A 72,089-nucleotide genomic window follows, 5' to 3' on the forward strand; every position below is an offset into this window, starting at 1 on the left:
CGCCAAACGGTAATATTTTCAGGTACCTCAGTGCCCAAGCTAGGGGCACTCAGGAGACACTTTCTCGAAGTGGGGGTGGGCAGCCTCCCCTAGGCCTGCCCGCTACTTCTGAAGCCCTGGCAGTCATGCCACCTCCTACAGCTGCTGCCTTGTGAGCTCCTTGGCACAGAGGGTCCTGAGGTCTCAGCGCCAGGAGACGCCTCCTAATTCCCCAATACCGACATTCCAGTAGGAGCACACTAAGTTAGACCGACAGTAGCACAGAAGCCAACCTAACTCAGCAAATGAAAAAAATAACACAGAAGGCTCAGCGAGCAGCAAACCACGTAATAAATTCTTAGACAAGGACTTAACAACCGCATGATCAGATACAACAGTTTCCACATGAAAGTTGATTTTTTTACACTTATTGATTTTATTTTTTATTTTATTTATTTATTTCTGCTTGGGACATGACCTTTATTGAGCTTCTCCACCAGAGTGGAAATAATGTCGGCACAAAACCAAATGTTTGTTACTAGAACTCCTGCATCACAATTAAAAATCCAGTTTTTTAAAGAAAAGATAATTCAATCAAAGCCCACTACTTCAGAATCAACAGTGTCTTTGAAGCCACAGTAACTCTTACATATGGTTAAGACTCGAATGCAGAAATTTGGTTGGTTTGGAAGCTAATTAAACTCCCAACTTGCTCAAATAAAAATAGGAAAAGGCAAAGTTGTGATCTTCTCAGAGACACAGTCCCCGGGACTCGCCCACGGGGCTGCTATTGAGTCCTCGGAGTTTTGCGTGTGTGTGGAGGGGGGGGAGGTATCTGCTGCTCATCTCCCGCTGTCCCTCCTCCCAATCAGAGACTGTGGGTGGGGACTGGCACTGCCACCTGCAAGCGCTGCCTTGATGTTTGAGTCCAATCCCTCATCCCTAAGGACTTCGAGTTGCACCTGATGAGGAGTGATGCGCTTCACCTTTAAGTCCTTTGAGGCATTTCCTGCCAGTCCAGGTACCTCTTGGTGACACACTCCAGGATGGCCACGCTGGTGCTCCTGGACTTCAGGTGTGGGTGTGGGCAGCCCACAAGAAACTGCAAGCCTGATGAGTGGGAAACCGCTTTTGTCTCGACCTTTCTCGAGTCCTTCCCAGCCTTTCCAGCTTGAATCCTGCGGAAGCTCAAACAAGCACGGCACAGAAACAGCTGGTGGGTCACAGTGACACGCCACCCGCCTGCTAGCTGCACCGTAATTCAAACTGCTGCATATTGATCTTACTAATGGAGCTTTATCTAATCAATTGCAACTCTGGAATTGTGTCAACAGTTGTGGCTTTTGTCTACATTAAAATAAGTAAAAAAATTATTTTCCATTCATTTAAGTACATGATGAAGAAAGAAAGAAGCAAAGACTTTTATGGATGCGTTGTCCATTTCCCTGAAAACCAGGCACATGCCCAGGGAGCAGCTCTTTCCTGAGATTGAGCTGTTCGGAGTGTGGGTGGGGTAAACGCAGCTCTCCCCATTTCCTCCTCCTCCTCCTCCTCCTCCTCCTCCTCCTCCTCCTCCTCCCCCTCCTCCTCCCCTCCTCCTCTTCTTCCTCCTCCTCTTCTTCCTTCTCTGATCCTTATATTCCTAGCCCCTTCTTATCCTTTTATTCCTCTTCTTCCTTTTATCCCTTCCCATCTTTTCCTCCTCCTCTTCCTCTTATCCTTTCTCCTCAATTTTCTCCTCCTCCTTCTTCATTTTTCCTCCTCTCCCTCCTCTTCCTTCTCCTTGCACACCTCTCCCCATTTCCCCTCCTGTCCTCATTCCAATGCCTGTATGCAGGGTTCGGTGTTTCTGGGAGGTTACGTGGGAGTTTTGGAGGGACCCTGCCCCAGGGGGTTCCCGCTGTTGACCTGATGTCTGGATCCTGCCCGCAGATGGAGTGAGAACCCCAGACAGACACTTGGCAGTGCCCAGGGGCCGTGGAGGTGCCCACAACACATCTCTCACTAGGCCTCCGCGGAGGAACTTGTCTCTGTATGCCACCTAAGTCTGACGCCTTTTCCTCCAGTGGGATAGCGCAAATTCATTTTAATTAAACATGTTTACTTTCAGTTCCTCCGAGGAGTGATTTAACTACAATAAAAGAGCAAGAACAGTACTTTTAATTGGGATAATGTTAGTGAACAATAATGAAAGAAATTCAACATTATGTGAATAATAATTTCTTTAACAGGTTTTCAAAAAAATAAATAGAGGGGACTATTATGCTGAAATTAGAACTTTCTTCTTAGTTTCCTTGACTTTTAAATCTTTGAATTGTATTTAAACACACTATTTTATTGAATGTGACATGCTTTAACATAATAATTTTCTCTTTGAAACAACCCATTATATGTACTGAGTTTTAAACAGGGAAAGCATTCTTCAGATAATAAGGCCTTTATATATTTTGAGTCAGTGCCTTTGTAATAAAGTGTAAAGTACTTAATCCCCTAAGCTCTGCAATCTCTCTATAATATCCACCAGGAATTTATAGGTATTAAATGAGCCGCTGAGGGACTTTGGAAATGTTCTCGAAATGTCATAGGAAGATATTGAGAATTGAGAAAGATATTGTGAATTACAAAAAAAAATTAATAACATCAGAGAGTCCACTCAATTCCAAGCTTGGGCAGTTTGCGTGAAGATTCTGCTTTCTCAGAGTTTCTGAGCCACGGGGCCATGCCTCATGCTGTGGTGTTAGTGTGGGCAGCTCACTGCACCCCTGTGGTGATGGGAGGGCCTGGTGCTCCCATCCGGGCATTTTGGAGGATTTGAATCAGCTCACACTCCCCCCCCCCCCCCCTGCCCTGCAGAGTCTAGAACCATCACCTGCACTGGGGTGTGGTCTGTGATCTCAGCGACACAGACCGTGTTTCCTGACTGCCATCAATGCGAGGGTCCAGGGAGGAGCCTTCAGATCAGCCCGGTCAGCACTGCTGCTGGGGGTCACCAAGCTACCGTTCATCATCGTCTTTCACTGACGACGAGGAAACGTTGGTATGTAGTGTTTGGGCTCAGTGGAGATCTGAGAAATAATTTCTTACCCTTGCATTTTAAATTCCTGCACTATGCTGAGATAACGCATTCTGCATTCCATGGGTAGAAAGCTGACAGAAGCAGTTAGAATTTTAAGAACTAGAAAATTTTGGAAGACGCTGTTCCTTCTCTGGGGAGGTTCAGCACCAAGGCCAGTTCTGGGGGGCTTCTCCAGGCTCCTTCTGCCCCCTGTGGAAGGGAGAGGGAAGGGGAGCGCGCTGCTGATTGGAGAAAGGCCCCAAGGACGGAGGTGCAGGCTGCTTTTCCTGGCCTGGTTGGCCATCAGAGCAGAGCCTGATCCAAACCACCTCCCAGGCCAGGCTGCCCGCGGACCCAGCTGTCTTGGCGACATGTTTTTTGGGTGCCAGCTGGGAGGAACTGACGCTGTTTGTGTGTTGCCTGGAACACACACAGCTGCTCAGGCCCCAGGCGCAGAATTTGCTCTAAGCACAAATTCTTAGAGCAAAGGGACCTGGCCTTCAGTGTCCACAACTCCCTGCTGAGTCTATGGCTCTGGAAATGTGTCCAGCTGCTCTCCCCATCAACCTTTTGTTCACTTAGGAGATGCTCTCTTTGGGAGCAGAACACGGCAAGTACACAGGCATCCCTGTCCAGGCCAGATATTAGCTGAGAAGGAAGTAGTGAAATGTCCTTCGGATCCAGAGGGACGTGTTCTCACTCCTGGGCAGTGTGGCCCTTTGGCTGCTACCCTGTGGACTGAGTGCCCGAGGCACGGGCAGCTGGGCTGGAGGAGACAGTGCCCCCATTAGGAGGGTCCTCTGAGCCATCAGCTTCCCCTGTTTCCAGGCCCTGGAAGACTAGACCACTCTCATTCATGGGGGTTCTGACCCTCAAGACCCAATCTCCTCCCCAAGGTCCCCCTCCAAATGCCAGCACACTGGGCAGTGGGTTTGCACCTGATTTGGAGTGCGGAGGCACAAGTATGCAGACCACAGCAAGCAAAGTTCCAGCACTTAAGAAGCAAGCCCCCCACCCAGCCTTCACCCAACCACGCCCCTTTCTGTCCCCTCTAAGAGGAGGAGTTCCCGGAGTTTTGAAGTGACCCTCTCCTGGTCTTCTCTCCATGTTGTACCTGGCAGCCAACAGCTCTGAACCCAAGAGCTGGTAACTGGAATCTGTATCTCTTCTTGCTCTGACATCAGCTGCTTCTGGAGATGTGGGATTGGCCACATGGTCAAGAAGCCCTATGGTTCTTGCCTTTCACATGGCCTGGGGTTCTAGGGACGGGGCTCATGACCAGCTGTTGAGTTGTCCGGGAGTAGCATCTGTCCAGGCGCACATGGCTTGGGCTCGACCAAGCCTCTTGAGCGTTACCTCACGGCAGGCATTGCTTGCACAGTGCCAGCTTAGGTCCCCTGGTACCCCCCCCCCCCTCCACACAGCTGTAGAGAACAAAGAGAGGCAGTCAGGTTTGTTCAAGGCCAGAGAGGCGTCTCTCTCACTGTACCCCCCACCCCTCTCCCACTCAGTCCGATCCTTACTGGACATTACTTCATGGTTGGCATCATGAAGGAGTTGCTTCCTGTCAGCCCCCATTCTCAGCCTCTGACAGGGCATGAGTGCAGCATGATGGTGGCATGTGCTGCTGATGCCTTGGAAATCCGGAGGATTCCACACTAGAAGGGAGAATAGCTTATTGCGATAAACCATTGATGGTTTGCAATACGGGTACTAAGAGGCCATCATATTTGGTCCATAGTCTACTTTCAGCATGTATCTCCCTTCCTGAGTGAGCCCTCCAGGCATTGTTTACTTGGTGGTCCCTTGTCTATCTCAGCTGCCTTTTCCCCTAGCATGCGAGGCTGGAGAATGGGCACTGGTGGAGGAAAGGATCCTCGATCATTGTATGACTGAAAGGAAAGTTTGTAAATCTGTAACTGTATCTCAGGGTGATTCATTAAAAAATTTTTAAAAAAGGAAAAAAAAACATTGATGGTTAAACTACAGGTTTTAGGGGAAGTTTAAGATTCTGACTGTACTCAGGGCTTACTCCTGGATCTGTGCTCAGGAATCACTCCTGGCAGTGCTTAGGGGGCCGTCTGTAGTGCCAGAAATCAAAGTGGGGTTGACTTCTTGCAAGGCAAGTGCCTTAGCCCTTGTACTGTCTTTCTGATTTCTGAACTCCAATTTTTAACAGGAGTTAAAAAATGTTAAGGACTTTTTAAAACATAAATTTGATTCAATTTTTTTGTCTATTAATTACTACTTGTGTTTCTCCTTTAACTTTGGTTAGGCTACTGGTTTATATTCATATGAATTCATTTAGATACCATCAATATGCACAGCAGAGCCTGGCAAGCTACCCGTGGTGTATTCGATATGTCAAAAACAGTAACAATAACGAGCTCATTTCCCTGACCCTGAAAGAGCCTCTAATACGGCAGTGTTGGGAAAGATGTGTAAGGAGAAGCTGCTAAAATCTCAGGGCTGGGACGAATGGAGACATTATTGGCACCCACTCAAGCAAATCAATGAACAACAGAATGACAGTGATACAGTGATAAAGTGATGCCATCAATATACATAGCATTTATATGTGTACACATACAATGGTGCTGAGATTAAAGTCAGGGTCTCCTTCATGTGCAAAATGCACTTTGCTACTGAACTGTGTCCTTGACCCTGAGTTTTAATGTCAAAAGCAGTTTCATGTAGAAGAAAATAGGTCTTGTCAGAAAATATGTAAAAGCAATTTCTAAATTGTCAAGTTATTATTTAACTTGTGCATTTATAGATATTTAATTGATTTTTTGAATGGGATAAATTCAAATTTTTGCATTTCAAGTGATGTTTCATTGTGTTCTTTAACCTGAAAGAGCTAAAAAATTATTTTAGGTCATGTAGAACAAAGGTAAGTCAATTTTATTGTATGTGAAAATAGATACCACGGAAGTTTATCACAGAAATAAAAAGCTGAATTGAAAAAATAAAATTTTCAAAGATGAACTCTTCTGAAATTAAAAAAAAAACCTAAAACAATGAAATTGAACAGACTTCTGTCGACTGTGACTCCCATGAAATTTGCAAACAGATTATTATACATTTTACAATTAGTCAGATTTATTGAAAAAGTAATGAAAATGAGCTTGGGAATTATTCTCACTGAATATAAAACTTTAAACAGGTCAGATAAAATCTCCATATTCATTATGAAAAGAATCTTGAATGTTTGATCAGACAATGGGCGGGCAGCGGAGAGTGTGATTCCTTCCCCCCTCTTAGAAGCAGCAGGCAGGGCTCCGGTCCGTTGTCAAGGGGACCAGAGGATTCACAAATTGGCAAATCAGCCGAAAGAGGTAGCTGAGCACCGTTGGAGAGTGTGTGGATGCTTCTAGCTAATGCAATCTGATCCAAATGGAGGGTTTAGAGTTTCCTTTGATAAGCATAATGGAAAATCTACCATTTTAGGGAAAATTATTTCAAATGGAAAAAGTATAGAAACCAGCTCCTGTATTTTTAAGTTTAAAGGCAAAATATTTGTAACTATTATTTTAATATTCTGCAGATTACCTGTTAGATGGTGTTTGTGACTGGAAATGTCCAAGCTATTAATTCTAACAACAGAAAACATCCTTGTATATAAGCATTTCACAGGGGGAAAAGTCCAAATAAACAGAAGTTTACCAATAGTGTCCAAGAAAGCCTGTGGGAATGGATATACATGATGTGATGTTTTAAAGGTCTGTAGTGCCCAGTATTTCCTGAGCAGAAGGAGGCGGTTCATGTCATGCAACTAAACCAGGTCTACAAAAAAGCAGTGTCATGTCCTAGTTTTGTAAAAATGATTTCAAAATTAGATTTTAATATGACTAAGCATGGAATACAGACAAAGCATATGTATATTGGCAGGGATGAAAGTTTCAATCATATCCACATTTCATTATTTATTATGAATAATAAAGAGAAAGAGGAAGCCATATATCCATCTTTAAAAGCAGCAATTAATGGTTATCTCAACTAGATTGCACCCAGGACAGGTGCTTGGTTAAACAATTGCCATTTGTGATACTGATTCTTAACTATTGGGGAAAGAGGAAGAAAATAGGACATCAAACTTTGTGAGTGTGCTATTGGTTTATATAGATTATTCAAAGAGCAATATTTGACTTGAATCAAAGATGGGATGAATAACTTTCAGTTTTGTGCACTTTTTTGATTAGTACCTACGGTGAAGGAACTAATACTTTTTAGAAAAGTGTTGAGGCCAGAATTTTGACAGAGAATATTCCAAGAGATCCATTTGTTCCTGAAATTGTAACTCAATCATACCCACAATCTAATATAAAGTGATAAGACTTTCAGAGCAGTGAATGAAATAGGTCTATATGTCATTTTCTGGAATTTCTCAGAGACAGAATCCCTTATCTCATTCACCTTCTAGCCAGCTGAAGCACGTTGATGGGAGTGCTATATAGATACTACAGGAAAAATGAACTTTATTTCTACAAGATAAAATTGTAAGAAAATCGAAAGCAATTGGGTGATTCTGAAATACCAAGTAATATAATTTTCAATTTATGATAAAAATTTGTGTAGGCACTTTTATGATCTATACTTAGCTGATGTAAACAGTTGCTTTGAATGATGTACAACAATGATCTTACCAAAAACCCAAATTGAAATTTGACTTTTAGGATAAAAATGGTCCTGAATTTTTTTGAAGGGAAAAGTAACTTTGCTTATTGTAACACATGAACTAAAGATGACATCTGAATACAATTTGATAACTCAGAAATGAGAAATAAAAATGCAGATGTATTTGTGGTTCTGAAAGCCAATTGCAGCCACTGAAAATTCACAGTTTAGTAAATTAAATGAAAAAATTAAGGAACTTTTATTGTATGTCATGTTTTAACCTTCTTCTTGGAATAGTTGTATCACTATATCACTGTCATCCCGTTGTTCATTGATTTACTCGAGTGGGCACCAGTAACATCTCCATTTGTCCCAGCCCTGAGATTTTAGCAGCCTCTCCTTACTTATCTTTCCCAGCACTGCTGTATTGGAGTCTCTTTCAGGGTCAGAGGAATGAGATCCATTATTGTTACTGTTTTTGGCATATCAAATATGCCACGGGTAGCTTGCCAGACTCTGCCATGCCTGAAATAACATTGGTTTGTAATACTCTATTTCAGATATTTAGCCTTTTACTATATATATATATATATATATATATATATATATCCACTACCTTAAATTTTCACTGCAATTCTATTGTCCTATCACCTCTAGAAATAAGCTTTTAGTTGCAAACTGATTTAGATTCATAGAAGTGATGTGAAGAAAGTATAGAGTCTCCACATGGTTTCCCGTGTTACTAACCTTCATGTCAGCGGGGCACAGATGAACCAATATCGATAGATCACTACCAGCCCCGAAGTCCATCAGCTCCAGTTTCTTCCAGGACTCCTCCTGGATCTCATCCCCTCCCCACCCCAGCCCCCCGCCCACCCTTGCTCTGGTAAGACTCTCCTGGTTGTGCAATCTTCCCAATCTTTATCTGTGTTGACCTGGACACTTGTTTCTGTTTGGGGTCACACTTGACAGTGTTCAGGAGCTACTCCTGGTCCTCTGCATGGGGGTGTCACCTGCCAGTGCTCAGGGGCACCTGCTGTGCCAGGAATTGAGCCCAGAGCTCCTACAAGCTCACGTCCACCAGACTGAGCGTCTCTCCATCCCCGACCTTGACTATCCTAAGGAGGGCTGGTCAGGCGTTTTGCAGAATATTCTTCAATTCTGATGTTTCTCATGCTTTTCTTATGATGAAGCTGGGATTGTACATTGTGGTTGATCCCTTGGATTTGCAAGACACATTTGAAATCAATTTAAGTCAAATTTCTGATAGCTTCAATCTAGGTACAAACACTAAAAATTGTCTCAGTTTCTCCCTCCTAACCCTTGCTGGAGTGATGATAGCACAGCGGGTAGGGTGTTTGCCTTGCATGTGGTCGACCTGGTCAGCCCAAGTTCGATTCTTCCGCCCCTCTTGGAGAGGCCGGCAAGCTACCGAGAGTATCTCACCAGCACGGAAAAGTCTGGCAAGCTACCCGTGATGTATTCAATATGCCAAAACACAGTAACAACAAGTCTCACAATGGAGACGTTACTGGGCCCGCTGGAGAAAAATCGATGAACAATGGGAGGACAGTGCTACAGTGCTACATTGCAACCCTTGCTACATTGCTACATTCTTTTATGTGTTATAATCATCCAACTAAGTATATAATTACTTTTAGAATAATTAAAATAAGAGCAATAAAAGATATGTGTTTAATTTATTCCTTTTCAGATGTTCTTCCCTTTTATAAAATGTGAATTCAAGGTTTGGATCCATGTAATTTCCTTTCTTTCTATAGACAGAACTTCTTCTTTTTTTTTTAAAGAATCACCGTGAGATACAGTTACAAAACTTTCATGATTGAATTTCAGTCATACAAAAACAGAACACCTGCCCTTCCACCAGTGTGTGTTTTCCATCACCAATGTCCCCAGTATCCCTCCTGCCCTCCCACTACCCCTCATCCCACACCCCTGTATCTGTGGCAGGCACCTTTCTTCTTACCCTCTCTCTACTTTGGGAGAATTGTGGTTTGCAATACAGACACTGAGAGGCGATCATGTTTGGTCTTAATCTACTTTCAGCACACATCTCCCATCCCGAACGATCCCTCCAACCATCATTGACTTGGTGATCCCTTCTCTATCCCAGCTGCCTTCTCCCCCAGCTCACGAGGCAGGCTTCCTAACCATGGAGTGAACCTCCCGGCCCTTGTCTCAACTGCTCTACTGTTCTTCGGTGTCAGTCTCATATTATGTTATTTTAAATTCCACAAATGAGTGCAGTCATCCTATGGACAGAACTACTTTTTTATTGATTGAGATTTTGTGGTTTACAATGCTGATAATAGTAGTTAATCTTTTTAGTACCTACATGCCCAAAATGAGAGAAAGACGGGGGGGGGGGCGCGGGGGGGGGAGAGAGCCGGCTGTAGAGTAGAGGCATGGTGGTGTGGGCAGAAGGAGGAAAAACGGGGGCATTGGTGGTGGGAAATGTATACTTGGTGAAGGGACAGGTGTTAGAACATTGTGTGACTGAAACCAACCACAACAACCTTGTAACTTTGTATTTCACAACAACAACAAAAAATAATGGTTTCTCATGCACCTAATTCCAACATCAGCCTCACTACCTGTGTACCCACCTCCCTCACTCAAGGGCCACACTTCCCTTTCTCCCCGCCCTTACCCCCAACTCAATTGTGTGGGTCAGTTACCCCGTTATGTTCCCTTTGGACTTTTGTTTAGAGACAGGGGTTTTTTTAAATAAAATTTCCTGCAAGGCTGATCTCCTAAAGTGAATTCTCTGTTTTCTATGCCTGAAAAAAGTGTTTATATGTCATTTTTTTTAATTTTTGAAAAAGATTTTTCTGGATAAAGAAATCTAAGTGGTTTTATTCCTTCTAAGACTTGAAATATTTAACTGTACTCTGTGTTTACACCCATCCTTCTGATGTGAAAGACTAATCAATTTTTACAAAAGCTATTTTTGTCTTTTATTTTCTGTAGTTTGAGTGTGGTATGCCTGTGTGTGCATGTGCATATGTATGTATGTGTTTGTGTGTGTTTATATGTGCGTGTACGAAGTCTTGATGAAGAGTTACACATCTGAGTTTCAAGATAAATCCTTAGTATTGTCATCAACACAGAAAATGTGTGGGTCACTATTAAATCACAGTTCTCCCGTTCTTTCCTCTCTCTCTCTGCTCCATTTTTTGAATGTTATTTTTTGCTTTTACTTTGTCTTTTCTCCTTTCTCTCATTGGAGAGGTTTCTGCTGATCTGGTCTGGTTTGCCGTGTCAAATCTAAGGAGGAATGCATTGAGGGTATTTCTATGACTGTTCCATAGCCTCTAATCTGTAGAATGCCCTTTTAATTCTTTCTTAGAACCTCTGCCTTCCTGTTTGTGCCAGCCATCTGTCTTAGTCTCAAGAGACTGTTGTGGCAAAATGCCAGAGATGGGGGACTTGGAAGCAGCAACAAATTGTTCCTATTTCTGGAGGTGGAAGTACTAGATCAAGTGGCCCCGCAGCCTGGTCTGCAGTGGACGGCAGCTTCCTCCATGGCCCTCTTTCTGCTAAGTTCAGCTGAAGATAAAGCACTCCAGTGAGAGGCAACTACACATTTATCTAGGATTTAAAAAATGCAGATCAGATGCTTAGTTTAAGGAAGAACCAAACGACAACGTGCCCTCAGAAGGGCAAAGGGTGAGGGTCTCATGGGAAGGGCAGAGGAAGATGAGGAAAGTGAAGAGTCAATGATGAACTTGATTACCCTTGGGGTGGGGTGGGGGGGGATGGCGTGGGGGGATGGGGTATGGGGGTGGGAGGGCTACTGGGATCATTGGTAGTGGAGAATGGGCACTGGTGGAGGGATGGGCACTCAATTATTATATAATTGAAACCCAAGCGCGAAAGTTTATAATAAGCCTACAACTGTACCTCATGGTGTTTCACTAATAATAAATAAATAAATAAATAAATAACACTGTCCTCCCGTTGTTCATCGATTTGCTCGAGCAGGCACCAGTAACATCTCACAACAAATTGTGAGACTTGTTGTTACTGTGTTTAGCATATCGAATACATCATGGGGAGCTTGCCAGGCTTTGCCGTGCGGGCGAGATACTCTCGGTAGCTTGCCGGGCTCTCCGAGAGGGGCGGAGGATTCGAACTCGGGTGGGCCATGTTGGCTGCGTGCAAGACAAACACCCTACCCGCTGTGCTATCGCTCCAGCCCATAAATAAACAAATAACAGATAAAAAAAACCCATAACTGGTTATGGATTTTATTTTCTGGGAAATATTCAGTCCTAGGTCCAGGATTTCTGTTCTCTCCCCCCAGTTCCCGGGTAACAGTCTGAAGCAATTGCAGCCTGATCCAATTTCCAGGTCTTTGGCAGAAACACAGACAGATGCCGAGGCAGACGCTCCCCCGTGGCCTCGCGGGTGTGCCTGCAACAGCCTCTGCAGTCGCAGCTGGGGTGTGGGGTTTGCTGCGGGAGCCCCCAGGCAGTTGAAGGCTCTTGTCCCGGGACCTCACATGCCCAGGGCTCCTCCCACTGACCACGTCACCCCAAAGGGGCACCTTTGCGACCACCATAAAACGTTGCATGTTTAGAATCCATGCTTCTTGCACACTCTCTCCCCCGCCTCCTCCCCCAACCCTCAGGCTTTGATAGCAGCTTGAGTTATTTAATTTCATTTTATTGCGGGTGGGGATGGGCATGCCTGACAGTGCTCAGGGGTCACTCCCATTCTGGTGGAGCTCAGGAGATCCCGGAGAGTGCCCGGGATTGGAGCTGAGACCGTTGTGAGCAAGGCACATGCGTGACCATGTACTATCCTCTCTTCGGCTTCAGAATCAGTGACTTTACATGGCCCCCGTGCCCTGGCCAACCTCAGGGTCCTGTTCGTGTCTGATATTTTCACGGTCTCCTGGTCATCTCAGGAAGGCAGGTTGCATCTCAGGGAGGTGCTCGGTTACATGATGACGGTTGCTGGTTCTCTCGACCTTGGCAGTTCTCATTCATCAGGCACTTCAGCAAATGTGTGTGATCATCAGCGAAAACCCCAAATGACCATTGAACTTTTCAACTTATTTCCTTTTTTATGGTTGTAAAAAAGTTACAAGCATGAAAAGTTACACATATGTCTGTCCAGGTTTACATACTTAGACTAAGAATTTAAATACTTGGACTAAGAATTAGATTAACACTAAGAGTCCATGAAAATGTTTTCATTGAAACCAGTTTGTATATTCACAAGTCTATGCCTCTTGCCTTATACTATAGATGCCGTAACACATATAATTGAAGTTCTTGGCTGCTGTGTGTTTTAAGCTGTGAGCTGTCCCTCTGTGCCAATCTGAGTTAAACGACAGCTTAAAAAAATACCTACTTAGCTATCAAATGATTCACAAGGTTCTCGAAGAGGTAGCAGAATTCCAGTCACTCCCAATCAAAGTCACCCGAAGTCACCAGGAGAGAACAAAGAGCTTCCAGGAAGTTCTGTCAAATGCAAGATTTCAAGGATCTGGAATCAGTCTCTAGTTGGCCTGTCCTCCCTCCCTCCCTCCCTCCCTCCCTCCCTCCCTCCCTCCCTCCCTCCCTCCCTCCTTCCCTCCTTCCCTCCCTCCCTCTTTTCCTCCCTTCTTCCCTCTACTGCAGGAGGCTGAATGGGACACGGCTCAGAGTGTGTGAGTTCTGGGACTGGCCTCAGCGGTCATGGGCTGTGCCCTTGCTGTCATGGTCGGCGTGGATGCCACTTTGTTCACAGCCTTGTGTTCTGTAGGTGACTTCGAGAGGACAGGAAAGCAGGGCCAGGAAGCATCTGTGTGGTGGACACCAGGTCCTCTTCCCATCCAGTGATGCTCAGAAACAATGCAGAGCCCTGCTAGGTGCCTCGTTACGGGCTGGGGGCTCTGAGCGGGCGGCTGTTACCGTGCTGTGTGTGGGGGGGATTCCGTCATAGTCTTCGTAGTCTAAGGCCGGAGCCCTGCTACTGGACAGCTTCACGGACGAGTTCCCGAAGCATCTCGGCAGCGTCAGGAGAGCCGTGAGGCACTTGGGCTGCTGCTGGCCAGGCCGGGGTGCCCAGGGCAGCCCGGCGGAACTCCTGATCCCAGTAGAACCTATTTTCCATTTTGAGTTCTTTAAACCTAAATAAAGAAAAGATTCTTTGTAGTCTTTTTTTTCCAGATTTAAACATTCCTTCAGACTTTTGGATGTAAGCATCTGTGCTTCAGCACATTTTCACTTGAATTTCTTTGGATCATGAGTAAAAGAAAATTTAGTCTTTGGACTTGAATCCCGAGAGGCTGTTATGCAACAGAATTCTCATCAAACTTGAGGCCATCTCCATGTTGCACGGTTTCCTACTAAGTACCTTGTCACATGAGCAGGCCTCAGACCCTGTCCCAGTGAGGCGTGTGTGACCAGCGGGTCCATGAGTGGTCACCCTGTGGTTCTCTGGTCACACTGGGATGCTTGGCCTGGCCTGAAAACGCTGGATTTGACGTCATGGCACTCGCTTCTCTCTCTCCGGAAAGGCTTTGTCTTTGTCTTTGTCTGTCCTGCTTTGTCTCACAGACTCAAGACCCAGCTTTGATGTCGCTGCCCCCATAACTCTGTCCCCTGCGTCACTTGGGGCATCTCCTTCACAGCTGTTCAAGCTCAGGAGGAAGAACAGCAGGGATGGCTTCCCTGGCCCGTGGTTGGAGTCCCAGTGGGTCACCTTCCTGTCTGGAGAGACAGTCTGCGGCCCTGCCTTGGGCCCTTCAGGCACCAGCATCTCTGCTGGGCTCATGGGTTTCCTCATTTATTGGGTTTCCTGCCTCCCCTTTCCCCCCTCCCCATAGGCTGTGAGTGCTGGACACTGGCATCCATGGACACTTCTCTCTTCCGTTCCTACTGGATTGGCTGGGTGGGGGCAGCCACGGGAGCAGCGTTGTGATCGATCTCCTCCTGGGGAGCTCTGGGTCCTCTTGGCCCGGCATTTCTCGGGGTCTGGACGCACATCCTGTGGCTTCAGGCATCAGTTACTTGGGTCTCCTGGGCCTGTGGGCTCCCAGGGCCGCACACCCCCCATTATGGTTCCTTCCTGCTGCCCATCCGCAGAAACTGCTCAGGGGGATGTTTCTACTCTAATTTTCTTTCTGGAACTGAGATATTTGGGAATTCACAGCCTCATCATAGGTAAGGGAGGTGGTTGCCTTGGGAAGTGTCCCATTCCGAGCCTGGATCCAGTCTTTCATCGCTGCACCCATGAGCCCAGCCCTCAGGTTTCCTTATTGAGCATGTGAGAAGGCCAGGCTGAGTTGTGTTCTCTGCTTGGGGTTCACCAGGCTAGACTCAAGATACTGGCTCACCGTTTGTGTTTGCAGGTGAATTAGGTGCCCTCAGATTCTGCTGTCTGTCCCCGGGCTAGGTGGGCACTTTCAGGCAGCTTAGGGTCGGTCCTGGGACTGTTTCCCCACCCACACCACGGCAGAGCTGGGCCCCAGACAGCGACAGGGGAAATGGCTCTAGTGGAACCCCTCTGGTTTCCCAAACACCCTGGACCCTTCACAGCCCTGGGGCTCAGACATGCTCCAATGGGTCTGACCACACGATCGGGGTCCGGGAGCCTGAGTCTGATTTGTTGATTCCTCTGTCCTTATTGAGTGTCTCTACTTCTGAGGGGCCCCTTCACAGTCCAGTTACCTGCTCCCAAGCCCAGGGGATCTGCAGCTATTCCTGCCTCCCAGCCACCCTTCCAATGCTAATTTTCTCCAGCTAATTTTCTCCAATGTAACCTCTGAGGCTGATGTGGTTTCTCTTTTTCTAAATCATCTCTATCTGCCTACCTCTTCCCTCAAGGTAAAAAAAGGTAAAGGTAAAGGCCCTCCCGTTGATCGTCGATTTGCTCGAGCGGGCCCAGTAACGTCTCCATTGGAGACTTTGTTGTTACTGTGTCTGGCATATCGAATACTCTCGGTAGCTTGCCGGGCTCTCCGAGAGGGGCGGAGGAATCGGACTCGGGTCGGCCATGTTGGCCGCGTGTAAGGCAAACGCCCTACCCGCTGTGCTATCGCTCCAGCCCATGTAGGTGATCCAGCCCTCAAGGTGATCCCATGTAAACCCTCTAAACCCTTCCATGTGTCTCCTCCACTTCCTTAGGCTCCAAACCCTCGAAGAGGAGCCCAGCCTCCTCCCACACTGCTCCACACCCCCATCCTCTCCTCTGAGCTCAGTGCTCTCTCCCCCAAGGGCACCACCTTCTTGGAGCTTCCTGGTCTGTGCTTAATCCGGGTCTTCCACCTGCTGTCCCCGGAAGAGGAGTTTAGGGCATCAAAGCCTTCCATGCTGAGTCATTGGTCTTACACGGCAAGTTACAAAGCCCTCGGAAATGACGGACTGTGTTTCCCCCGGGTTGGGCAGGACCCATCCCCACCTCTTGTGTTCCCTCCTCCGGCTTCCCACCATCATGAGACATCTTTGCAGGACTGTTCTTCTGCCCCAGATCCCACTGTGGTGAGTATTTCTGTGTATATACATTTCTTTGCTTCTCTGAGTTTTGTTGCTTCTCCAAAGCTCACAGCAGGATGTAAGACCTTGATGGCGCCACCATATTCCGAGATTGGTGTGCCTGAGCTTGGTGAAACTGCATTTGCACTCGGCTTTCTTGCATAAGGACACAGGGTCACACGCTCCCCTTACAGACATAACCTGAATGTGTGTGTGTGTGTGTGTGTGTGTGTGTGTGTGTGTGCACGCACGCACGCACGCGTCTGGGGTGAGGGGGGATTCCACCAACCTGAGGCATTTGAGCTTTAGTTGTTTTCTAAGTTGGTCTCAATGACTCCCTAAAGAGTTATGTAATCTAAGCATTACGTGGGAATGATATCTTGATTGTAATGCAGTTTTCATATTCTCAGTGCTGATGGGAAGGGAGGAGCTTTTGCTAATAACACACATGGAAGGGCCATTCAGGTAGTACATGGATTAATGCACTTGCCTTGCTTGTGGTTGACCCTGGTTTGACCCTGACATGGCATATGGTCCCCTGAGTATCGTTAGAATTTATTCTTGAGCACAGAGTTGCAGGAGTGAGCCCTGAACACTGCTGAGTATGGCTCCCAAACCAAATTTTTTGTTGTTGTTTTGGCGTGAGACTGGGTGTTTCTCAGAGGTTATTCCTGGGCTCTGTAACCAGGAATTACTTCTGGCAGTGCTTGGGGGGACCATATGGGATGTCGGGGATCAAATCTAGGTTGGCTGCATGCAAAGCAAACACCCTCCCCATTGAACTATCTCTCTATCCCTCCAATTTTTTTAAATTAAAAAGATCACACTCCAACTTAGCACCATCAATGTTTATGAGTTGTTTCCTTCTCGTCATGCTTGATTGGCTAATACAGTACAACACTTCTGGGCATGACTCCGGGAGGCGACCCTTTGCCCAGCACCAGCAATTTTTCTGGAGAGGTTCTGTCTCTCAAACCAAATCAGCTCCTACCGGAGAGAGTGAGAGCTTCCTTTGGGGGTTTTCTTGATGAGGGTGGACACTGGGGTCACCCATGACTCTTTAATCTCATCTTTCACAGGTGAGACCTTCTTCTGCCTTTCATGATCATCGAATATTGTCAGAATTAAAGATTTTACTTCATGTTGATCCCCATCTTTGCTTAATAAAGAATGAAAGGATATTCAAAGAAGCTGTCTAGGTGATCCCCTGCAGGAGTTTTGGGAATCTAGAAGAGCCATTGGCTGCCAGCCATCACGGAGCTTACTGTACATCTGGAGTCTCAGGAGCTGAGAGGGCTCTCTCTGGGCTTGGCACACTCTTTGGGAAGCAGCTGGAGTGGTGGAGAAAATTAATTCCCTTCCCAGAAAAGTGGAAGAGAATCAATTTTATCTTAGTTTTGGGGCCACACTGAGTGGTGCTGGGGGCTTCCCCGGTTCTGAGCTCAGGGATCACTCCTGTAGGCTCAGAGGACCATATGGGGTGCCACAGATGCAACCTGCGTCGGCTGTGTGCAAGGCAAATGCCCTGCCTGTATGACTATCCGTCTGCCCCCAGGAAAGTGTTTTCACAACTGGTAAGTGGAAAGTGGAAAGCAGCCCTTGGGTGATAATAAGGATTTGCAACCCACAAAGGCTTTGCCTGGCTGTATTGGAGTGTCAGCCCAGTCTTTGAGGGCTGAGGTTGGGACCTGTTCTCTCTCTGCCTACTCTGCTACTTTAACCGGGCGGCTTCTCCAGGAAGCTGACTGAATGTGATGGAAGTGAGGGATAGTCAGTATTGGTGGTCCTTTGGAATCCATAACTGTGGGGTGGGGCTCAGAGCCAGGAGGGGGGAGAAGCAGGGCTGGCATGCAGCCCAAGGATGGTCTAATCAACTCCAGGAGAGCTCAGGAGCTCAAGTGGCCATAATAGCTGACCAGCATGGTACTGGTGCCCCTCTGCTGCCCAGCAGGGATGAGAAAGTCTATCCCAGAGAGGACAGATAACAGGTGAATTGGTTTCTTGCAGCTGGAGCCTGCAAGGATAATTTCTTGGGGCATCTAAAATGCCTGGCTATTATGCCATGGTGCCCGACTCTGCAGCTAACAGCCTCAGGGAACATGGGCCCCAGGGAGTGTAGGCCACATTCCACAGTAATGACTAATGGTCCCCATCTCAGTGACTCACCTCAAGGGGAAACTCTTGTACTTCTAGTCTGCAATCTGCACTTCTACCTGGGCCATCTCTGGGTTCCTGCAGAAAAGAAGGGAAACACAACTATTTATTTATTTTTTATCTTTTAAAGTAGTTCACAGTATTTGATTACATTTAATATGCAAACACCAATCCCACCACCTTTATACCTTCCCACCACCATATTTCCCGTGTTTCCATCCTGAACTCCAATCCTTGCCCCAAAGCAGAATCGAAATAATAAATTTTGTATGAAACACAACTATTTAATAAGAACCCACATTGCTTCCACTGGATTTTCATCTGCCAAAGCAAGTCACATGACCCAGCTGGTGGTCCAGGGAGCCAGAGTCAAAATCCTCCTACGGGCTTGTGCAGGCAGAGGACAAGACACCTCTTGGCAATCGAGTCGACTGCAAAAGCACAGCCCCAGGGAATCAGCAGGAATCAGAGGCCGGCACTAGCAGGCTGTGCGGATGGAATTGGAAATCCTCAAAGAGACCTCAGGTAGCTGTGAGAATGTGTGCGGATGTCAGAACAGTTCTGATTTAGGCTGTATTGCCTCCCCTGCAGGGGGAAGGGCTGGCTCGGAGCTGTGCGAGTGAGCTCTGTACGTATCTGTTCTGCTTCCTTCCCTCTCATGAGTCCTCCTTCCTGAGCTGCTCCAGAAAGATGCTGACCTGGCACCGGCTCTCCTGACCATGACCCCCAGCTAGCTAGCATTTTTTTTCTTGAATGAGGACATTGTTGTGTAGACACACAAAAAATGAAATAAAATCTTTGTGCTATGTGACTTGCCTTTATGATCAAAGAACTGGTGACTTAAACCTTTTGTTCATTTTTTTTTGGGTCACATGCGGCAGTGCTCAGGGCTTACTCCTGATTTCGGGCTCAGGAATGACTCCTGGTGGGCTCTGGGGACCACATGGGATGCTTGGGATGGGAGCTAGTTTGGTGGCATACAGGCGACTGCCCTGTCCATTGTGCCACTGAAGCTGGTGACTTGACATGTCCCACAGGCCTCTAGTAAGTGTCATTTGCTGCACCTCTTCCTTGGGTTGCTGTGGAAAGTGTTTCCGAGCCAAGTGACTCCAAACCCTGCTCCTTGTTTCTTCGTTCTGTAGCCTGGAAGTCCGAGTGTCACAGGCTCTGGGTTGCTCCCCACGACGCTGCCCACGTCCTCAGTCTGGGGCTTCCCACGGTGCCCCCAAGTCTTTGCCTCCAACCTCACAGCATCTCCCCCACGGGAAGACACCCCACTTCTTACCCAGTCCCTATCACAGTGTATCAGCATTCCCACGATGGTTTCGTGTTCACTTGGCCACAGTCTCAAAGACCCCAGTTCCAAATGAGGTCACACTTACAGCTGCCAGGGGTCAGGGCGTGGAGGGGGAGCAAGTGACATCATACGGAGGTCAGCCCAGGCAGGTGAGAGTGCCAGCAAAGGCCTGGTGACACTCTCAGAACCATAATCTCGCCAAAAATACTCGGCAGTTTCCCTGGAACCCCGCCAGCTCAATTTCAGCAGACTTAATTGCTCCCCAAGTCTGAGCTGGTAAAAGGGGCTCCTCTCCACATTTTGGGGTGTTCTATTTGTCCAAGAAAAGAGATCATGGCAGGTCATTTCTCTCTCTCTTTCCCTCTCTCTGTCTCTGTCTCTCTCTCTCTCTGTCTTCTCACTGTTTCTCTCTCTCTCTCTCTCTCTCTCTCTCTCTCTCTCTCTGGTATTTCTGTGTTCTAGAGCCCTAAGAGGGAACTGAGGTTCTTGGGGTCTTTTCTTTTTTCCTTATTTTTTTCTTTTTTGCTTTTTGGGTCACACCCGGCGATGCACAGGGGTTACCCCTGGATCATGCACTCAGGAATTAATCCTGGCGGTGCTCAGGGGACCATATGGGATGTTGGAAATTGAACCCGGGCCCGTTGCATGCAAGGCAAATGCCCTACCCGCTGTGCTATCACTCCGGTCCCAGTTGGGGTCTTTTCAATAACCCTCATGCCCCATGTTGGAAATTCAAGAAATACAGTCTTTGAGAAAAGCTTTCCATCTCCTTTAGCTTCAATTTGGCAGTTTGCCACCTTGTTTGAGTCCTTCTGCTTAAGACACATTCCAAGAGGCAAAAGTAAACCCAGAAAAAAAATCTTTCATGTTGAAAATAAAACTTATCAGTGAGATTCCAAGGAAGGTCAGATGATCGCCGAATTGTTTCAGCACAGAGCCGACACCAGACATAAACACAGCCTGAGACGGTTGTTATCTTTGCCAGCTCTGTGACTTCTGCTGTCAACTTCCTGTTGCCTTCATCTGCCTGAGTGACATTCACAACCTTTAAACACAGGAATGAAAGCGCTTGGGTGCCGCCTCCCACAGTGCCGAGAAACGCCAGGCAAATACCTCTCGGTCAGTGTCTGACTCCCGTGATGCTAACTGAGCCTTGTATTTCTGTGAAACATTCTCCAAGATGAACCTTACGTGAGCAAATTCTGTGCAGAGAAGCATCTTCAACCTGTTAGGGAGACGTCCTCCTGCCTTTGCAATGGACTTGCCCCTTCTTGCTCGCATCAGGTAGGGCACTCTTCACATGTTTAAGAGAAGTGTGTGGTAAAACATACATGATTGACGCTGCTTGTCTAGACCCACAGAACTGATGGTGAACAGCTAGGCTTGCAAGAAACTTTGAGGTAATTTTGTTAGAGATTATTTGAACAAAAGGAGGAAATTGGGGTCTGAGTGGTGGGGCAATCACCTCCAACCCAGGCCTTTTTTTTTTTTTATCAGTTTCGTACATATTTCATGCAGTGGATTCCTCTCTGGTGATGAGGAGGTGGTTTTGCGGTTTTGTGGCGTGCCTGAGGAAGTGGTGGGGACACCCACGGAAGCCTTTGGGCCCTCAGCAGAGCCTGGGCTTCCCCACTCGCACACACTCCCATGCTCCCTGTGCACTGTGGCCTGTCTCCACGTCGGCCCCCTCCCTTTAGGATGCAGGAATTCTGCCCATTCTCATCCCCACGCAGAGGTTCCCTTGTCTGGAGCACCATGCCCTGTTTCAGAGGAGGACTATGCTGCCAGAGGCTGCTGAGCATGCAGACCCCTGAGCCCCTCTGGGCTTGTGTGGCTGTGAGGGGAGATGGGGCTCTGTTGAATCCCCTGTGACGACTCTCGGATTCTGTCTTTGGGATACAAGGTGGCGATAGTCTCTTTGTGTGTTTATAATGGTCATCTAAAAAGGGAGTTTTAGAAATGCTCTCATAAGCTTGTGCCATCGACACCCTTAAAGGTTCCAGCTCTCCAGTCAGTGAAGGTGTCTGTCAGAAGTGACGAGTGAGTCCAGAGGCGCAGACCTCCAGGGACATGGGTGCATAGGGATAGCAGCTCCCTCCCCGCTGGGCAATCCCACAGGTTGCCTTTCTACGGGCAAGCGTAGGGGTGTGGTGAGTAGTGCTTCACCATGTAATTGGGCAGCAACTCAGTACAGGGCCAGAAACATCCCACAGGGCCTCCTCACCAATCAGGAGTTTGCTGGCTTGTTTCAAAGCTTCTTACTGCTCCCTGACACTATATTTTGAATGCTGCTTATCAAGCTCATTTAAAGTCTGCCAATTAAATTAAATTGCTTTTGATTTTCCACCTCAGATTCATTTGTAGTTAAGTGAGCTTAGCAATAGAATAAGCCTGTATTTTACCTATATATATATATTTTTTTTTTTGCTGAAATTGGTGTTTTCCCTTCTTCTGGTGAAATATTCATTAAAAAATCTATAGAAGCTAGAACTAATAACACTGGTTTTGAATTTCCTTCTCCAGCCCACACTGGACATTTCAAGGAGGTCATGCATAATTTCAGAGGGAACCAAAAAGGAGGGCATGGGGTTTGCTCTCTGAAGGCTTACATTAAGCTTGAACACTTTTTTGGGGTGAGGGGGGTGCTTTCTTGAATGGGAGCATCTTCAGTTGTGAAAGCGTGTTCTTTAACTCATGAGTATCACAGCACAAACTCAGGGTCTCCACAAGGCCTCTTGCTGCTGATCACTGGGCAGGGACCCCCAAAGGTTGGTGCACACTTGTCTGAGATCATCAAAAATGGCTCTAGGCCTGACCCCTCACCACCCACCATTGGCTCTGCCGGACCCTCCATTCTCCTCCCCAAATGCCCATCACTTTTATTTTTTTGAAATTTTTATACATTTTATTTTCATAAAGTAGTTCACAATAGTTCATTACAGATAATATTCAAACACCCACCCCACCAGCGTGCATCTTCCCACCACAATAAGAGGGAAGTGTGTGAAGGTTGTTGTATTTCATTCTGGGGCTAATTAAGTCCGTATATAAGAGAATACAAGCAATTATGTTAAAACCAAACACATGTGTGCTGCTTTAGGTACATCAGTGGGCTAGAAGATAAGAGGTCATGTGGCCACGAATGTGACCACGTGCTCCAGGAAATACTGGGTTGCTCTCTTCCGGGAGTTTTACTTTATAGTCTCTGGATCTTGGCCGTTGATGAGATTACATGGTGCCAGGGGGCAGTTTGTGGGTGTGACTGCCAAGTTATTGGAAAACTGGGGACCTGGGCAGAGAAGGCCCAGTCCTGATCCGAGCAGGTTTGGAGATCTTAGTCATGGGTACTGCATACCTGGGTTCCTCTGTTGGTTCCTTCATGCGTGAGGCTCATCCGAGCGTGTGGAGAGTGGCCTTGAGCATGGCTGTGGCTGGGTTCTGGAGGTTTTTGGCTGCCGGGGTTCTGCCTGGGGGAGGGGGAGAGAAACTCAAGTCACCCCCCCAAGGGGCTCCTGGTGAAGACAGCCTGACATGGGAGCAGGAGATTCTGCTGCTCATCACTTTTACATCAAATTTGGAGGGAGACCTACACTTACAAATTTTCTCCTTTGCAAAAATGCTGAGAGTTAGACAGTGGTCAGCAGGCACCTTCCTCTCATTCCAGGGACAAATAGGCAATGGCCACAGGCTCAGAAATTGGGATCGAAATAGCCCATCAATATGCCAGCGACTCCTGTCCAATCTTTCCTGAGAATTCTCAGGGTACAACCAAAGTTTTCTGGATTTTACTGGGCATGTTACCCCTGGTATCTATTTTCAGTCCAGGGTTCAATTATGCATTTTGGGAGAGAAAACTGACTTTCTGGAAGCTGGAATTCTTGGTGCTCAGGGCGCATATCAATGGCCGAACTGAGGACCGTGGGCCCCACGTGGAGATGTCTGGGTTGTGTCTGCAGTGACAGTGCACACAATGCCCAGAAGCCGAATTACTGAAGGTGGGAAGGAGAATGGAACCCACGACGTGCAGAGCTGGGGTCTCCTTGGGGTCTGTGGCTCTGCTGCTCGGGGGAGTGAGCACAGGTCAGCGATCAATGACCATGGCTGAGGGGACCCTGGGGAGGGCACTTCCCTCACTAGCCCTGGTTCCATCTCTGGGGCCACACTCGGTCCTCTGAGAACTGCCGGGAACAGCCTGAACACCTCCAGGTGTGCCAACCTCCCTCTCCTAAACAAAACAAAACAAAACAGAAAACAAACCAAAAAAGACAAGGCATTTTTTTGCTTTAAAACGGACTGCCCATCCATTAACACTGAATAGGAGGAATTGGCTGATGGCCGTATTGATCACACCATCCACCCCCTACGTGGAATGAATTGTGTTTTATAATAACTGCATGTCCAGACGTTGCCTTTTCTGCCAGGAAAGGAAGCCCATCTCTGCTCCCTGGGGGTGAGTGAATCTGGAAATCATTCAGTGCCATGAACATGCACTCACATTGGGATGGGCAGCGCAGTTAGCACAAGTTTAGCTCTGGCAAGGGGAGAGAGGAGGCAAGCCCCTGACTCTGAATTCAGACCGTTGCCGGCAGTTCTTACGTCCCCCGATGACATTGTTCACCTAGAATCAAAGCCAGATTATCGTTTCCTATAAAGAACAATGAAACTGAAATGATCAGGGTTTAAAAAATCTGCTTTTTGGGCGCCCTGGGCCTGGGGGACGCTATGTGGTGCTGGTGTTGGAGTCTGGGTCCTACCTGGGTACTGTCTCTCTTGCCTCTCTCAAATCAGCAGTTTTCGGGGTAGGCAATTGGTCTTTTTAAAAATAAAGTTGAAAAGCAGAATCTTCTTTTTCTCTTTTCTCCAAATGCCATCACAGCAGTCCCTGCCCCATTGGGTCACTTTGAGAATTGGAAAATTTAACAGCAACGCATAAAAGATGCTCAGTGGACACAAATGCCATATTTTCCTTATAGTGGAATTCCTGCTGCTGACCACGACAGAGCATTCCCATCTCCATTAACCTGGGATCTTTATTTTCTCCCATTGTTTGGAACTTCAGAAGTGGGCATCTGGGCTGAGAGATAGTGCAGTGGGCAGGGCACTTGCCTTTCATGCGGCTGACCTTAGTTTGATCCCTGGCATGCCATGTGGTCCCTTGAACCCCACCAGGATTGATCTTTGAGCACAGAGCCAGGAGTAAGCCCTGGGCATTTCCAGCAGTAACCCAAAACCAAAAAATAAAGAAAAATAAATTGACATCTAGGACTATCAGGATGAAAATGAAAACCTGTAGGTGACAACCACAAGTAGGAAAAAAATAAGCTTTCACACAAGGTTCCCAGGAGCGCGGGTTGATGGAAAATGGCCTGGCTTTGAGTTGGTCTTTCCTAGATTCAGTCAGTGCTGATGGAAGGACCCAGGGTGGCCCAGAAAATGGAATTGCCGTAACCAACAGAAGTGATAAAAGATTCCTCCAATTTTCTAGTTTCATCCTTGTGAGTTTTTAAAAGATCACTAGTCATTTATGAATAAATAGACAAAAATTGATTGATAAACAATGCAGTGATGACAAAAATATCTTAGACTAAAATGATTTTTCAATTATAGGTATCAATAGTTACACTCATTGCAGATGCGTGAGGAGGCAAGATGACATTTGAACCCCTCATGCTCTCCCGAGTCCAGCTCACCATCTCGCTCTAGGTGACGCACAGCTCAGCGCCAGGCGTGGGCTTCTGCATGTGATCCCTGCTGGAGCTCTGTGCGTGATTCCTGCTGGACATCAACGACTGCTTTGCGGGACTGGAACAGAGAGGTGTTGGCAGGGCAAGGAAAGACCGCAGCGGCGACTGTAGCATCGCTGCCTCCCCCAGCTGGGCTGATTCACAGCACCATTGAGCGTGGAGCAGCGACAGTGGTCTGCACGTGACTTGTCCACTGCAGGATGCCGTCCACCAACCACCGAGTGACTTGGGACTCAGCGCAAGTGTTCCACCTGACACAGACCCTATGCGATGGGGTCTTGCTCTGCCAGCTGCTTGACAGGGCGCACTCCATCTAGCTCAAGGAGATCGACCTGTGGCCACAGATGCCCCAGGCACTGCCTGGAGATGCAGGAAGGTGTGTGTTGTCAGTGTACAAATTGTTACAGCACGCCGGTCACCAGGAGCTTACATTCGGTAGACTGGGAACACCTTCAGGGACGGTTAGAGATCAACCCAAAAGCCTCCATCTCCCCCCTCCCTTCCCCCATCCAGAGAGCCCGGCAAGCTACTGAGGGTATCCCACCTGCACGGCAGAGCCTGGCAAGCCACCCGTACCAAATATGCCAACAACAGTAGCTAAAATGGGTCTCATTTCCCTATCCCTGAAGGAGTCTTCGGCTGAGTTGGGAAGAGTGAGAGGGCTTGTACTAAGCAGACAGTGTGCAAGTCAACGAGTGGGAAGGTGCCCTGAAAGCAGCTGGCCACCAAAGCGGCCGGCAAGAGTGCACCAGCCATGGGCAGCGTGAAGCCACCGCACTGCTACTGGCTTGACACCATGGCGCTACGCGAGATCCACCAGCTGCCGTTCCAGTGGCTGATGTGTGAGATTAGCAGGACTTCAAGACCGACCTGCATTCCCAGAGCTCTGCTGTCATGGTGCTGCAGGAGGCATGTGAGGCCTACCTGGTGGGATTCTTCAAGGACACCAACCTCTGCGCATTCCCTGCCAAGCATGTCACCATTATGGCCAAGGACATCCAGCTGGCGTGCCACATCCACGGAGAGAGAGTGTAAAGTTATGATGCTAAAATCTCAGGGCTGGGACAAATGGAGACGCTACTGGAACCCGCTTGAGTAATCGATGATTAATGGGATGACAGTGACAGTGACAGGTATCAATAAATATTTTCCCTGTAGCAAGCCTGAATTCCTATGGCCTGCCAGAAAGAGTTTCCTGTAACGAAAAGTGCTAACAGGGCACAGGTGCAGGCCATGAGGTGAGGGAACTCCATCCAGATGGGGCCAGTCTGTGTCTCCCAACATGCCCCTCCCGGCGGGGGTGGTCATGAGAAGCACTGCAGCAGTTACGAGGAGGTTTTGGCTTAGGAGCCTCTGCAGTCATTTACCACCTTATGCCGCCAGATTCTGAGTAAAGAATCACTGGGTTCTTTCCTGTGATTCATGCACTACTCATAAATGCTCGACTTCCTAGAACTCCGGGAAAAACTTTAAACATCTGAACGATAATTCTTAGCAGTGCTTTCTTTTTTGGCTGCAGAGCACCAGGGCTGAGCCAGAGGATGTGTTTTAAAGCTCAGCTTTAGAGAGTTTTAGAGGGGCTTCTCCGAAACCCTAGGCTGACGTCCTCTGGGTGTGTGATGCCCAGTGTGCGTGATGCCCACTGGGTGATGTCCATTCTGTACGACGTCCTCTGGGTGTGTGATGCCCAGTGTGTGTGATGCCCAATGGGTGATGTTCACTCTGCATGATGTCCTCTGGGTGTGTGATGCCCAGTGTGTGTGATGCCCAATGGGTGATGTTCACTCTGCATGATGTCCTCTGGGTGTGTGATGCCCAGTGTGTGTGATGTCCACTGGATGCAGCTGGACAACTAGGTGCCTGACGTGCCAATGGGTGTGTACGCTCATGGCTCTGAATCCCTTTGGGTGCTGTGCCCCTTGATTGGGGTGTGGAGTCGTGACACTCCTGTCCAGTGTGGGCCAAGGAGACCTAGTCAGCCTCCTCAGAATGGTGATTTCCAAGTTCCCCGCCACATCATGGATTGGCTCAACCCAGGGCAGGGCTGGGGCGGGAACCAGGGTGGGAGGAGCTGCCGGGCGCAGGGAGCACTGTCTTGTGGGAGGAGAGTGGCCTGGGGAGTTTCTGCAGAGAAGCTCGGGGGGCTGGGAGGGAGACCCACAGGGGGTTCCTGAGACAGGAAAGAGCAGCTGGGGGAGCACGGGCCTGCCTGGCCTTTCTGCCTTTCACAGATGCCGATGGAAGGATGCTGGGTCTCATGTGCTCCTAGGAGCCGCTTACTTCTGCAGAGGTTGGCAGACTTGGGTTACATCCTATAGTGGTGGGCTGTGTGTGTGCATGTGTGTGTACATGTGTGCGCAGGTGTGCATGTGTATATGCATGCATGTATATGTGCATGTGTGTATGTGCATGTGTGTAAATGTTTGTGCGTGTGTACGTGTTTGTGCATGTGTACGTGTTTGTGTGCGTGTATGTGTGTGCACATGTGTGCGTGTGTGTGTGCACGCCTGTGCTTCATTCTGCAGAGACCTCACAGAGGAGTCCTATGGGGAGAAATGTGCAGAGGGGTAGCTCGGCCCCTAATCCCTTCAGCCCATGTTGTGCCTTGAATTTCTTCTTTTCCGTGCCAGGCACCAATGAACTGATGTGTGAAACAGTGACACAGACTATAAAATCCTTCATAGCTCCAAGGACCCTGAGGCACAGAGAAGGCAGTGGCCTGGCGCTCAGGGCCAGCAGTTGCCAAGTGGTGGTCCGTGGTTCCTGGCTGTGTGACTGTGGCTTTCCTCAGGCCCATGTGACACGCTCTAGTTTCGGCTGTTCCCAGGAAGGGGCTGGAGATATCCAGTCCCACTGCCTGGTGGAGGGGCACAAACTCAGGACAAGGGCCTCAGGGTCAGGGGTCTCCCTCCGTGAGTGGGGGTTAGCCTAAGGCTGATGGGGACTGGTCACCAGCTCTGCTTTGGCTCTATTTATGTCTGTATAGTCTTGCTGTCAGGGCTGGAGCGATAGCATAGCGGTAGGGCGTTCGCCTTACAAGCGGCCAACATGGCCGACCCGAGTTCGATTCCTCCGCCCCTCTCGGAGAGCCCGGCAAGCTACCGAGAGTATTCGATATGCCAGACACAGTAACAACAAAGTCTCCAATGGAGACGTTACTGGGCCCGCTCGAGCAAATCGACGATCAACGGGAGGGCCTTTACCTTTACCTTAGTCTTGCTGAGGCAGCCGGGCCTCTCTACTGCCACCATCCACTCACTCCCCTTCCCAACCTAACGCCCTGTTTTTAAAGACCATTTTGGGGAAATCATTTAGGGATCACCTACTGTTTGGATGCAGACAATGTAGAAGCCTCCCCTTCAACCCCTCCCCATTTCTCTTCCTTCCTTAAACCCGTTTACCTCTTTTCTTTGGCTCTAATTCATCATAGAACCTCTAGAATAAGGCTTGGTGGTATTGACCTCACCACTGGCTGAGTGAGAGAAATCAAATCAAATCAGGCTTCATTTTCTGCCTACTAATTGGGGGGACTTTGCTCCTGTAATTATGCCTCTTCGCCACTGTAGGACAAATCGTGCTATCTTTAATTTGCAGAGTCTCGACTTCAAGGCGGCTTCTCTGATGGAACACCCCGTGGCCGAATGCTTCTGAGAATGATTTTCCTAAAGGTCATTAATGCAACGTTATCAAGTCATTTTAGAAATCCAATCTAGTTCCATTGCTATTCATCTTCATTTTGATCCTCTCAAGAGCTTCCTGGAGAAGGCGATGGTCTGTTTGAGACGCGATTTGTAAGCCTTGACATATATTTCAAAGAGTCTCAGAACGACAGCACCAAAACTTGGATGGATTTCGAGGCCGTTAAAGAACCTGCATGCCCCACAGAACTATTGCTCACCTTAGCTTCATTTACTTTCTGGATTAATTTGATGATAGAAGAAGCTGACTGCTTGATTTCTTCTGGGAAATGCAGAAGAAATCCACATTTTAATATGCTCTTTCCCTCTGCCAAGAAAACCTCCCAAAGTCGCAGTTTCGTGAATATATATATAGCCACATCCTGGAATTTATTTATGGAGCCATCTAAATCCAATCCATTAGTCCAAGTACTAAAGTCCCATGTTTGCAAAACTCCCACCGGTGTTGAAATTAATTGATAAGCAGTTGCATCTTTATATTTCACATTATTTCGGCAGGTGCATGGTTTGGCAGTAATTTCGAAGGCAGTTTAGTGGCGAGTGGTAATTTTAGCAAAGAGGTTTGCATCAATCATGAAACACTGGTCTGATTATAGCTTCATTATGAGTAAAAATTGGAACTAATAGAACTGCCGGACAGCGGCTGGCCAGCCCTTGCAGTACCTCAAGAAAAAATGACCTTTAGCTATGTTAGGGGCTGCAGGGAAAGTGACGCCAGGCTGGGAGTTGTCTCCAGAGAGTCCTACAGCCCAGAGCAGCCATGTCTGCTCAGCCGGGAGTGCTTCTGCACAACTCTGCTATGCCCTGATACCAGTGTGAGCCGTTGCTTCATGGAAAGAATCTCTGCAACGTTTTCTTGTAATTCATGAATGTGGTTGATGTCCTAGCAAGGAGCACTGGAGACTTAGCACCCCCATCCCAGCAGCAGAGGGTCGGAAGGTGCCGAATGAGTCAGCCTGGGAGGAGGGGACAGGGTTGGGGGCGCCTGGCTGTGTCCCTCCTGCTGGGTCCCCCTTGCCACACGTCCCAGGCACTCCCCTGTGTCCCGCCTGCTGGGGCCCCTGTGCCACGTGTCCCCGGCGCCCCCTTCCTGACCCATGCAGCAGAATGCCAGGAGGAGTCTGGGTCTGCGCGGGCACCCGAGGCAAGCAGGAGCGCGAATTCTTCCCAAGGTTGGAGATTATTAGCGAGCTCAGGCGCCCACAGAGCCCACTGCAGGGCAGAGCAGAGCCTTGGAGGGTCTTATCACCCTCCCGGCCCCTGGCCCGGTCTTGTCTCTGCTAGTCTGCTGATGCCACGGGACCTGACTTGGGGGACCTGCCCCCTTCTCCCCACTCAGGCGGTCCCTTCCTTCTCCTGCCTCTGTTCGGAGCCCAGAGCCTGGTGAGGCACCTACCCACAGGCTGCCAGAAGTGCCAAGACTGCTGGTCATCATGACCTCAGCGGGGAGACGATGGCTGCCACCCTCCACAGCCAAGGCAGCAGAGAGCCCTGGAGGCTGGGCCCTGTTCTGCTGCCTCCTGACCTCCAGAAAGGCACCGAGGCCAGGGAGGGGGCGGGGAAGAGCAGCGTGGGGCATGCTCAGGACCCCGAGCCCCAGGGCAGGTCTGCAAAGCTTCCCTCGGTGGTCAGGGGCCCAGCAGGCTGAGGCCTGGTGCCCTCGGCATCTCCTCTCGAACCCGCACCATGGCAGTGAGCTTCTTCCTAGCCGGCTGCTTCCAGAGGTGATTTCTAGCCTGTGTGGGCCCTGGAATGGCCCCTCTCCGTGGCCTTCCATACTCTGTCACCCTACTGACCCTTAAGGTGCTCAGTCTCCAGGCAAACTTCCAGAAGTGCCCAGCTGGCCGGGAACCCATGTGGAGCAGGTGACCACAGGGGGACACAGAGAGAGTCGTAGGAGCCGGCCGGCGAGGGCACTGACCCTGCCCCGGTCCGCGAGGCTGGGTGCAGCCAGTTGCGGGCGCCCACTGGGTCGTGTTGGTGCCCACCTGGGAAGCTTCTGGTCCTGGAGGTGTTTCACCCTGTCCTCAGATCCAGAGCATCAGGGCCCAGTGGCCCCTCCCAGCCCACCCTTGCACCCGTCAGCCCCAAGGAGCGATTCCACTGCAGTGAATCGGCTCTAAAGCCATGATGAGTCAGACACTCCGGCCCTCTGTTGCTGTCCTGTTGGCAAACCATGGGGCTCTGTCCACTCAATAAGACGGCAGTGTAGCCCCTCAGCCATCCCTCAGAAGGGTGGCGGGATGGAGCAGACAGGGCACAGATGGACCCTTCTCTAGGGCGGGGGGCAGCCTTGGGCCAGGGGCTGCTGGGTGATGCCCCACCCCCTTTCCCAGGTGACCCTGAGCCCAGAGTCTTTAATTAGTCCCCAGAGAAGTCACTCTGTGTGGGTGACTGTCACTTTTTTTGCCCTCTGTGCCCCCTGCTGCCATGGCAACACAGCCCTAACAATGCGTGTGCCCCGCCGAGGGAGGGGTGTGGGAGGCTGGCAGCCCAGTGCCACCAAAGAGCCAGGCAGTGAATATTCATGATCGGGGAAACCCCACCTTGCTGTCTGTATGCTGCTACTCACAGTCACACACGCTGGGCTGGGGTCTCCTGAGGTAGGCTCACGGGTCAGGGGCTGAGATGCAGCCACCAAAGATCCCAGAGATGGCCCGACAGAACGAAGTTCCTCAGCTCAGGGAGTCAGCATGGTGACAGGAAACTGTCCCCGGCAGGATGGTCCGAGCTGAGAACTCTGGGACCTTCTGGAAATGAAGGCGGGGCAGCTTCCCCTCTCTGCCTGAAGCCCAGCAGCCCCCCTCACACGAGGCGCCGACCCCCCACCCCCGGCATAGAAACAACTCCAAACTGAGCCCTAGCAAGCCAGGAAGCCAGCCAGCGGTTCCTGGACACCTCCAAATTTCACAGCACTCACGGTAGGAGCACAGCGAGTTTGATGGGAAAGTTGTGGAAAAGACCAGCAAACTCAGTTAGGCGGAGCAGTCGCACAGAAGGCTCAGCTAGCACCAATCAGCGCATAAATCCACAGGTAGTCACTTCAGTGGCACCTTTGTGAGATACAACTACGATCACAAATGGATTCTTTTAGTATTGGTTGATTTTTTGAGCCACATCCGGCAGTGCTCAGCGCTCAGGGCTTACTACTGGCTCTGCACTCAGGAGTTGCTCCTGGCGGGGCTTGGGGGGCCATATGGGATGTGAGGGGTCAAATGTGCGTTGGCCTTGTGCAAGGCAAATGCTCTACCCGCTGGGCCCGACTCACTGTGCAAAGACAAATTCTGTTTTCCACTGTGTTGTAGCAGGCAGTCTGAGTAGATTTGTACCTGCTCAGGGGGCAGGCTGGGGAGGCGGGTGGGAAACAGGGGACACTGGTGGAGGGAAGGTCCCATTGGTGGTGGGATTGGTGTTGCAACATCAAATGCCTCAAACAACTATATCAAACAACTGTATTACGAACAACTTTGTAAATCAGACTGTGTTTTTTTTTGGGGGGGGGGTCACACCCGGCGATGCACAGGGGTTCCTCCTGGCTCTGCACTCAGGAATTACTCCTGGTGGTTCTCGGGGGACCATATGGGATGCTGGGAATCAAACCCGGGTCAGTCGCATGCAAGGCAAACACCCTACCTGCTGTGCTATCGCTCCAGGCCCCAGGGACAAGCAGCCAACATGGCCGACCCGAGTTCGATTCCTCTGCCCCTCTCGGAGAGCCCGGCAAGCTACCGAGAGTATTCGATATGCCAAACACAGTAACAACAAAGTCTCCAATGGAGACGTTACTGGACCCGCTCGAGCAAATCGACGATCAATGGGAGGGCCTTTACCTTTACCTTTACCTTTGTAAATCAGCTGTTATAAACAAACCTTGAGGACAGGAGTCCTCTCTGGGGGAGGATGGTGTGGTGGGTGACCGGTCCTCTCAGTAACATCACCCTGATGTTGTCTGCCTACCCGCTTGTCCAGCGACTTTGAGGAGGCAGGGGCTGGGCCCACCCCTGGTGGTGCTGGGCTCTTCCTGGCTCTGTGCTTGGGGTGGGGTAGGGGAGGGGGCGAGTGCTTGGGGACCATATGTGATGGTGGGAGTTAAACCAGGTTGGCTGGGTGCTGAACTTTCTCTCTCCAGCCTTGTTAGCTTAATCCTGGTGGGTGGGATTGGAATTGGAATGGGGTTGAAATCCCGGGGTCACGCCAAGCTGTCACTGTGTCTGGAGGCAGGCTGGTGCCCTGGTCTGATGGACAGCTGTGTCCCTCCTGGGGACACATTTGAGCTCAAGCAGGCTCCATCTCTTCATGAAGGGGTCTCCACCCCCCAAACCCATCTTCCGTGACCTTGTGTTCCTGGCAGAGGTGCAGATGGGCCCTCAGTGTCCACTCTGGCTGGCTGCCCACCAGAGTCCCACTTTTGTCTGGGCTGTCTTCCTTTCTCCATCCTTTGTTGCCACCTCTCCGAGTCTTGCCAGCCTTCCTGCCCCTGGCACTCACGTGTTTCCCTGAGCAGTGGCCCCTACCCATGGCCTTGGGAAATTCCCCCCGTCTTCGCATGTCCTGGGCTTGGAATTCAAAGGCTTCCCAGGTGCTGGGAGCTCCGAGACTGGTCAGCAGAGTGAGGCGGATCCCCAGCACAGCAGGAGGGGAGAAGACCCTGATGACTCAGCCCCACGAAGAACCTGGGGTGCCGCCTGGATCCCGGGACCCTCGTGGCCGAGTCCCCACGGAGCAGAGGGGCCCGCTGCACAGGTACTTACGGAAGCGTTTCATTAAGTGTTAAATAACTATTGTAATTGCATTACCTGCAGCTTACTTGATTATTTAATTCATCCTGTTGAGGAATTAATTACTGTTTAATCAGTGCTGTCACTTGGAGGGCAGCATAATCAGCGAGGTTCTGCCGTGGTAATGACACACTACAGCTCTGTCTCTGGGTCTGCCGGGGCTGAGCAGCTGGAGGCTGCATTCCCGCCAGCGGGAGGAGCCTTTGGGTACAGATGAACATGAGAGGGGCCTGGCGGGAGTTTGAGGGGGTCCCCTCTCAGCATGTGCACGCGTGTGTGTATGCACATGTGTGTTATGGGGCACACTGCCCGTCCCGTCCTGGTGCCATCTACCCCGACATCAGTGCAGTGGACCTTCCCACAGCAAAGGTCCCAGTTGCAGGTCCGGGTTTGTCTAGGCTGCAAAAAAACAGCAAGTCCAAAGCCAAATCTAAAACTTCTTGGATTAGTATAGCCCAGAAGGGAGGTGGGTGAGACAGAAAACCAGGAACTTTCTAGAGGATGTGAAGATAAGCCAACGGGACTTGGAGAATATTTTATCCAAAGGCACCTCTGGTGGAGGAGGAAGCTCAAACTTCCCAGAGCTCTAGAGTCCCACCGGGAAGCAGCGGTGCTCGGGGGACCATGTGGAATGCTGGGAATTGAACCTGGGTCGGCTGCATGCAAGGCTAACTCCCTACCCACTGTGCCATTGCTCCAGCCCTAAATATTTACTTTTTATCAAAAATTTTTTAAAAATGTGGACATCCTGATTTATGGGCTGGAGTGATAGCACAGTAGGTAGGGCATTTGCCTTGCATGTGGCCGACCCGAGTTTGACTCCTCTGTCCCTCTCAGAGAGTCTGGCAAGCTACCGAGAGTATCCTGCCCACATGGCAGAACCTGAGAAATGGGCGAGATAGGGACAGATGATGCTGCCACCAGGACTCATGGGTGGAGAATAGGGCATGAGAAGGCACCCGGGTCCTGTGTCTGCAGGGTGTTGCTCCTGAACAGGGATACTGCTGACCACCTGGGGGACAAGTGTTTCCCCTTATGGCCTCAAAGCTGCCATGGGTGCAGTCAGCAGGACTGTCCTCCCAGCCGGAGAAGTGAGTGGATGCGGCCAGTGAGGAGGTGAACTCAACACTTGCCACACAATGCAGCCCTGGAAGACATGTTCACCCAAACCCACACTTCTGTGCTCAGGGTCACTTCGTGCGTCATTGTTGGGAGCCAGAAGCAGCCAGGATGTTTTCTGTTGGGCGAGTGGAAAACCACCCAGAATCCCCTTTGATGGCCAGTGAGCTATGAGTGGACAGAAAGTTTCCCTGCACCTCACAAAGGGGAAAAAAAACAGTTTTGACAAGGCCACGTGCTGTGTGATGCTACCCCAAGGATGTTCTGGGAAAGGCAGAGCTAGGGTGACAGCAGAGGGACCCGAGGGTGCTGGAACCCATGGGGGATGTGGAGGCAGAGCATGGTATTCTCAGACTGGGCATCTTCTCTGGGCCCTGAGCGTCTGTCCCCCACAGCACGTGACCCCCAGAGTGAGCGTGATGGAAGCGGAGCTGAGGGGTCCTGAGGGTCCCTGTGGGCTCGTCCCTGGCACCCCCCCCCCCCACTGTGGAACAGATGGCCAGGAGACTGCCGGGATTGGGTGCTACACACCACAGTCAGGGCTGTCTGGGGCCTCTGTTTCACCCATAGTTGTGCTGGAACCTCAAAACTACTCTTCAAAATAAAGTTTGTGAATTCAAACTAATACTGGGAAGAAAGTCATGTAACTGATGAGAATTACAGCAGATGCCCTGATTGCTGTGTAGTTAACCCCTTTCCTAAAAATTTACTTTTTTTTTCTTTTTGGATCATACCTGTCATTGCACAGGGGTTACTCCTGGCTCATGCACTCAGGAATTATTCCTGGCGGTGCTCGGGGGACCATGTGGAATGCTGGGAATTGAACCTGGGTCGGCTGCATGCAAGGCAAACTCCCTACCCACTGTGCTATTGCTCCAGCCCTAAAAATTTACTTTTTATCAAAAAATTTTTTAAAATGTGGACATCCTGATTTATGGGCTGGAGCGATAGCACAGTAGATAGGGCATTTGCCTTGCATGTGGCCGACCCGAGTTTGATTCCTCCGTCCCTCTCAGAGAGTCTGGCAAGCTACCGAGAGTATCCTGCCCACATGGCAGAGCCTGGAAAGCTCCCCGTGGCATATTTGATATGCCAAAGACAGTAACAACAAGTCTCACAATGGAGACAGCATGGTACCTGCTCAAGCAAATCGATGAACAACGGGAGGACAGTGCTACAGTGCTTCAGATTCTGATTTATGAAACTCTCAACAGTAGACTTTCAGGCATACAATTTTCCACCTTCAACCTCTTCAGCAGGGTCCCCAGGCCTCCTCCCTCCCTCCCCAGTGCCCCCAACCCACCCATATCCCTAGCCGGCTTATTCTAACTTGAGTCTGGCTGGCAGGCCAGCCCACAGGCTCATGGCATTACCCACTTACACAGCTGCAGGAAGCTGCAGGAAGCTCACTGTTTGCCATCGAGGAGTCCGAAGGCCCAGGCCTTGCCCCTAGGTCACTTACAGACCATCTATTCTTCTCCTCCATTTCCTTCTTTCCCTGCCTGTCCACCTCTGCCTTCTAGAACCAAGGGCTTACTTACCTTTGATACCTTACATTCCCGTCATGTCATTCTGTATGCCAGAGATGAGTGAGGACATCGAATATTTATTCCTCTTTTGTCCTCACTTAACACACCTCTCTCCATTTCCACCCAGTTACAGCGAGTTGCCTGGATTCATTCTTCCTCCCAACTGCATGGCACCACACCTTCACGATCTGCTCAACTCTCTGGCCCCTGGGATTGATTCCACACCTTAGTATCGTACTGAGTGCCGGAATGCACAGGGCTGAACACCCGGCCTGTTGAATGAACGCTTTTGAGTCTCGTGGGGTAGATACCGAGTAGTGAACTCACGCCTTTACCTTGCGTGGCTGTCCGTCGGCTCTCTCTACACTGGGCAGGAAGGAGCTACTCTGTCCTCCCGCTGGCTACTCGACTTCTGGAAGGGTTGAAGGCAGGGACTAGCTTGGCCCGGGTGTGACCAAGCTTTCAAGGCTTGAGTTCTGTTGGTCAGCAGGATGTGAAGAAGGCTCCTGGGTCATGAATCTGAGAAGGAGGTGCATATTTGACACTGTCTCTGCAGAGGGGACCGAATAATTCCTTCTATGATTGCCATGAGCTGCCCGTGGCTGCCAAGTGCTTCAGAGGCATTCTGGGACAAAGATTCCAATTGCATTCAAGATTGTGCATCCCCCATGAGTCCTGCTATAATGACTATCACTGACTGTGGTCTCCTCTGGGACAGGGGCATTTAATATTTATATCAACTCTGGGGAAAGGGCCTGTTTCCATCTTAGACACGAGCAAAGGCAGTATGGCGAGGCTAAGTGATTTCCTAGGGTCTCGGAAAGAAGGAGCACAACTGACTGGGGGTTCCCCAACGTTGCCTTGTGCGGGAGCAGCCCAGGGGGCCAGACTGTGGTCCCAGCCAGCCATCAGAATTATGCTGACACCTCCGGGCTGGCTCCATTCTCCTTCTTGAGAAGGGCCAGGGTAGACTGCTAGAAGTCCACGAGGTGGTGAGCATGACTCCTCTTGTCATTAGGGCTACGTCTGCTGCATTCTCAGAGGCTCCCCCTCACTGCCAGGCTGACCCAGGACGACCTCCATGACTTATCACCCCTGACCTTCCCGGCCAGCCTGCTGAGGCTTCATCACGCCCTGCGTCAGCTGACCCAGCCTGGGTCCTCCTGTTGGGAGCTGGAGAAGCCCATGGCCCCGCACTTTGACCCCAACGAGGCTGAGTGTGCATTTGCTCTCTGCCTGCTGTGTCCTCCCAAGAGCAGCCTCTATCCTGGCACATGCCCCCCTGAGCCGCACTAGGGGCCCCCACCTTCCTGCGTCCAGGAGAGCAGGTCCTGGCCCTCATGGCCTGGAGCTGACAGGTGCTGTCCCCTGAGCGGATCCGGTGCCCTGCACCCCAACCAGCTGGGAGTTGGTGCTTGCACCCGCACCGTGGACGAGGTGGGAGAGGGGCAAGAAGAGGGCACCAGGTCAGGGCACAGAGCCATGCTCAAGGGCGGTCTGAGAGCTGAGAGTTTTATCTTGTCCTCTTGGCCCGCGGTCCCTGGCTGCAGACCCTAAGTCTCATCTGGTCTCACCCTGACTTTCTCTGCAGCCCTGGCAGCCCCTGGGGGATGCGGGAGTTTCAGCCTGGCCAGGAAGTGGGAAAGGCCCTGACTCCATTCACAGGCCCGGTGACCCTTAGGGGTCGAGCGCATGTTCCCAAGGCATTCAAGAGGGATTTCCACTTAATATCCAGGTATAGAAAAGCTGCTAGTGTTTGATCCTGGGAATTAGATGTATCACCTCCCCTCAGTGTTGTGTTACTCTATTCCCTTTGACTCAGATGTGTGAAGAAGTATGAAACAACTATTTTCTCTTTTTTTGAGGAGCTCATATATAGAGAACGAATATAGATACATTTGTATTATATGATATATATATATATATATATATATATATATATTCCTTTCTCTAGCTGTATTCTGGGAGAGAGAGGGCATCAGCTACTTTAGACTGTTAACAGAGAGGGTGTGAGATGTGCTCTGGAAATCTCTTTGAAGGCACAATGACACGATTGAAGGCTTGATTCACTTATTCTTTTCTGCTGCTGACTTTTTGGGCTGGGAACATTGCTTTTTCCTTGGCTGTAGGAAAAGCCTTTCTTCAACAGCAAGATAAAAAGCTGACCCCTGCTCACCTCCAGTGTTAATTCATTGAAATACGGGTCTTTGCCTCCTCCATTTTATCATCGCTCTTATTCGACGATGCATGGGATAGCTCCAGTGCGGCGCTGAGCGTGTCTGGCAGTCAGCATCCTGGGCGAATGACAGACAGAGCGAGTCACCAGGAATGCAAGGCCCCGGGTGCAGGAGATGCCCAAGCAGTGCAGGTGTGTGTGTCCGTGCAAGTGCAATTTAGTTTGAGTCAAATACAGGTAACGTTTGAAAAGTTCATGCGGACATGGAGGCTGTTGCACTGGCGACGGCAGAAACATAAATTAGCGGGGAATTACCCAGGCAGGAGGGTTTTGAATGCAGGATAATCTGTATCTCAGCGTTCCGAACTGCCTCGTGGAAATAAGGGGTAATTTCAATTCTGCCATCCTTGCAGAAAAGGCTGACATGTTTTGGCGTCTTCATTTAAAATGGTGCCTGCTGTGTTCAATAGGACGTTTTTGCACTAGATTTGTTAATCTGTCATAATGAGAATGTATAATGCAGAGGGAGTTTGGGGTTTCGTCGCCGGGCGCGGTGTGCGATGAAATTGAGACTGCATTTCCTTGGCACGGAGCACGGATTATGATTTCCATAACGGGCTGCAATTCCCTGTAAAATGTTTCCTATTTATTGAATGTCAATGGTAAATTGTTGCTGGTATATTTCCCTGCATTTTTCACATTATTATTTTATGGTAAGAAGTGGAATATGGATTGCAGTTATCAAAGCCTTTATCCCCTAGATCAGTCTGAGTTTGTCACAGGGAGGCGTGCGGCAGGGAGGGTGCTGGTTCAGACTCCACATCTCCAAAAAGTTGCACAGTATTGCCAGCCACTTGCCCTTCTCTGGACACTGTGCCCCCCACCATGCCCTGGGCTTCTGTTGCTGCCCGTGGACTCTGTGTGCTGGCTGGCAGAACTGGGTATGTGTGTGTGTGTGTGTGTGTGTGTGCCCACGCGTGCACGCGCACGTGAGTGCCCATTTGCTGAGATGGCGCACCTGTAACACAGGGCTCACCCGACTCTGCAGTTTCCATGGCACCCGTGTGAATCTCTGGGGTCTGTGGTGGTGTGGTGGTGGCCGCCAGAACCTTCCAGCACATGCAAACCACCCAGGCGTGGGCCTGGGAATGTACAGGGGGGTTCTGCTGATGGCATGGATTGGGGGAGTTGGAGATGAGCAGACACTTTAGGGGGACCCTGGATGCCCAGAGGGTTCCTCGGAGAGCTGAGGAAGGAGACCTGGGCTCCGCAAAGGGCCCCAGCTCCTCTCCTATGCCCGTGACACCAGGATACTCAGACTACGTGGCTGCAGGCCCCCAGGGGTGTGCAGGGCAGCAGCCAGTGGAGGTTTCCGTTGTCTGTGGTGCTGGGGATGGAATCTGGGCCCATGAGGCAAGTGCTTGAGCACTGAGCCAGGCCCCACATTTGGCAGCGCGTGAGCAGGAAGAGGAGGGAAGCCTGAGACCCCTGGCCTCTCCAACACACCCCACTTGTACAAGGAATCTGCTGGGTCACCCCGAAATGTTATTTGCATCAGGCAAATAAGACCATCTGTCCAGCCCTTGTAAGGTGTGACCCTCAAGCCAAAAGAAATAAAAAAAATTTTAAAGCTTCAACCTGAAGGCCCGTGTTGGTCAGCATGTCCATATAGTCGGCCTTTCCAAGCCCCCGAGCAGGTGGCTAGAACACCTGCCTCCCACTGGCAAAAAATGATATGATTTTATTGAAGTATAAATCTAAGCAATTTTATTGACCTGTAGTAGATATAAAAACACAATGCACCCAATTTGGTGCCTTTAGGCACACTTGGATGGCATCTGTCCTCCCTCAAGCTCAGTAAGAGAGGTGGCCATCACTGCCCAAGCACCCTGCGTCCTGAGCTGAGGCCACTCCCCACTAATATCCAAGTGCCAAACAGTACTCATGAGTCCAGCACCGCTATCTTTCTTTCAAGATCTCTAGAGCCTTAAACTTTCTCTCCTGTCCTGGGAAGAGCACCTGACTCCTGACCCTTGACCCATGACCCCCAACCCCTGGCCCCTGACTCCAGTCCTGGCAGTGTGTCTGCTTTCCACTCCCCTGACTGATTCCCTGTGCTGCGCCCTCTAGTTGGGTGCCTGCTCTCAGTGGGCGCTTTCTCCCCTCAAGGCTGAGTATGTCCATCCGTCCGTGTGTCCCACTGCTGAGTCACAAACACCCTCTGACGTTCTTACAGAACCCGCATGGCTGTGAGCTGCCAGGAGGTCCCAAGTGGTCCTGAGGGAGGACGGTGGACTGGATGTGTGTCTCACACTCTCATGCCTGGGGGTGTCTTGGCCTTTTCTGCAAATATCTCTGTGTATTTAAGAGATATTTGCAGAAAATCCCCAGACAGCAGCGTCTATGCATGAGCTGGTCCCACTGTTCCATGAGCATCACCAGGTTCTGCAGCACCCTCCGTGTTTCCTGGCACCCAGCCTGCACCAAGGTGGCTACACCCTTGGGTCCTTGACTGAGCCGCAGTCCACGTTGACTGAGAATTGCCAGTGGGTCCCTTAGGCCTGCTGAGCACAGCTTTGGAGACTCCCCTGCACCCCCCAAACAGCCTCTTGAATTCAAAATGGCATGTACATAACTATAGTTTAATATAATTCTTTGCCCTCTATAGACAGTCAGCCTGGTTCACAAATTGTGAACATGTGTGCCTCTTCTCTCCCTTACTCTCAAGACAGGTGCAGGTGGGATGGAGGGGTGCAGGGATTGGGGTGCTCTCAGAGACAGCCAGCAGAAAAAGCTGATGGATGGGGACCAAAGGCGGGCCTGATCCTATCTGGGTGATGATGGGGTGAGACAGCAGCTTTGGGCTTCCTGGGGGCCTTGCTTCAGAAGGAAGCACCTGTGACCTTAGCTGTTGAGTGTCTCTGACTTATCTTGGCCTGTCATGAGATAAGCAATTGACCAAGTTATTTCTGGGTTTTAAACAACTAAAGGAAACAACCAAAAGTTTATCTATTCCCCAATTCCCGCCTCACAATTTGATTGATTGTCTCCCCTTAAACGAGAATCTGGGGAAAGACAAAGTGAAGATGGAAGAGGTCCTTGCCTAGAAATAGCGAAGGAAGACTCTATCATGTTGACTGAATAGGTGGAAATGAGGTCCAACCTCTGTGGCAGAGGCTGACTCCAGGTGGAGGGAGAGGAAGTGAGTCCAATGTCCTTTGGGAGCTCCCGGCTCACCCTGACCTGAGGTTCTGCACCTACTGACCAACAGAGCTGACCAGCCCGACGCTGTTCATGGTCAGAGTTCCTTCAGCAGGGCCCTGCAAGCGCCAGCCCTGGGCTGCTCCTCCTCACCTGCCCTCCTGCTTCCCACCAGGACTAGATCTGCACTTGTTTCTCATTTGCAAGTTAATAAGATACAATCTCTCAAGTTAACAAAGATATTGTTTCTGGATGACAATAGGCAGAAAATGGAGTTAAATCATACAGAGTGTGAAAGAGCAAAGATCTGTCTGGGTGATGACACATTGAGAAGCCATCTGACTTCACCTCCCCCCGGCCCACTCCCCCACTCTCTGATTGTAGGATTCAGGTACACATCTAAGTCTTTAGGATTCTGTTCATCATTTGGAAATAAAAATTGAATGTATCTACCTCATAGGGCTATTGTGAGGTTCAGAGGAGTTTGGATATCTTTAGGGTCATCCTAGGAACAGTCAGTAAGTGTCAGTCAATGATGGTCTGTTTGTGATGACAATGGTGAAGATGGCTCCAATGGTGGGGATGAAAATGCTATTATGATGGTGCTGGTGATGATGATGATGGTGGTGGTGGGGATTATGGTGGTGACGGGGATGAGGATGATGGTGGTAGTGAGGAAAGTGGTGTTGATGGTGGGGATGGTGGGGTTGGTGGTGGTGATGAAGATAGAGGTAGCGAGAGTGGTGATAGTGATGAAAATAGAGATGGTGACAGTCATGATGGTGATGAAGATAGAGATGGTGACAGTCATGATAGTGATAGAGTTGGTGACAGTCATGGTGGTAATAGAGATGGTGACAGTCATGGTGATGATGAAGATAGAGATAGTGACAGTCGTGGTGGTAATGAAGATAGAGATGGTGACAGTGATGGTGGTGATGAAGATAGAGATGGTGGCAGTGGTGATGGTGATGGTAGTGACATTGATGGTGCTGTGATGTATTGATATTGGTGGCAGTGGTGGGAGTTATAATCATATGATGGTGATGGTTAACTGTATTAATTAGTTCTCCAACAGTGGAAGGAGATGCTCTTTATGAAGTTATCTATGTACTCCCCAGCACCCAGGTTCTTTGTCGAGGTCTAATATTAGACTATGTGCTCTGGATCTTGTAACTGAGTGGGGTCACATGCCATCTCTGGAGAGCAGGATGTGAGAAAGTGACCTGTGAAATATCTAGCTTGAGGGGCAGATGCATAGGACAACGAGGAGGGCATTTTCCTTGCACACGACTGACTTGGGTTCCATTCCTGGCATCCCATATGGTCCCCAGCAGTGACAGGAGTAATTCCTGAGTGTAGAGTCAGAAGTAACCCCTGAGCATCGCCAGTTGTGACCCCAAAAGCCAAAATAAAAATCTAGCTTGAGGCCTCTGAATTGTGAGTATTGGATTGTGAGTATGTTTTATTGCCTGTTTGGATCCCCAGTTCTCTGGCCCTAAGCCCTGGTGGGGTTTTAAATGTGTCGGACGGTTATTAGACACTGTGGATTGCCCATTTACTCTCCATTGCATTTTGGAAGTCTGTGCTTTGGAGAAATTGGTCCTTTCTTCTAAGCGATGGATTTATGAGCCTAAGTTGTTTATAATATTGCCTTGTTATCTCTGTTTAAATGCCTGCCAGATCTAGAGTGGAATCACCCATTTTGGTCAATACATTATTGATTTTTATAAGATAAAAATACTCTAGTAACAATCCCACTTAAACAACTGCAAGGGATTTCTATTTCCTCCGTGGCCGAGCTCCAGTCCACACACTCCTTACCCTTACATTTCATCATACTGACTTGCCTTTGCAGCCATTCTGGAGGAGCCTGCTCACAGGCCCCTACGTCTTCCTTCTCCTCCAAGACTGTTACACATCCCTTCCCATGCCCACCACCCTCCACCTTTGCACTTCCTCCACTTTGCTTTTTTTCAGAGTTTTGCTGCTTCCTGGAAGCGGCAAAGTGTGAGGTGAGCAGGCAGAAACTGGTGTCCCTCTCTGGTGCCCCCCAGAACCCCTCCACCCTTACCCTATACCATCAGGCCAATAATGTTGGCTTTTCTCATGGAGATGTAGGTATGGCACAGCCCACAGTAAGTGCTAAAGGATAAATGTTCAGATGCTTAGATCCGGGTTTAACTCAAAACTAGCAGCAATATCATTAGATCTCATTCTTGTAGAGCAGGCATTGTCGTTATTTCTCCTTGTTGCCTTTTAGAGGTGAAACCAAACCGTGCTCAGGGCTCGTTCCTGGCTCTGTGCTCAGAAATCACTCCTGTTGGGCTTGGAGGACCCTAAAGGGTGCCAGGGATTGAATCCGGGTCAGTCCTGGACAATGTGTGCACCCTCTGCACTGTGTTATCTTTCTGGCTCCGATTCTTGTTCTTCCCTTGTGGCGGTGGTGGAAACGGAGCCCTTGGTCTCACACACGTACAGCTGATCCCACCCCTGGGCCACTGGTTCTTACTCTGTGGCTGAGGGAGTCGCAGCAGTGATGACTTCTCCCCCAGAGGGTGCTGGACCTCTCCCAGGGGATTCTGCACCTCCACCCGTGCCCCTTCCTCCCACCCAGGCCTTCCGTGCTCTCTGACTGCCCTTGGAGGTTTTCCCAGCAGGAAAGTTGAACAGGAGGTAAAGGAGTTCCACCTCCTGGGAATTCCTTGGGCTCATACCTCCCAAGGTGGCCAAATCCACGAAGTTCTCTCCCTGCCTCCTGGATCTTGCATCTCCCAGTGTCCCTTGGCAGATGAGCAGCTGGTTTGCCAACTATGGGCTGTAGTTCATGCAGACAGAATCTCTGTAAATAACTTGAGTAAATAAACTGCCCCCCTGCCTGAGTTGGGCTCCTTTTGTTGGTCATTCTCCAAGCTCTTGAACTGTGAGGTTGGGTTACTTATGTGGGCTCGTTCTTTCTTCCGAGGAATGCTTGTAGAGCTCTAAATGTTCCTCTTAACACAGCTTTTGCCATGTCCCATAAGTTTTGGTAATTCGTGTCTTCATTTTTGTTCATTTCCAGTCATCTTTTGATTTCCTCTTGGATTTCCTTTCTAAGCCACTTGTTGTTCAGTAGTGAGCTGTTTAAGTTCCAGGTGTTTGATTTGATTTTCTGCTTGTGTGTGTGATTCACTTCTATTTTCAGTGCATCATGGTCTGAGAAGACTGTTGATATAATCTCTATCTTCTTAATTTTATGGAGGTAAGAAAAAAAAGAAACTGTCCCCCAACCCCAGTGCCCTCGTGTCATCTCTCCTTGTGGGAGCCTGACGGAGGGAGCAAGCATGGGAAGGCTGGGACTCCGTCCCCGGGCTGGTTCCAGCTCTGCTCGTGGCACTCTCCCCACTTTTGGGTGCAGACACAGAGCAGGCCAGAGGGGTGGGAGACACTACTTGCACTGGGTGACAAGTGTCGTAGGGCTCGGAGCCCCAGGGGACTTGGGCAGACCCACCCATGCTGCTTTCTTCCTCGAGGAAAGGGGGTAGTGATGGAAGGTCTTCCTTGGGCTGTGGTCACTGCCTCTGGGGTAAAGTGAGGTGGAGTCAGAGGAAGCTAAGAAAGGAGAGACTAGGGGACAAACAACTGGGGGCTGACAGGGATACATACAGCAGCGGGACAGGGTCTTGTTTCTCACTGATGGGGCTGTGATTTGAGGGGTCACAGGGGCATCCCAGAAGCCGTTAGACCATGGGCAATGCAAGGGACGTTTCCTGCCATCGCAAGGTTTGCCACTTGAGGGGCTCGGGGGCCCATAGGTGATGCTGGATAACAAAACCAGGTCGGCTGCTGCAAGGCCAGCCGTGTGTCTGCTGTATTGTCACCAGCCCTGTCTGGCCTCCAGAGCCAGGAGCAAGTGAAGATGTGCCTCAGCCCCAGTCTTGCGGTAATTGGTCCCAACAACCCTGGGAAAATAGTTCAGTGCTGGTGAAAAGCGAGGCACTTCTCTCTCCCATTAGCAGGGACTTGTCTGGGCTGATCGGACCTTGGTGGGGGAAAACGGAGAAGCCGGATCGATACTAATTTCTTGCAAAGACAGTGATAAGCTCTCTGTCCCCAGGGGAGCGAGAGAACATTTCTGTCGGTGCCCTCGTGATAGTAACAATGAGATAATATGCACCGTGCTCTGGCCAGCACTGCTCGATAAATCGTGTCCAGGGGCCGTCTTGGGGGGTGTAGGAGATCCACGTGCCCAGAGGAAGGGAGCCTGTCCCCAGAGAGAGACAGGAAAAGGAGATGTTTGTCGCACGACACAAATGTCAGTTTTTGTCAAAAGAAATAACCTAAAATGCTAATTGAGAATAGTTAGACATGTGGACGATGTAAAGCGAAATGAGTCACAATTAGAGTCCTAATTATTCTGCTGAAGAGCAAACACACATGTACATCATTTATGAGAAAGGATGTATTTTTTTTTACCACTTCAAAGTTACTAAGCTACTCTTAGCTATCTCTCTGCCCACGCTTGATCCCGTAAATATGAAGGTGCTCTGGTGGGGGTCAGGAGTTTGGGATATTAATGGGTTAATGATCAGGGCAGAATGAAGCAGTGGCCAGTGGAGGTGGGGAAGGAGTTCGGTAGCTTTGCTCTTCATTTGTGGCAAACCTGCAGGAGGACAGGGCAGGGGAGGGAAGACGGGGTGGATGGCAGCCCCCACATGCCAAGGCCCGCAGTGCTTGTACTGCTCTGCAGGATGCCGCTCCTTGGGGGGCGGGTGGTGGAAGGGACCGTGGATCCTGCACCCATAGAAAGGATTTAAGGCTTCCATGTCCCTGCTGTGAGATGCTGGCGGGCAGTCAAGTAGCCACACTGTCCTCTTGGGTCAGAACTGGGCTGTGGACAGGCCTGTGCTTGTGATCCGGCCGCCAGGGGCAGCTCATCAATAATACGGCATCTCCTCTGCCTCCGCCCGTCCTGCTGCAGTAACCAGACTTCTCGGAGCCCCCTGGCCCTTAGCCCACCTTGGCTCCCGCCACCTCCCCCTCCCCCCACCGCAGGAGTGGTCCTGACTCAGGGGAATGTCGAGTGCAGGGATGCTTCTGTGGGCTTCCCTGGGAGGCTGGTGTCCACGGGTGCAGGGAGACTATCTATGCAGACCTGCTCTGACAGCCAGTCCCATCTTCAGAGGTGACCCGGGCCGCCATTCACCACTGCATCTGCACATGGAGTCAGCATTGAGCACTGGTGATGTGTGGGTGAACCCATCCTGTGGAGGGGAGGAGACGTCAGAATCAAACCCTGCATGGGGACGGGGTGCAGACCCCTGCCTGGGCCATCTTTCAGGAGAGGCGTGAGTCCCATCCCCAGGAGCGTGCTCAGGTGCATATGTGCACATACATGTAACCATCTGTGTGTATGCATCTGCATGTGTATGCATACATGTTTCACCCTCTCGCTTTCTTCTGTAGATTCCAAGTCAGTTCTAGGACTTTGATGCAGACGCCCAAGGCTGTAACTCCCAAAGCAGCTGGATGGGCCTGGGCTGAGAGGAGTGTGCAGGTGGCCCTCAGAAAATACCACATTTCCCCCGAGTCCAATACGCTTGTCCCAACAATCCAAAAGACACTCAATGTCTGGTGCTTGTATATTACCCTAAATTGGCAAGAATTGGACAGACTCTGTGATTAAAATATTGAGAGAATGAGATCTTGGATTCTTAAATGTAAAAACATTTCAAATACTGAGACAATGGATGATGGATCCCTTATTTTATTTATTTTTGATTTTTATGTTTTGGAGGGTTCAGGAGGTCTGGGGTCCAAAAGCAATTCTTCATCACTAGGCAGTCAGCTCTGCACAAGAGCCGGAGGGGAGATACTGTTTGGGGCCCCGGGCATGAGGTCACCTGATCCACCCAGGGGTGCTGGGGGTCTGCAGGGCTGCAGCTGGCAGTGCTCAGAGGACCAGATGGGGCAGGAACTGAGTATGTGCTTATCCCCTGCACGATCTCACCACCCTTATATTTTTGGTTGCTTTGGGGGGTCACACCCAGCGGTGTTCAGGGATTACTCCTGGCTCTGCACTCAGGAATTACTCCTGGTGGTGCTCAGGGGACCATATGGGATGCCAGGAATCGAACCTGGGTCAGCTGAGTGCAGGGCAAGCATCTTACGCACTGTACTACGGCTCCAGCCCACTTATTTATGTATTTATTTTGTTTTTTTAGGTCACACCCAGCGATGCACAAAGGTTACTCCTGGCTCTGCACTCAGGAATTACTCCTGGCGGTGCTCAGGGGACCATATGGGATGCTGGGAATCGAACCCAGGTTGGCCATGTGCAAGACAACCCCCCCCACCTGCTGTGCTATTGCTCCATCCCACCCTCTTATTTTTAAGGGAGCGTCAGTACTTTACACCTCCCCTTCCCCCCACTCTTCCCCATGTACCAGCTGCCCGCATACTCGGAGTCCTGAGCCAGACGCAGGGGTGGGAGGTGAGCCGGGTTCAGCTGCACACACTATGATCAGGCTCTCGGGAGCTGAGAAGGCTCAGACTCAGCTCGCCTGGGGCGTTCGCAGGGAGGAGCGTGCTGGGGTGTCTGGAACCTTCCACTGAGGCTGCTGGGAACATGCCATGTGGGGCCTTGGAGAAGGTCTTACCCCTGCTGGGGTCAGAACCGCCTCCAGAGGCTGCTGCTAGCCTAGTGATCGGTGATGTTGTGTGTCTACTCTCTGCAGGGGACTGCCACATGCTTTTGGCTACAGAGGCCAGAGCCACCGCCCCTTGGGAATCTACAAAGCTGGAGACGCAGCTCAGGGCGAGTGTGACCCCACGGCCCCTCGGGAACCTACCTGGGCAGAGCGGGAGACGCAGCTCAGGCTGAGTGACAGCCCCCAGCTCCGTGTGCCGCAGAAGATGTTTCCGAGGGCAGATCCTGACCTCACTGCTCTCCGTGCTCCTTTGATACAGCTGTGGGTCCACTTAAAATACTGCCTCTAAAAGAAAAATGAATATTTTGGTGGCATCAAGCTTAAAAATGCATATTTTTATGAAGCTTGCAGCAAATGACACAGTGGAGAGGAGAAGGGGTATGCTGGCTTCGGTCCAAGGCAGGGCTGGGATGGAGCTGTCGGATTTCTCTTTGCATTCTGGTTTACAAAACAAGAAGCCACTGATTATATATTCAAAATATTTAACTTTTCATCAGGAATTAATCTCATTAATCTAAGAAAATGTGTTTGCGCTGGAAAGTATGATTTTAAAATATTTGTACAGTTTTATCTCCAGAAAGGCGAATTCGAGGAAACTATTTCCAAAGCTAACACCTTTTGTGCTGTTTGGAGTCATTATTTAACTAATTTTTAGCTAGCACGGTATAATTTTTAAAAATGGATTATCCATGTGCTGAATAAATTCTAATTCTTTTGTGAGGATGTGGAGATTCAGAGGAGAGATGTCGGCCACATTGCTTTACTATGAAGGAGAGTGGGTCCTGGGCCTGGGAGAAACTGCAGGACTCTTCCAGGCATATCTTCCTGGAAGGAAGTTTCTAGAAGGAAGGAACAGCTGCCACCTGGATAGAACAGTGCTCAGAGATAACACCAAAGGCCAACAAAACCAGCTGCTCCATAGGGCTGGGTGCTGAGACAGGCAAGCCCCTTCCAGGCCTGAGGACAAGATGTACAAAGCACTTTATCAGGGGACATATATGAGCCGCCAGGTGGCCTAGTCTTAATGTCAGGTGACTTGACATTGCGAGGACGAAACTGACGCCATGACAGGCTGCAGCTAACATTTAGTCTCAGCTAGGCCTCAGTTTCTGTTTCCCCAGAGCAAGACTTGCAGTTTCTGGAAACTCCCAGTTGAGTGATTTGCCAAGACAAGGAATTGGGCAGCAGGGTCTGGCCAGTCATGAGGGGTCACTGTCCCCTCCTTAGAAATTTTACTAACCATTGTCTAATTGCTGACCACCACTGTAATAGGGTCAATGCTCAAAATAGACCAGTATATAAATTGCTTATTAATTCTGAACCCTATATAAACTGCTTGTGATTTGGAGTCGGGGTCCTTGTCAAGACTCCACTGTGTTGGATGAGACTCGGACCCTAGCTCGGGCTAGCGCTGGCTTGAGCTAGTAATAAAGTTCCTTTGCTTTTGCATTATCACGTGTGGACTTGGTCTCTTCGTGACTGGGGATCCGAAACTCCAGACACAACATAAGTAAATAGAAAAGAGATCACAGAGGGAAACGGCATGTGTGATTTGGCCAGACAGACCAAACCCAGCTTTGTGCTCCATGAACAGGCGGGAGCCTTTATATGTCTGCTCCGAGTCCTGACATCTCAGACCTGGGCATCATTTTGTGAAGCACCAGGAGGGATACTGAGATCTGCTGCTTGTGCTGAAGTCCTGGCGATCGAGGGACAGAAGCGTGAGAATCCACCCAAGGGCATCCTCTCTAGAGACTCAGGTTGGCCCGAGGAGGACACACCCGGTGTGGCTCTTGCTTTCCAAGGAGAAGCTCCTGCAAAGGCCACGACTGGGGCAAGAGACCAGGCTGAGAACTGCTGAGATGGGCAAACTGCCTGCACTCCCATGCTCAGGGACCCCAACACTCCTGCAGCCCTGCCCGTGCAGGAAGCTCCCGTACTCGGAAGCATCTGAAGTTCCAGGCACTCCGCATCCAAAACTGCTCAAGGTGGAAGCACTCCTGGGGGCAGGGGCAGGGGCAACAGCAGTGGGAGGGAGGGGAGGACAGGGAGGACACATGAGGAGGACCAGGGGCTCCATCCGTGCTTGTGTCTAATACTTTTACTGAAGGAAGAAGAGGTCCCCGTGCGGGTGAGGTTGTTCTGCATTTTCTGGATGGTTAACGTGGGTCACTGAGATCTATCAGGCATGTGACAGAGACTTTGTGTTCACTTGGGGAGAGACCGAGGCTTCCCCTCCCTGAGCTGTCCCGAGTCTGAGCCGGCAGGGCAGAGAGCCTTCACCCTTGGCCTGAGATACTTGAGGGAGGCCAGTTCCGTTCACCATCTTCTCTACTCCCTGGAAGACACAGAGGCCAAGCGCACAGTGCCCAGCCTACAGCCCATTGAAGTTCCTGTGCTTCTTCCTTCCAGCTCCATAAAACTGAGCTTGTGAGCCCTCAGGAAGGCGACTTAGATGCAATCCAGGCTTTCGGCTCCTCTCAATGAACAGAAACAGGAACTTCCCTGACAGCGGCTACCTGTGGGCCAGCTCAGGTCTGGGATGCTGGCCTCCACCCCGCCTCTCCTCCACCCTGCCTCTCTCAACCGGGCTCCAAAAGGTGCCTTCTTGGCGGATGCTCCTTTGTTAGATAACCTTGGTTGGTCCTTTGTCCCCTGCCACAGGGAGCTTGGGTTTATTGGGTTGTACCCATCACAGTGCTCCCAAGTGCTTTCTCTGTGTTTATCTTTAACTTCTCCTTTACGCTCTGCTTCCCTATCTGTTCACCTGTATCCCCAAATCGGACCCCGTGATTCGTAAGGTCAGAGCCTTCTAAGGACTCTGATTTTGTATTTGTAAGTGAAATATTGCTTTTCTCTTTCCCTTGTGTCCTTTGCATCGTTTGCTTTACAGCAATGTCCTTGTTGTAGAGACCAAGGAAGACAGTTAATGCTATGCTTCTGTAACATGGGAGTTCGTTGACTCCAAATAACATTTACTCCTGGGCATCCCTCATATTTACTTGACTGAAGCCTCAGTTGCCCTTTGTTCATAATACCCCGAAAGGAGGGTCTCAGCAAGGGACTTGGATGGGCCCAGAGCAAGCTGTAAGCTACCTTGGCATTGAAAAGGGACAGGCTAAGTGACAAGTTAAGAACAAGTTAAGAGCATGGTCATGGAACGAAGTCTGCCATGACCCCAAAAGAAGTAACTGACTAAAGACCCTGCTGGGGTTAGGAAAGACTAACCTGAGGACTGTGGTCTGCGATCTGTAGTGAGATTTTCCCAGGAGAATCACACTATAAACTTAACATACCTCTTACTGTGTTTATATAAGTCATAGTAAGTAAAGTAAAGGCCCTCCCGTTGATCGTCGATTTGCTCGAGCGGGCCCAGTAACGTCTCCATTGGAGACTTTGCTGTTACTGTGTCTGGCATATCGAATACTCTCGGTAGCTTGCCGGGCTCTCCGAGAGGGGCGGAGGAATCGAACTCGGGTCGGCCATGTTGGCTGCGTGCAAGGCAAACGCCCTACCCGCTGTGCTATCGCTCCATGACTAGAAATATTGTTAAAAAGTAAATTTAAGCTGACTGTTGAAATATATTTGGACTAAGGAAAGGAGAAAATGATACACCCTTAGATGGAATTCTGCCCCTGGGTGGATCTCCTAGCAGGATGACATTTCATCCTAGAAGAGCTTCCCCTGAAGGAAGGGCTTGGCATCTGCTCATTGTGTCACCACACCAATGTGTGATTGCTCTCCCAACCCTTCATGATTTCTCTCTAACTAATGCCGTGTGACTGGAATAAAGGGTAAATGACCACCAACCAGCCTGGAGGCCTCTGTCCCCTCCTGCTGGCACCTGTTGCTGTCAGCCAGCCAGGAGGGGAGGTGGCTCTTGGCACGGAACGCACCGCCGAGCATCCACACTTTGAACTCACACCTCTAGTCACGCTTTTCTGGCCTCTAGTACTTCTCTATGTGAGGCAGTTTCCACAGTGAAATGTGCCCTGCGAAGGCCCTTTGCACAACTACAGCAGAGCTGGCAGCTGGAGGCTATGTAGGCTCAGGTTTCAGGTAGATTAAAAAGCTGTTCTCTTCAAAATGCGTTGAACAAAGAGCTCCTGGTGTGCCCCACGACAACGGCAAAATCAAAAACGGAGCTCAGGGTTATAACTCGATGTCTAAAGCAGAATGAATTGGACAGGTGGGAACTGAATCCAACAAGGTGAAAGGGAAGCAGGACCCTGAAGGCTTCCAGCACCTCCACAGACCGAGATGCCCCAGGTCCAGAGGGAGGCAGTGAGCCCCAGGGGCCCCGCTCAGGGGAGTTCCAGGTTCCTGGACTTGCTTCTGCATTTCTCTGCTCCTCAAATGAATGAGGCACAGAGGGAGGCCCGCCCTGCCATCCTCTGGGCTCGTGTGTGTATGTGTGTGTGTGTGTGTGTGTGTGTGTGTGTGTGTGTGTGTGTGTGTGTGTGTTTGGGGGAGGGTCAAAGTCCCTGAATGAGGCTGGGCAGGCCCTACTGGTGGCTGGTGGGCTTCTCTTTCCAAAGGGAGAACAATATGGAGGGCTTCGACTTTTTTCTCCTTGGAGATTTATTTATGAGTCTCTGCAACAAGTCTGGTCAAGGAGCTCTAGTGGTGAGATGTGGGTGTGAGTACCGGGCCTCTGGAACTATGGGGATGTGAGGGAAGTCGCCCAGCCTGACTCCAAAAGCCCTGGAGTTTTCAGCCAAAAAAAAAAAAAAACTGCGTATGTGAAATTTTTGTCTGTTTAGGATCTCTGTGGATCCACCCACGGTGCCTCTGGGGCAGGGCTGCTGCCACCCCCCAGCTTGCCCCAGAGGTCTCAGCCGGGAACGGATATCCGAGAACTTTTTACAGCTAGCTGATCTCTTTCAAGATTTATTTATGAGTCTCTGGCACAAGGCTGATAGATGACCTTACATGGCAGCGGTGGGGAGATGGAGCTGAGACATCCTGACTATTGAAAAACAAAAAATAAATTCGAAACCAACTCATCTTACATGGTGGGTTTCTTCTGAAGCTGGTGGAAGGTCGCAGTGTCTGCCCACTGAGAGGCCCTGCAGGTGGGCATGTGGGCGCTGGGCTGCCGGCCTGGGCAACTCGTTAGAAGCTTGTAACAAACTCAACAGGCGCAGAGAAGGCAGCGGCCAGGACTTCGGCCAGAAGAGACGGGGCAGAGAGGGGCTCGGAACTTCTGGACGCTGCCGTGGTGTTGGCGCAGTGAACACACCCTGTGTCAAAGGCAGGCAAAGGTCACTGAGCCCCAGGGGTGCTCCTGCCCCATCAGATACCAGGTGGAGGGTATAACGGGGGTCTGGGGCACGGGGCCAGGCTGGAGGTTTGCTTGGGAGCTCCGGCAGTGGTGAAGCATGCTGCCCTGCCTCCTCTGACACTGGGGTTCCCCTAGAGCCTGGATCTGGGTCTTCATCTTGCCGCTCCCAACAGAGCCAGAGTCTGTGGTGAGCACACGAGGAACCTTCAGCTGCTCTGGGGATGAGGAGAGCAGAGCTGGGGTGGAGGACCCAGGGTGTGCCACCTCAGTCTGCCCGGTGAGTCCACAGAGACCACAGCCATGCTGTCTCCAGCTGATCCCAGCAGACACAGTGGCCAGACCTTCAGCCCTGTTCCCAAGCTGAGCTCCCATCCTGCTAACTGGACCTCGTTCTCCAAGGGGGCCCTATCCAGGGAGCTGATTCACGGCTGCAGATTCCCCACAAGCCAGGGCTGACTGCTGGCCAGCAGGCCGTGCCAGGACTGGGTGTCTGGGGAGGACACCAGCTCGTGGCCAGTCCTTGCTTGTCACGGCTGACCTCCAGTCAGGACAGCACTAATAACCTCTCCCACTTACTCGGCTCCACCCACCATGACCTGATTTCCAAAAAAGTTCCCATTCAGTGGCCCCGGGGAGTAAGATGGGGGCACGGTGGGAAGGAGTGCAGACACCACCTCCCCCGAGAAGCCACTGGGCCCCGGGAGTTGCTCTGAGTGAAAGGCAGTGGCAGACTCAGCGCCTTCTGCTTCCACCTCTCCCCCAGTCCCTAAGAGAACCCACCTCTGGGCAAGCACCAGGAAGAAGGACACCACCAGAGCCCTGGAACAGCAGGGAGGGCATTTGCCTTGGGTGTGGCCCGCCCAGGTTCCATCCCTGGCATCCCATTAGTCCTCCGAACACCTCCAGGAGTAATTCTGGAGTAACTCCAGAGCCAGGAGTAACCCCTGAGCATCCCTGGGTATGACCCAAAAATAGGAAAAATAAATAAATAAATAAATAAGCAAGTAAATAAAGAGAAAGCCTGAACAGAGGTTCACCGAGTTCTCCAGAGACCTGCCCGTATGGCATGTAGGAATAGGATTTCACCCTTCTGCCTTCCTCTGAGTCATCCTCCCCACTTTGAAGCCCTGACGCCACCCTTCATCTTAAGTCAGGATAGAATGTAAGTCACATTGGTGTGTGTGTGTGTGTGTGTGTGTGTGTGTGTGTGTGGTAATTTCTATGTTGGAGGGTAATGTTATTTTTCTCCTGATGTCTATCTTATGTCAACTTAATGATCAGGTGAGCAGAGGCACCTACAAGGGAGGAAGGCAACATCTCTCTGTCCCTACAGTTTCTACATAGGTGCTTTGTAGAGGATACTTTGCAACTCTTACCACAGAAAAGTGGTGCCCAGCTCTGGGGTATCAATCACCAGGTGACAGTCCAGGAGTTGCGGGGGTGGACTCCATCCCCAGAGGCGTGCTGGGGGGGTCTTCTCCCTCAGCTTTGCAGGAAACCTACCAATTCCAGACTCATCTAAGCTCAGCTTTCATTATGTGGCTGAAAGCTGGGAGCTTGGTCAAATTAAATAAACCATGTCTGGCTCATATTTCTCTATTATTGGCATTTATTCTGCCATCCGAAATTGAGAGGCAGTAAAGTGGATATGAATTCCGTCAACTCATGATTTATTTCTATTTCTGAGTGTTTCCCCCCCGCCCCCGTTCCCATTTTGGACTTTTAGAATAATTGGTTGTTCTCATACTTTATACAATCTTATGTCATTTGTTTTGTGGTTTTGCTTTTCAAACACACAAGAAAATAAATGTCTCTCCCTAACTTAAATCAATGACCTCTGCCTTGCAGAAGGATTTCTTTGCCTTTTTTGACACCCAGATTACTGCAACTATGTGTTAAGTCCTCAAGCCATACCTGGGAAACATCAAGGAAAACATCAACCTGAAGCAATCGAGTGGCGGCCAGGAGAGTCTAGAACCGGGTTTGCTGGAACTGTGGGAGGGCATGAGGCTCTCTGTCCCCCCGCCTGCTCTCACCGACTCACACCCACCAGGAGGATGTGTGCTCAGAGCACTGGCCAAGGGGCTGCAGTTCAGACTTCCAGTGGTTGGCCATGTTGCAGAACTTCTCACCTAGAGGCAGCAAAAGGCAAGCAAAAAGCAGCAAGAGTTGGGAGAACGCAGGTTTATCACACTGGCAGACCCAGCTCAGTTTATACTCCAAAATCTGTGTCCCGAACAAAGATTAGAGCTTTCTTTTAGAGGCTCTCTGATGGGGGGGGGGGGAGGGAGAGGGAGTGGAAGGGGTGGGTAGGGCATTTGCAGGCAGCTGGAAGGAGAGGACAGAAGCAGAAACTCTCAAGCATGTCATTTGTGAAGGAAGGGAGAGTCCATCTCAGGGATGTGAGCACATTTGGAGACAGCCCCAGGTCACCCAGGACTGAGTGAGACTGGGGCCATCTTGAGGACGGCCCGAACATACTCTGTGGTTGTGTCCTGTTGCCCACTTACCCTGCGGCAGCTCCTGCTAACATATGTATGAGATGTCAGCAGGTCCACTGTCCTCATCAGTGGGACCCATGAAGGACCTGGCCCTGATCTCGGGGCCTTCTGTTCCCATCCGCATATATATATATATATATATATGTATATATATATATTTTAATTTTTATTAGTGAAACACCATGAGGTACAGTTGTAGACTTACAAATTTTTGTGCTTGGGTTTCAGTTATACAATGATCGAGTACCCATCCCTTCATCAGTGCCCATTCTCCACCACCATGGATCCCAGTATCCCTCTCACCCTCCATCCCCCTCATCCCACCCTGCCTCTGTGGCAGGGCATTCCCTTTTGTTATCTCTCTCCTTTTGAGTGCTGTGGTTTGCAAAGGAGACATTGAGTGGCAATCATATTCGGTCTAAAGTCTACTTTCAACATGCATTTCCCATCCTGGGCAGATCCTCCCAACACCCTTTATTTGGTGCTCCCTTCTCTATCTGAGCTGCCCCTTCCCCTAGCATTTGCGGCTGGCCTCCAAGCCATGGAGTAAACCTCCTGGTACTTTTCTCGGCAATTCTTGGGTGTTAGTCTCCTATTTTGTTACTTTATGTTCCCACCCACATATTTCAGACCAGTGGCGGCAGCACACAACGCACAAGGGTCCCACAGTGCTGGGAACCTGCCCTGTCACTGGCGGTGCTTGTCCGACTTTCCTTGGTGTCTCCCCTGGCTGAGCGGGTCTGCGGGGGCCAAGCTCTCCTCCCCCTTACCGTGCTGGCTGCACTCACAGTGAGGCGTTGTGCCCATGGACAGTCCCTGGGTGTTCTCTTCAGTGGACCTCAGCTGTCTGTCATCCCGAGCACCCTGGCCTCCCTGCCAGTGACTTCCCTGACCTGCCTGGCACTCACTGTCTCAGAAGATTCTAGTATGTTAGCAGATTTATAGCGCAAAGAAATGAGGTCAGGTTGGGACCCCAAGTGGACAAGGGCGCATTAATTAGAGTTGTTGAGGGTGGTTCTGGCAGCTGTTTTGACCCCCGAACATGATATAAAGGCCTCAAAGCTGTGTTTGGGTCCTCTGTTACAGCAGAGGGGAGGAAGAAGAGGAATGTGGGGATGAGGGCATAGAATTACGGGTGTCTTGGAGGAGAAGAGAATACAGAGCAGACTGGACAGGCTCCATCCAAGGGCCCTGTTCTATTCTGGGTCTTCCTTTCTGGGCTGAAAGCAGGAGCTATGGAAAGTTGGTGTGCATCCCCCAAAGCACAAGTGCCTTAGTACAATAAGCATATGGATGCAGTGAATGGGTATTTTATTAGCAAGAACTTCTCTACATTTGGACAGGGAAGACAGAGACACTCCCTTCAGCAATGGTGATTTTAGAGACTTCTAAAAGCCTTTGTCAAAGTGCTCCATCAACATGTGTCCAGCTGCCAGTCAGCAAAAGTCTGGGGGAAACTGAGCATCTGATTCAGGGCTTTGTCAGTGGCCAGTTCTCACTGCACACTCCACATGATGGTGTCTTCCTGCTGATCAGAGGCTGGAGGCTAATGCAGTTCCCAGTATAAGTTCCTAACCCGCAGGGCCATGCTGACCCAGTTAATCATACTCAGGGCTGTATGCTTGACATTGTGTGTATCTGCTGCCTAATTGCCATGGATTTGGGAGGAAGCGATTGCTGGTGTTGGATCTGGATTCTGGTAGAGACTGGCAGGGATATCAGTCCTTGTCACCAGCCATTCATCCTGTCCAGGCCTGAGGTCATGGCCTCTGGGTTGGCAAGGGGGTGCTCGGGTGCTCTGGGAGGGCTCCCTACTCTGGGTATTAAACGCTTCACCAGAGCCTCTTTCACTCATGAAAGCTGGGTGGAGAGTCCAGGGTTGGTTCCTTCCCTGTGTCTTATTAAGGCCCCTGAGATGTTGGGTTCCTGCGTGTTGGGATTCAAGGTTTATGTGTAATGTTATGATCCAGAAGATTGGCGGAAACAAGATGGCCTTTTCTTATTTTATTTTATTTTACATTCTTTACATTTTATTCAATCCCAAAGAATGACAATAGCAGCTATTTATTTTTGTTTCTATTTTTATAGTCTTTATTGTGATCCTGTTAGGCTGGTTTCGTGCATACCTAGTTTTAACAGCACACCTGCCACAACTGGAATGGTGTTCAGTTCCCTCCACCAAGACCCCAAAGACTCCTCCTGTCCAGCCCCTGTATCTCTGTAGCTCAGTTCTGAGAACCAACTCTTCAGTCCCATTGCCTTTGGGCATTTGTTGCTTCCTTGCTGTATATCTTTTAACCTCACACATGAGAGGTATCATTCTGTATGTATCCTGCTCCTTCTGACTCACTTCATTCAATGTGAAACCTGCTAGCTCCATGAATGTAGTGAAATTTTGCATGATTTTTGTTCTTTCTTACATAAATTGAAGAAAACATAGGCATAACTCCCCAGGAAATGGACCTTATCTTAGCAGCACACCAAGAGCTCTGCTAAAGTCAGCACCTCATTAGCCAGCGATGGGATCGTGGAAGAGGAGTCTTCCATGAAATGACCACAAAGGCAAAGAAAGCAAAAACAAAAGTATACAAATTGACTACATCAATTTGAAAAGCTTCTGCACAGCAAAATAAACTCAGCTAAAAAAAAAAAAAGAGAGAAACCCTACTGAATGGGAGAAAACATCTTCAAACAATAACATCAGATAAAGGGCTAATAAGTGAGATCTATAAAGCGCTCATAAGGCTCAACCCCCCCAAATCCAACTCCATCCAAAAATGTGAAGAGATGAACAGACACTGGTCCAAAGTGACATCCGAATGGCCAACAGGCTTGTGAGGGAGTGCTTATCTTCACTAATGATGGAGAAAATGCAAATCAAAGCAGCAGTGAGATGCCATCTCACATCGGTGAGGATAGCATGTATCAGAACTTCCGGAAAAGGCCAGGGTTGACAGGATGTAGTGAGAAAGGACCACTTATCCACTGGGGGCCAGAATGTTTTTGGGCTCAGTCTCTGTGGAAAGCAATATGGAGATTTCTTCAAAATTAAGACTAGAACTCTCACACTACCCAGTGTTATCACCTTTAGGCATCTACTTCCACCCCAAACACACACAAATATTAGTTCAAAAGAATATATACACATATGTTCATTGTGCACTTAATATAATTGCCAAGATATGGAAACAGCCCAAATAAAAGCCCAACTCACGAGCTATGACACTGTGGTACAAAGACACAGTGGGATTCCACGTGGAAATAGCTCCTCAGGGCTCCGGGAGCGGAAGAGCTGAGAGGCAGAGAGGTGCCCAGCAGTGCCAAAACAGCAGTGGAGTGGATCCATGGAGCGTAACTTACAAACCGAAGCAGCACACCCAGAGGCTTTGCTCCGCCAGCTCATCATTTGCCAGGAATGAAGCATCCACGAGCTCTTCCTTTCACTTCTTGCAGCTCTTAACCATCTCCTGATGCCTGGGCACCGCTCTCCTTCCTGTTCCCCCTTCCTCGGCTTTTTGTGTCAGGCTGTGCTCCGAGGGGGCAGAGTCCTGAGTCTTCTCTAGTCCTGTCTTTGGCAGTTGACTTTTAAATGTCTCAGTATGCTCCAGAACCCCCAACACCTCTGGAAACAACCTGAGTGCCCAAGAACATACAACTGGATGAAGAAACTAAGGTATCTCTACACAATGCAATACTACACAGCCACCAGGAAAAATGGTCATGTAATTCACTTATAAATAGATGGGCATGGAGTATCGTGCTGAGTGAAATGAGTCAGAAGGAGAGGGACAGATGTAGAATGATAACACTCATTTGTGAGATAAAAAGAAACAAAGTATGAGACTAATACTCAAGGACTGTAGAAACAAGGGCCAGGAGGATTTGTCCATGCTTGGGAAGCAGCCTCAAGTGCTGGGAAGAGGGCAGCTGGGATAGAGAAGGAACAACTATGACAATGTCACTGTCACTGTCCTGTTGTTTATCGATTTGCTTGAGCGGGCCCAGTAACATTGTGAGACTTGTTACTGTTTTGGGAATATCGAATACGCCACGGATAGCTTACCAGGCTTTGCCGTGCAGGTGAGATACTCTCTGTAGCTTGCCAGGCTCTCCGAGAGGGGCGGAGGAATCGAACTTGGGTCGGCCATATTGGCTCCGTGCAAGGCAAACACCCTACCTGCTGTGCTATTGCTCCATCCCATGACAATGATAGTTGGGAATGATCATTCTGGATAAGAATTGAGTGGTTAGAGGAGGTAAAGGAATAGACACAAGAACCTCTCAGTACCTGCGTTGCAAACCATAATACAGAGAGAGAGAGAGAGAGAGAGAGAGAGAGAGAGAGAGAGAGAGAGAGAGAGAGAGAAGTGCCTGCCATAGAGTATGACTGGGAGGTGGGGAGCTTGGGGGGTGCGGGGTGGGGTGGCGGGAGGGAAACTGGGGAGTTGGTGGTGGGAAATGTGCACTGGTGAAGAGATGGGTACTGGAACATTGTATGACTAAAACCCAATCATGAAGAGCTTGGTGTATCTCACGGTGATTCAATAAAAAAAAAAGTCTCAGTATGAAACCCACGTTCATTTGGATGCCTTTCAAGAAAAGAGGCTAAGTTTGTAGGTACAAGGAAGCCATGAATGAACCTTGGTTTTTTTCTTCTGTGAGCAAGTTGCTTGATCTGGTTCAGAGTCTGAATTCTCACTGTCAGATGCAGGTCATTTTTATTCGTCTGTTTTTGGTCCACACCCAGGGGGGCTCAGGCCCTCCTCTGTGTCTGCTCAGGGACTACTGGCGGCTTTGGGGACCATCTGCTGCTGGGGGTTGAGCCCAGGTCAGTGTGTGCAGGGCAAACACCCACCCGTTATACTATCTCTCTGACTGATCTTAAAAAGACACAAGTAATTGTTTTAAAAGATATTTTTATTTAATTCAAGAGAGTGGTCTCAGCATGGTGGTGGCTGGTCCTGGAGGTCTTCGGCTGCCGGAGCCCTGGTCGGGGCGGGGAGGAAAGCTCAACCCGTTCCCCTCCAAGGGACCCCAGCGAGGAACAGCCAGGCGCAGGGGCAGGAGACTGCACTGGTCTCGTCCGGGAGCTGGATTTTATAGTCTCTCCAAGCCTACTCGAATTGGAGTCGAGCATCCTCCACCCAGATCCTCCAAATTCCAGTAGGCGGAGGTCACACCCACCACCTGGCCCCCTGGCACCGTGTAATCCCATCAGCGGCCAAGACTCAGAGACTATAAAATACAGCTCCCGGAACCGCGCGGCCGCATTCGCGGCAGTGCGACATCTTATCAGGACATCTTTTTTATGATATCTTATTATCTCATTCCTACTTTGGACAAACTTGCAGGCTATCGAATATAGCCTGCCCACAGGGCATAGTCTGGCAAACTCCCCGTGGCGTACCAAATATGCCAAATACCAGTAACAATGATGGGTCTCATTCTCCTAAAGAGCCTTGAATATAATCTCAGGGCTAGGATAAAAGAGACGTTACTGGGGCCTGCTCGAGGCAATCGACGAATAACAGGATGATGAATGAATGAATGAAAAAATTAAAGAGCAGTGATTTACAAAGTTACTGATAGTTGGGTCTTAGGCATACAGTATTTTGGCTCCAATCCCACTGCCAGCGTCAGCTTCCCCCAACCAGTGTCCCCTGCTCCCTCCCCCCACTCCACCTGCCCCCTTCACAGGTGCATTCCAAGGCTCTGTGGTTGCAACTTAAATCTCCTTTCCCGTGTTGTCGAGTCTGTGCTTTGGGTATCGACCCACCCCACCCTCCCATCTCCCACTACTACCCACCTCTGATGGGTTTCCCGTCACTTTCCTTTTTGCTTCTTCATTCGCACCTCAATGTCTTTCCTTCTTTGTCCTTCTCCTCCCTAAACTCTGGGATCAGGACTGGACTAGGCATTAACCCTAGATTTTTGTTTTACGACATTTTAGTTAGAGCAATAGCACAGTGGGTAGGGCGTCTGTCTTGCACACGACCAACCTGGGTTGGATTCCTCTGTCCTCTCAGAGAGCCTGGCAAGCTACTGAGAGTATCCTGCCTGCATGGCAGAGCCTGGCAAGCTCCTCGTGGTATATTCGATATGCCCAAAACAGTAACAACAAGTCTCACAATGGACACGTTACTGGTGCCCGTTCGAGAAAATCAATGAACAACGGGATGATAGTGCCACAGTGTTACAGTGCGATTATTCTATAAACCACTAATAAGTGAGATCATCCCATGTTCGGATACAAGGAATCTTAATCCCACTTTATGTCTAGGGCTACTGCAGGCCCAGAGAGGGCATTTCTGAGAAATTATATCATGACATTTCCTTAGACTTCTTGACAGAGTTGGGTCTGACTTCCTTAGTCCAAGCTTGGGAGTTGAGTCTGTGACAGGACCGAGTCCCATGCTTCCAGCCACTTCTCTACACTGAGTTGTACTGGATCCTGGTGGTCTCAACCCACCGCCATCACCCTGAGCTGAGTCATTCCAGAGGATCCCAGCTCAGGTGTGACCCAGGCTGGTCCCCCTCCCAGGGACACTCAGCGACCCCCAGGCTGCCTGTCAGAGTCCTGGAGAGAAGGGTCCTGCTCTCAGTGTCAGCATGGGGGCCCTTGAGCACATGTGGAGGATTTGGGGGCCCTTGAGTCATGTGTCAAGGATTTGCATGCATGTGAAGTTGCAGTTCCCTGGAGGTTAAGTTGATACTTCATGTCCCTCCCCAAAGCCCGGCCTCTTCGTTCACCTGTGTCTGACAGTCCTGTCCGCTCCGTTCTCTCCTCAGTTCTGTTCTCCCCTTCCTGGTCTGAAGCCAACAGCTGTCACCCTGTAGCTTATGACCTAGCCAGGCCATGCTGCTCTGGACTCCACCTTGGGCCTCTGTCCCCTTGGTTTTCCTTGCTCTTCCCCATGGCCTCACGCACAGGGCTGAGCATTTCTGTGCTTCTGTCCCCTGCCTGAGCACAGGAGAGGCAGCGAGGAGAGGTGCCTGGTTGAGGGCTTCTTTTTATCTTGTCCTATTACTGGGCCTGCTCGAGCAAATCGGTGAACAACAGGAGGACAGTGACAGTGATCTCCCCCCCAAGTCATTTCTGTTATTGATGTAACTGATTTTCTCTCTGGTGTGTTTTAAAGGGGCTTGGTTAGCTGGTATCCTTCTCTACTATTCATTGCAGCACTCAGCATGATGGCTAAGATGTGGAGCCAGCCTAGATGGCCAACAACAGATCAGTGGATCATAAAGATTGGTATATGTATGCAGCGGAGTACTACATAGCTGTAAAGAATGATGGAAGCGTGCAATCTGTTGCAACATGACATGGATGAAACTGGAAGATATCAAATTAAATGTAGGAAGTTAGAAGAAGGCCAAACACAGGATGATAACACTTATATGTGGCTCTTAGAGTAATTAGGTGAGGAAATTCAATGGTTTAAAGTGGGAGACGGGATGCCTAGAAGTTCTTGGTCCCAAAGTGTAGAGATGAGAAGGAAAGACAATGTGTGGAGGGTAGGGGAGAACAGGCAGATGAGAAGTGACAGGGGAAGAGGGTCAATGCACATCGGTGGTGTTAAGGAATAACTGAGCTAAATATCCATCCAGACTCAAGAACACTGAAATCGCAAGATCCAAACCTTAGCAACCAGATTTAAAAGGTGCCTGTCAAGATGGCAGGCTGGGGCTGGGGTGTGGGTGGGGGGTTGAAGAGGGAACCTGGGAACACTGGTGGAGGGAAGCTGACACTGGTGGCAGGAACATTGGCATACATTGTCAAATGGAACATTGTATGTAAAAAATCCAGAGGGAGAGAGCAAGAGAGAGAGAGACAAGGAGAGAGAGAGGAGAGGGAGGGAGAGAGAGGGAGAGAGAGAGGGAGAGAGAGGAGAAAGAGAGAGGGAGAGAAAGAGGGAGAGAGGGAAAGAGAAGGAGAGAGGGAGAGAGAGAGGGAGAGAAAGAGGGAGAGAGGAGAAAGAGAGAGGGAGAGAAAGAGGGAGAGAGGGAAAGAGAAGGAGAGAGGGAGAGAGAGAGGGAGAGAGAGAGAAAGAGAGAGGGAGAGAGAAGGAGAGAGAGGGAGAGAGAGGGAGAGAGAGGAGAAAGAGAGAGAGAGAAAGAGGGAGAGAGGGAAAGAGAAGGAGAGAGGGAGAGAGAGAGGGAGAGAGAGGAGAAAGAGAGAGAGAAAGAGGGAGAGAGGGAAAGAGAAGGAGAGAGGGAGAGAGAGAGGGAGAGAGAGGAGAAAGAGAGAGGGAGAGAGAGAAGGAGAGAGAGGGAGAGAGAGAGTGAGAGAGGGAGAGAGAGAGGGAGAGAGGGAGGAAGAGGGAGAGAGGGAGGGAGAGGGGTATATATACATAGATATATCTAGATATATCTGTATATATAGAGAGAGAAAGAGTGAGAGAGAGAGGGAGGGAGGGAGAGAGAGAAAGAGAGAGAGAGAGAAGAAAAGCACCTGCCATAGAGGCAGGCTGGGGGGGGGTGATGGGAGGAAACCTGGGGACACTAGTGCTGGGAAATGCCCTGGTGGAGGCATGGGTGTTGGGATACTGTATAATTGAAACCTAGTCATGAACAGCTTTGTAAATATCTATGTCTCAGTGATTTCAACAACAACAAAAATCTATTAAAAAATAAAACATACGAAAAAATCCAGCCACGTGCTCCTGACAACCGGTGACCAAGTTCCTCCCTCCCTCATATCTGGGTCACGACCATGCTGCACACACATCACACTTCTCTCCAGGTCTTCACTTTCTTTCCTTCTCCATTTTAAAAAATTTCTTTTTCTCCCTCCCCCCACCCTTTTCTTCAACCACAGAAGTGCATTAATAAGAACACTTCGATGTAAAAAAATATTTAACTATCAATAACTTTGTAACACACAGTGCTTTAATAAAATAAAATTTGGGAAATAAAGACATTTCAGAGACTGGAGTCACAGAAGCACGAGTTTGGGTGCATCACCGTGTCACCAGCCTGGGGACGGAGCCCAGGCCAGCCTGACCCAGGGCTGGGTGACCCTGCCTGGACACGTGCAGGCTCTCAGGGACCAAACCATTGTAGGGGTTGGCCATGGCCTGCCACCCTTGATCACAGAGTGTCTCACAGTAGTCCCAGGGCTGGTGCGGGCTGGGGGTGCCACTACTGCAGTATTCTGGGGTTCGACCAAGGACATGTCCAGACAGCTCGGATCCCAAAGACCAGAGAGAAAAATTCCATATCCAGATGAAAGAAGTTGAAAATTCATCCAGATATAGATTCACGTGACCCAGGGAAGGAAACACCAGCCATTGGCGGATCTGGGAGGACCTTGAGTTTTAGCAAGGACCTTGGTCCATCTTCCCCAGCTCGACGATGGACATGATGAAGTTCTACTCACAGGGAGGAGAGGAAGCACCTTCTTTGGGGCCCCAGCACTGAGGTCAGCGCTGCTTCTGTGCATGAAAATGCGAATGTGACAGACAGCTATTGACAGTAGCAACACGTGGCTGTTGGCTACAGTATAAAATCACCGAGATTTGTTCGGGTGAAAAATATAATTAATAGGCAATGCCTTCCTAATGTTTGTCACAAAGCTGCAGTGAAACTGGGGCTGGGGGAAGAACTGTCAGACCAGGAGGAAGAGCTGGTTCCGGCGAGCTGTGCGTTTCCTGAAAGCCCAGAACAGTAAACTGGGGTAGGTGCCGACGGCATGGAGGGCCACTCACTGGCTCTCAAAGCAGAAGACCCCGCCCCTCAGAAGGAGAGAGTTGTGGTACCCAGCTCTGTCTGAGCTGGACGAGGAGCTCATTAGCCCGGCCCTTCAGCAGACTCAGGGCCCAGATGCCCTTCTCTGCCCGCTCGGGCAGTCCCAAAGTCCCCTCGCTGGGGTGCTGCATTCTCCAATGGGGACAGGACAGCGGGCGTGGGGGAAGGCCGGCTTTCCATCAGCCTATAGCACAGCGGGTAGGGCTTTTGCCTTGCACGCAGCCAACAGGGCCAACCCAAGTTCGATTCCTCCGCCCCTCTCAGAGAGCTCAGCAAGCTATCGAGAGTATCTCGCCCGCACGGCAAAGCCTGGCAAGCTAACCGTGACGTATTCCATATGCCAAAAACAGTAATAAATGTCACAATGGAGACGTTACTGAGTCCGCTCGAGCAAATTGATGAACAACGGGAGGACAATGACAGTGACAGTGATTCTGAAGCCAAGGGTCCATCCCCAGAGGCCACCATGAGAACTGCCCCATGAACAGAGCTGCCAGGGTCCCTCATCTTGCAAAATGCCTTCAGACGTCAGAGGTGTGGCTGAGGTGAGCTGGGTGGGGGGGGGGGGGGGGTTCATTGGAATGAAAAGGCTTCCGTGACTCCGTGTCCTGAGAAAACCTCCTAACTGTCTTGGTGCTGCCCCGGACCAGCCCGCCTCTTTGGGGCACTCACTGGCCTCCCGCAGCCTGGCTGCCCCTCGAAGGCTGCCCTTGGTCACCCCCGAGCAGAGGTGACGAGGTGCGCTGGTGGCACGGCAGCTTCTGGAAGCTTCCATCTCTGTGTGCTGTTGCAGGGGCAGCCCCTCACGCTCCCCGGAAATGAGGAAACGGCACAAGCCTAGCTGTGTGGGGCAGCCCGAGCCAGAGGTGCCCACCATAGGTGAGGGTGCTGGGGTGTTGCTCTCTCCCCATGGGGGTGAGGGTGGGGGTTTCTGTCTGGGAGACCCTCCGGTGCGCCAGATTGGGGTGTGGGCTGGCACCCTTCGAGCTGGTGGGGTCAAGGAGCCAGAGCCATGCAGCTCCCCTGGGACCCCCCAGGAAGCTTTTTGCCCTGCTCCGAGCCCCCCGGCTCCCCACCTTCCCCTCGAACACCTGGGGAGAACTGTGAACAAGCGTTGAGGTGCATCTCCTCCACCATCATGGAGCGACCCTGCCCTTGGACCCTCTTCCTCACTCCAGGCAAACCACAGGGACGTGCTGTCCAGCGATGGCCATGGGGCTTCTGGGGCTCCCCCCTCCCCACCTTCCAGGGGCTGCGCAGAGGGTGGGTCAGACGGGCCCCCGGCAGGTGGGGGCAGAGAGCAGAGGACAGGTGGGTGCAGTTACACCTGCAGGGGCCTGGGCAGAACTGCTTTCCTGTCAGGAAACTCAACAAGAAGTGACACCTACGGGCTGCTGAGCTTCAGTCTGGCCATTCCTGCACATGCGTGCACCACCAGGCTCCCACACCCACACACCAACACACGCACATGCGCGCACCCCCACACATGCACACATGCAGCACACACCCACACATGCACACCCACACACACCCACATATGCACTCGCACATGCACATACTGCACCCACACACGCACCCATGCACCCACACATACCCACAGACCCACCCACACACATACCCACACATGTACTTATGCAGACCCACACACACCCACAGATCCACCCACACACATACCCCCACACACACCCACACACCCACACATGTACTCTGCCATGCATCCCCCCTGCACTCACCCATCCACACACTCATGCACTTACTCACACCCCTAGATAGTCACAAATCCACCCATCCACTCACACATCCATGCACCCAAGCATGAAATCACACACACACATTCATTCATCTATTTGTTCACTCATCACTCACTATCTCATCACTCACTCACAGACTCAGACACGCGTGCACTGGTGTTGGGGAGGGCACTTGTTTCTTTGTGTCCAGCTACGTTGGATGCTTTTCCACACAGCAAGTCTCCTCTGTCCTCGGCTGCTGGGAGAGACCACAGGCATCCTCCGAGCCGCCTCTGACCATTGGCGCTGGGCAGGAACACCAGGGGCAGAGCCAGCAAGAGACAGGATGAGTTTTGTGTCTTCCAAGTACTTCAAAATGTTGAGGGGCTGGGGGGCGGTGCTAGTGAGAAAGGCTCAGGGAGAGGGCAGGAGGTAGGGACTGAGGGGCGCCCTCTCTGTCAGGGTCTTGAGCACTGACGGGGAAGCCTCCATGTGGGGTTCAGGTCTCAGAACCCACAAAGACTCACCTGGCTGGATCCTTGCCGCAGCTCACCTGCTTCGAGCAAACTGGACTACCTTCTTTCCACCCAGAGAAGGATTTTTGTCAGCTTAAAATATTTTAATTTCGACAGACAAAAAGACAGATATTCTTGTATTTCAATGAACCCTTGAATTTTTTAAAATGCCAGTGAAGGGACAATTTCTCCGGTGCCCACACACCACGCGGAAAGAAGCCGTTGAGATTCTGTCCTTGAACTCTCTCGGTTAATTAAAAGGATGTGGGGGCAGCATCTCTCTCTGGCGGGGTGCAGTTAATTACAAAGGTATTCAGTATGCCACTGCAAATGGCATTCTGATCGTGCTTAATTAAAATAAATACAAAAATTTAAATGAACGAAGCCAGTTTTGGCGCAAGCCTGTGGTTCCGGGGCCAGGTTTGATGTGAGTGTAACGCAGCGAAGGGATCTGTCTCGACTCCCCGCTCTCCGTGGACGGGCATGTGGCCAGAGGGGGACGCAGCCTGCTGCCACGCCACAGGTCTGTGGGCCTGTGCCGCCCTTCCTGGCATTCTAAGGACCCTCGGGAGCTCCGGTCAGGGAGGGGAACCCATGTCCTGGACGCGTCTTTCCCTAGTGATTCGACACAGGAGGAATATGCCCCTTTCCTTCAAGAGGCTCCGAGACACTTTCCAGATATGAACTTGTTTGTTTTGCCTACTCCTTCGTGATGCAGGGCATTGGAAAGGAAGAACATTCCAGATGGACTGAGCAGGCAAGGAGATTGCCCTCTTGGGCAGCTGCCTGCAGCCCTGAGTTCTGAGCCCGGGGGAGCAAATCCAGACCTGGAACCTTTGGAACAGCAGCCAGAAAAGCGAACCCCCCGGAAGGCAGACGCAGCGGATGGAATGTTCCTGACTGGGCTCCAAGTGGCTCGGGGCTGCCAACCGCTCACTCAGAGACCTGTGGTGACGTCAGCTGGCAGGGTTCCAGCTGGGACTATGCAGGGCACCGGGAATGAGGCACAGTGGCATTGCATGACCTGCAGTGACGTCACCTAGCAGAGCCTCCATGCTAGGACTACGCAGGGCACCGGGAATGAGGCACAGTGGCATTGCATGACCTGCAGTGAGGTCACCTAGCAGAGCCTCCATGCTAGGACTACGCAGGGCACCGGGAATGAGGCACAGTGGCATTGCATGACCTGCAGTGAGGTCACCTAGCAGAGCCTCCATGCTAGGACTACGCAGGGCACCGGGAATGAGGCACAGTGGCATTGCATGACCTGCAGTGAGGTCACCTAGCAGAGCCTCCATGCTAGGACTACGCAGGGCACCGGGAATGAGGCACAGTGGCATTGCATGACCTGCAGTGACGTCACCTAGCAGGGCCTCCATGCTAGGACTACGCAAGGCACCGGGAATGAGGCACAGTGGCATTGCATGACCTGAGGTGACGTCCCATGGTGCCCAGGCTATGGCAGAGTGCGCAGGAATGAGACAAAGCTGCATGGCACTCCTTCATGTAAAGTGCACAGCTGCATTTCTTCTCTAAGTCAACTGAAGCCCAGATTAGAGGGTGTGCTACTCCCGGGGAGAATGAGACAGGGAGGTAGGTGGGCAGGAGGGTCAACAGAGAGATGGGAGGTCGGCGGGATTAGCTGAAACACGATTGGCACAGAGACAATGAATGGACAGAGGTGAGCCTGGACTCAGAAAAGACACGAGCAACAGACATGATGGACAGACAGACGGAAATGACAGATTGGGACAGGTGACAGAGACAGAGACAGACCAGAGGACACAAGGATGGAGATGGTGGGGATAGAAGGGCAGGGAGTGGAGAATGAGGCACAGAGCTAGAGAGGGGAAATACTTCAGAGACAGATTTCTTTTTATTTATTTGTTTATTACCATGCAGGGCTGGAGCGATAGCACAGCGGTAGGGCGTTTGCCTTGCACGCAGCCAATATGGCCGACCCGAGTTCGATTCCTCCGCCCCTCTCGGAGAGCCTGGCAAGCTCCCCGTGATGTATTCGATATGCCAAACACAGTAACAACAAAGTCTCCAATGGAGATGTTACTGGGCCCGCTCGAGCAAATCGATGATCAACGGGAGGGCCTTTACCTTTACCTTTACCTTACCATGCAGGGATTGAGCCCAGGACCCCGTATACATGCCGCTTTCACTCTGATGCTGAGCCTCGTTCCAAACCCCTCTTGGTATTTTTCTTTAAATTTGGGAGTGGGTTGGGACACATCTGCCTGTGTGTAAGGCTTAGCCCTGACTCTGTGTTCACTCCTGGGGGTCCCATGGGGTGCTGAAGATGGAACCCAGGTTAGCCTTATGCAGAGCAAGTTTTAATCCTTGCACTATCTCTTGCCCACCACCATGATATATCTAAAGAAAAAATCAAAATCAAGGCACAGAAAAATGGATGGAGACCCATCAAGACTGTCTTTCTGCTCATTGACTTGGAGAGAGCTTGGGGGGAGGGGTACCAGCCTGCAGAGAAGAGTGGCCAGCATGCAAAGGAGGGGACAGCCACGAAGTAGGGGACAGGCACCTCCCTCCACAGAATTCCCACTGGCAGAGGAAGGGGGGGAGGAGGAGGACAGGGGAGGAGGGAGAGCAATTCTCCCGTGGGTGATGTTGGGGAGTGAAGTGTTAGTGTACACAAAGCGGACCCCAGCCTCAGGGGGGGAGATCAGGTTTGGTTGGTCCAGTCACGGCAGCTGAGGCTGTGTGTCCCCCTGCCCTGCACCCAACAGTCCCCTACCTCCCTCAGACCGTACGGAGCCCAGGTTCAAAGCTCCAATGACCGTCCTCTATTGGGGAATCCGGTCAGATGAGGGGTGCGGTGCTCTGTGCTTGGCATCTGTGCTGCAGTTAGGGACCATGTCACCAGGCCCACCTCTGTGAATATCCCCCCCGCCCACTTGGAGAGGACGCATCTGCTTCAGTGTCTGCCCCCGTTGCAAAGTCCACTGCAGACCCTGCTCAGTGGCATAGAGGAGAAACGGGGTCCGTCTGGCGTCTGTCTGGCGTCCTCTCTCCTGGGGGCCTGGCTTACAAGCTATTACCAGGGGGGAGGCTGAGAGGAGTACGTTGGGTCTACACGGGGACACAGTGGCCTCTCCTCAATGTCCCTGTTCTGTCAGCGTGTAGCAGGACAGGCTCACCCATGGCCCCTGTGTTGCACCCACTCAGCTCATCGTCCTGACCCGGGAATATCTCATTCTCAGCTCCCGTCTCCCCAGGTGTCGATCATGAGGGCCTTAGACTGACCAGAAGAGGGTTGATGCTGGAAGCGGTGCTCTCCCCTGGTCCCTAACACCGTCAGTGTGGGGCCACTCAGGGGACTCTTCGCCTGCCCCATGGACCTCAGTGTGACTGAGGCTCACTCCAGAGAAACACAGCGCGCACCCGATAGTGTGAATACAGGGAGCAGATGCACGGAGAACCCAAAGCGATGAACAACAGGGCAAGATTTCACGCTTCCAATCCAAGCATTTATTTTCATTTGGCCCTGGTGCGGGTCTGGCCTGCTGCTGTACTGGGAGGAGCTTATTGCCTCTGCTTTGGCCTGAGACACGGGGCGTGTGCAGGGGGCGGGCAGGGAGGGCTCTGTGGCTGCCAGCAGGCTGGGACCCGACCCACTGTGTGCCCAGGGAGGGTGTCATGGCTGCCAGGCTGGGGCCTGGTGTGTGCCCTTGCCCACAGAGCCAGAGGCTTATTCAGAGCCGCCAGAGCCTTTTCTCCCATCCAGGCTATGTTGCAGACGAGGTCCCGGGCAGGGGTGGGC

This window comes from Sorex fumeus, unplaced genomic scaffold (genome assembly GCF_029834395.1).
Source record: "Sorex fumeus unplaced genomic scaffold, SorFum_2.1 ptg000264l, whole genome shotgun sequence".
NCBI classification, from domain to species: domain Eukaryota; kingdom Metazoa; phylum Chordata; class Mammalia; order Eulipotyphla; family Soricidae; genus Sorex; species Sorex fumeus.